We start from the raw sequence: 67,237 nt of genomic DNA on the forward strand, positions 1-67,237 counted from the left end.
CCCGGTTTTAAATGGAGCTCCCTCTTCATGAGCTAAAACTAACATGTTAGTTGATGAACCAAACTCCCATGGTTCTCTGTACATGAACCAAGTCCTAGACTAAATCCTTGTGTGTTGTCAAACAATGGATTGTGCATCCTTTTGCTTTGATCTGTAGACCCTTAGAAAACATGTCCAGATGTGCAGGAACCCAAGAAATGGAATAATTGTTACACATGGCTTCTGTGTTTAATGATATAATGACTTGCTGAACAGATGTCTTTAGCTTATCGAGTCTGTAAACTGAGATGTCACAAAAGGAACATCGACAAGTAGAGCATGAGAATGAAAAGAGTAAGAAATTCCATAAACAAGTATATAAGGGATAAATTTCTAAAAAGATAGGTGGAACAGAGAGATGCAGAGCTGCTCCCTGGCTTGGTGCTGTATTAATTGATTTGTTATCTTTCTGTATTACACTGATTAATCTTTGACTGATAATATTTGATTAATAAAATTGAGCCTGCTTACCTGACCTCTTATTACTAAGAGAGCTGAACCTTTATCTAATAAATATCTCCCACCTCTTGCCTCTTGTTTTCTCAAAAGAAACTCTTATCTCCCCAAAAGACACACTGTAACCTCAAAAGGGAATGCATATGCATATTGTCTTCTTCCTCATTATCCCTCTTCCTAGCCCTTCCAGCCCACTGTGTTCTCTCTTCCTGTTCTTTTCTTAATTAGCTGTCAGGGTATGAAACATTTTTGTGTTGTAAAGTACTATGAATATTTGTGGAAAGACAATTAATAAGTAGAAACTACTGTGACTTTGTATTCCATATGATTTTATAAAAATATGCTAATAAGTGTGAATATAATGTAACTGGAATATGCTTCATGCAAAAGGTCTCTTGTAAGGTATCATTACAAAGTTTATAATCTACTGAGTGTGGTCATCCTGTTTGTATAAATGTTTCGCTCTTGTATCTGAAACTAGAAATATGACTGAGGGCCTTCTGTAATTATGTAAAGTGTGGGCCATTAATGGTGGTTTGGACTCTTGATGGCTCCCATCAACTAGAACAACTGACTGTAGATGGTTCTGTTTACTTGTAAGCCTTCTTGTATATCTGTGTGCTGACAAGTGGGTAATGAAGTGTTACAGTGACATGTGATTACGTCACCTGAACTGGAATCCTTCTTTAACATGGTGCTTTTCCATTTAGAGAGAGGGACAAAGGATTCCCGCCTTGTGCGACAGATATATAAGGGGGCTGAAGTCGTCATGAGAAAGCCCCTAGCTACCACCTGAGCTGGAACAAGGACTGTATCAGGGGCAAGGATTGTTCCCAGATTAGGAAGACATCCAGTCTGTGATAGAGGCTTATTGAAACATCTGAGGGTTATATTTTATCTGTATTCAGTTTTCTTACTGAATTAAGCTTAGACTTGCGTGTTTTATTTTGCTTGGTAATTCACTTTGTTCTGTCTTATTACTTGGAACCAACCCATCACAATCATATTCTTAAATTGCTCTTAAAAAAAAAAAAAAAAAAAAAAGGAAGATTTGTGATGGTAAAGCTGGTACTGTCTAATTCATGGGAAGCATAAGGGCTCTGGGCAACAATAAAGAGATAAGGCAATCAGCCCACATCTTAGAATATGAGAATGGCCATACTGGGTCAGACCAAAGGACCATCTAGCCCAGTATCCTGTCTTCTGACAGTGGCCAATGTCAGGCACCCCAGAGGGAATGAACAGAACAGGTAATCGTCAAGTGATCCTGTTGCTCATTCCCAGAGGCTAGGGACACCATCCCTGCCCAGCCTGGCTAATAGCCATTGATGGAACTATCCTCCATGAATTTATCTAGTTCTTTTTTGAACCCTGTTATAGTCTTGGCTTTCACAACATCCTCTGGCAAGGTTCCACAGGTTGACTGTGCATTGTGTGAAGAAGTTTTAAACCTGCTGCCTATTATTTTCATTTGGTGACCCATAGTTCTTGTGTTATGATGAGTTATTAACACTTCCTTTTTTACTTTCTCAACTCTCATCATGATTTTATAGATCTCTGTGATATCCCCCCCATAGTAGTCTCCTTTCCAAGCTGGAAAGTCCCAGTCTTATTAATCTCTCCTCATACAGAAGCCATTCCAAACCCCAGTCATTTTTGTTGACCTTTTCCAATATATCTTTGAGATGGGGCAACCACATCTGGATGCAGTATTCAAGATGTGGGCATACCATGGGTTTATATGGAGGCAATATGACATTCTGTCTTATTAATGATTCCCAACATTCTTTTCGCTTTAACTGCTGCTGCACATTGAGTGGATGTTTTCAGAGGACTATCCACAATGACTCCAAGATCTTTCTCGAATGGTATCATTTTATACATATAGTTGGAATTATGTTTTCCAATGTGCATTACTTTGCACTTATCAACATTGAATTTCATCTGCCATTTTGTTGTCCAGTCACCCAGTGTTGTGACATCCTTTTGTAGCTCTTTGCAGTCTGCCTGGGACTTAAGTATATTGAGTAGTTTTGCATCATCTGCAAATTTTGCCACCTCACATTTTATCCCTTTTTCCAGATCATTTATGAATATGTTGAGCAGGACTGGTCCCAGTACAGACCCCTGGGGGACACCATTATTTACCTCTCTCCATTCTGAGAGCTGACTATTTATTCCTACTGTTGTTTCCTATCTTTTAACCAGTTACCAATCCATGCGAGAACCATCCCTCTTATCCCATAACAGCTTACGTTGCTTAAGAGCCTTTGGTGAGGGACCTTGTCAAAGGCTTTCTGAAAATCCAAGTATGTACACTATATCCACTGGTTCTCTTGTACACATGCTTGTGGACCCCCTCAAAGAATTCTAGTAGATTGGTGAGGCGTGATTTCCCTTTACAAAAACCATGTTGACTCTTCCCCAACAAATTATGTTCATCTACGTGTCTGACAATTTTGTTCTTTACTATAGTTTCAACCAGTTTGCCCTGTTCTGAAGTCAGGCTTACCAACCTCTAATTGCCAGAATCACCTCTGGAGCCCTTTTAAAAAAATTACATTAGCTATCCTCCAATCATTTGGTACAGAAGCTGGTTTAAAGGATAGGTTACAGACTACAGTTAGTAGTACTGCAATTCCACATTTAAGTTCCTTCAGAACTCTTGGGTGAATACCATCTGGTCCTGGTAACTTACTATTTAGTTTATAAACTGGGGTCAGCACCACCATGTTGCACAACAGACACTTGATAAAATTACTGAACTTAGTGACAGACATTGGTGGGGGGGCCCTCTGGGCTGGAGTAGGGAGTTGTGGGGGAGGGCCCCAGCTGGGGGTGCAGACTCTGGGGTGGGGCTGGAGATGAGACGCTTGGGGTACAAGAGAGTGCTCTAGGCTGGGATTGAGGGATTTGGAGGGCGGGAGGAGGATCAGGGCTGGGGTGGGGGGGTTGGGGCACAGGAGGGGGTTCAGGGATGCACACGCCAGGCAGTGCTTACCTCAAGCAGTTCCTGGCAGCAGCACGTCCACTCTCCAGCTCCTATGCAGAGGTGCAGCCAGGCAGTTCTGCATGCTTCCCGTCTGCAGGCAACACCCCTGCAGCTCCCATCGGCCACAGTTCCTGGCCAATGAGCTGGGAGCCGCAGAGTCAGTGCTCAGGGACGGAGGATAGAGGCAGCATGCCTGCCGAGCCCCCTGGACATGCCTCTGCCAGCAACAGCAGGGATGGGGAGCCACTTGCGGGGAGCTGCTAGAGGTGACCTTGAGCGCTCCCCATGGAGCCCAGAATTTTTTTTTACCACAGACACGTTGCTGACTACTGTTTATCAATTATCTTCTTGCAGAGATAAGTGCTAGGCCTCAGCTAAGCTTCACTATCTAGGAAAGGACATTGGAGGGCCTGCAGCTGCTTGTGAACTGCTCTTCTCCTTTAGACCATAGCACACCTCAGTTGGAAAGTAGAGGTTATGGATGGCTATAGGAGTGTGTAAGGCCTCTGTCCATCTGAGAGGGAGGCCATGCCCCCTTACTACAAGTCCTCTGGAAGAGCACAATTCAGGGGGAATTAGCATCGGGGTCTCCGCCACTTGGCAGGGTAACCCAGTATTGAGTCTAGGAACCCCAGTCCTCCGACCAGACAGGGCACTAAACACTTAGGGGGCTGTACCCTACAGTCAGGGTAGAGCAGCAGTGTCCATAAGCCAGGAGTAGGCAAACTTTTTAGCCCAAGGGCTATATCTGGGTATGGAAATTGTATGGCAGGCCATGAATGCTCACGAAATTAGGGTTGGGGTGTGGGAGGGGATGAGCGCTCTGGCTGTGGATGCAGGCTCCAGGGTGGGGCCAGAAATGAGGAGTTCAGCGTGCAGGAGGGGGCTCCGGGCTGGGGCACAAGGGGGTGCAGGCTCCAGCTGGGGGTGCAGGCTCTGGGGTGGGGATAAAGGGTTTGGGGTGTAGGACGGTGCTCCGGGCTGGGACTGAGGGGATCAGAGCGGGGGGGGGGGGATCAGGGCTGGGGCACAGGGAGCTGACTCAGGGGTGCAGGCTCCAGGCAGCACTTACCTCAAGCTGCTCCTGGAAGCGGCAGCATGCCCCACTCTGGCTCCTATGCGGAGGTGCAGCCAGGCAGTACTGCTGTACGCTACCCCGTCCGCAGGCCCCGCCCCACAGAGCCCATTGATCACGGTTCCCGGCCAATCAGAGCTGCGGAAGCAGCACTCAGGCAGCCTGTGGAGCAGAGCCCCCTGCGTGCCCCTATGTGTAGGACCCAGGCAGGGGACATGCTGCTGCTTCTGGGAGCCATATGCAGTTGCCCCAACCCTGCTCCCAAGTTGGAGCACTAGAGCAGGGCAAGCCCCAAACCCCACTCCACACCAGGAGCTGGAGGGCCAAATTAATATTGCTGGCAGGCTGGATGCGGCCCACAGTTTGCCCACTGCTGCCATAAGACCCAGCCCACTGGTAGGCCAAGGCAGCAAGCAGATAGGCAGCTCTGGCCGGTATTCAGGACAGAGCAATAATGAGTCCATCAGCCCAGGCCCTCAGGCAGGGCAGGGCCACAAAATTAGGAGACTCTGGCCCATAGTCAGGACAGAGCAGTAGTCTAGATGCTGGGCCCTCAAGCAGAGCAGGGCAGCAAAATCAGGGAGTTCTGGCCTGCAGTCAGGACAGCACAGTAACAAATCTATTAGCCTGGCCCTCAAAGAGGGCAGGGCAGCAAAGTCAGGCCTGTACTCATAACAGAGAAACAATGAGTCTAAGTCCAGGCACCCAAACAGCACAGGTCAGCAAATCATTGGGGGTCCTGGCTCTCAGAGACCACCAACAAACTACAGCCTTTTGGCCTGGGGTGGGGAGTCTGCTCCCCCCAGGGGTGGCATGGCAGGGGGATGCAGGCCCACCCAACTCCACTGCATCCCAGCCCAGGGCCATACAGTGGCAGAGTGGTCTGCCACTGGGTCAGCAGGGAAATCTGACCACAACACACTGGCCATCTGTCAGTCAGCAACACAGCCAAATGATATTCAGCTCCCCTGGGCTACATCCTACACTCCCATTCAAGGGGGGTACCTAGGTCCCAGGGTCATCATCCATCTCACTGGGGTAAACAACTAACAGCAACTCCTCAATGTCTCTAGCAAACAGTAGCTCTGGCAGTCCCTCCATAGCTCAGGTACTGCAGTAGTTGCTGTCAGGGCTGAACTCCAGCAGCAGGTGAAAAATGTCCTTCTCCCCCTTTCCAATTGACCTGGAGGGCCAGCCTTTTATACTTCCGGTTCCTGTCCCGCCCCTCTGCTTCTGGCGGGGCAGGTGTGGGTGTCCCAGCTCTTCCCACCAGGGGGGGCTCACAGCTGTCCCTCCATCCATCCCCGAGGGAGGTCACATCCCCTCGCTACAGACAAGCAGAGCAAGGGCAGCCCGTTTTGATGGGGCCTCATTTCTTGTGTGGTCTAAAGCATGCCAGCAGGATTCAATTGCCAACATTAAGACTGTGTCGAAAGTAAAATTGTGATTTTGTCAGACTCTCTTCTGACCCACTTACAACAATGATGATTGAGTTGTGTCTGCTCAGCAGCATTTTTCAAGCTACATTATGTCTGACATCAATGTATGTGCATGTCCATGTGTCCACCATGTGTCCCCTGGTGGCAGAATATGGTGTAATTTCCCTGCACTGGGGAGAGGTGGAATTTGATGGGGAAGGGGCATGCCACCAGCATCATGCAAATCTCTTCTCCAGGATGGCTCTCAGGATGACATTGTGCAGAAGACGTGAGGTGATAGGACTGAGGCAAGAGTGGGAGGAGTGAGAAAGGCTCCAGATCTGAATCCTTCTAACCTCTCTGCCCGAGTAAAGTGATTGTTTTAGGATTGGGGGGCTGCTGTAGTTTGGGACTGGATTAGTGACCCTGGAACTAATTAGATTGGGAATGGGTTGAGGATTTGGACCTTAAAGTCACATTACTGGAAGACCCCAGATTTACTTACCCAAAGTAAAACCCAGATTTGTGAATCAGGGGTTTGATATTAATGAGCAATACAATTATATAGCCACATCATACAGAAGCACATAGTCACAACATTACTTTGTTACTCTACTAATTAAAAAACCTGACAAAGGCTAATGCCAAAACATTGTTATGTGTCTGTGCAGGGCCAGCCTTTGGGGTGGGTCGCCAAAGAGGTCCAAGTGCTCAGGGTTTGGAGTCCCACCTGACCGGCTGAGGGCCAGCTAGGCTGATGGACGCGGCAGGCAGGCGAGCAGCAGTACTGGGAGTGGGGGAGCGGGGAGAGACCAAAGCTGCAGGGGACAGTTGGACGACCAGCCGTCCAAGCCAGGTGAACAGATGACTCCTCCTGCTCCACATGTGCAGCCGCTGATGTTCCTGCCCAGAGCTGCCCTGGCCACTGGGACTGGGAGCGTCCTCCTGTCTGTTGGGGGGGCTGATGTCGGGGTGTCTCCTCACCCGTGCAGCCGATTTCCACTGATGGGACATGGGGGATCAGTGTGTGTGCTGCTGCCCCACTGGGTTCCGAGCTGCTGGCCGCTGCTTGTGTCTGAACACAAGCCTTCAGGTTCCTGACTCTGACTGCTTTCTTAAAGAGCCAGCGCACTCATACACTCAGGCTCACACACATTCCCCTCAACACAACACACACACTCTGTCACACACACACACACATTCTCTCTCTCTCCCGCCCCTCCCCCCCCTTTCGCCCCCCCCCCCCCCCCGCAACATACACAACAGCAGGGCTCCCTGCATTCAAGTCACTTCCCCACCTGGGCTGTGCTGAGGCATCAGCAACTGCTGCTCTCCTGCCCTCTCCTTAGGCAGCCCCGGGGGTGCATGGGGCAGAGGAGCAGCAGTCCAGGGGGGAGCAAGCAGCAATGCTAGCTGGTTTGTGCAGCCAGATGTGTCAGTTTCCCCACGTGCATGCAGGAGGGGGATACAGAGGTTAGGGGCTCAGGAGGAAGGTGCAGGGGTAGGAGTGAAGGAGGCACAGTGAAGGTTAGGGGCGCAGGAGAGAGGTACAGAGGTTGGGCTGAAGGGCGAACAGTGCAGGGGTTGGGGGGAATGGAGGGAGGGTGGGGAGCCCATGGGGGACCAGGGGCAATGGGGAGCACCATGTCCATGGGGGCCAGGGGCACCAAAATGCAAGTTCACTCAGGGTCCCATTTTCCCTAAGGCCAGCTGTGTGTGTGTGTGTGTGACATTCCCAGTTAAAATAGCAAAGATCACTGTTCCACGCTGATGACAAATTACCATGCAAAGCATAAGGCGTGTAATGCAAATCAATTCTACACGGTAAGCCATCTATAGCTACAGAGAGGTGGCATAGTCTAGTTGATAAGGCACTGGACTAGGAGTCAGTAGGCGTGGGTTTTATCCCTATCTTTGCCACTGACCTGCTATGTGACCTTGAGCAAATCACTTCTCCTCTGTTTCCCTTCACACCCTTTGTTTGTCTTGTCTCTTTTAGATTAAGTTCTTTGGTACATGGACTGTCTCTTACTATGTGTTTATACAGTGTCTAGCACAATGGGGCCTCTAGGCACTACCATCAAACAAATAATAATAACATATCACTAGATTCAACAATATATATGAAATTGTATTATGGCAAGGTACTGGATGTCACATTTGTTGCAACTGAAAAACACCTATAGACAAAAAAAGTATGAATTCTGGTGAAGCACTACAATTAATGAAAGCATGGCATGCAATAACTTAGTAGTGCCATACTGCTCAATCAAGCTCTCATTTCCATGGTTTTCACATTGGAAATCATCAGAGACAAGGTCTATCCACATGAAACACAGAAACCAACTCTGCACTCAAGTTTGTATGGGGATGATATGAAACTTTTCATATGCCAGCTGTCCATCAACAGACCATTAATCACCATTGTAGATCACACACTACTGAAAACTGATATTGCCATGAATACCAGCTTATTGTACAATAACCAAGACATGAAGCTGCCACTATTTGATTCAACAATATGTGCAAAATTAAATAGTCACCAAAAGTTTCCTTTTTCACTCATTTTAATGTTTCAGGGATAGGTAGTAATTGGTTTATTAACAATAAAGTCTCTGTGATTTGGGCAGTGATGGCTGGGGTGAAGCTAAGAAAGATGGTTTAACTGTAACAGAAATACACATATGTGGATATCTGGGTATCCAAATATGAAAGCTTTAAACTAGCTGCTAATGTATTTCTGATTTTTTTTAAAATGGTTTTATATGGGTATAGTTACATCATTTATTCAGATTAGACTGTAGATGGAGCTAGGTATACAAATGTAATAGGTTATAATATTATACATTACTAGAAAAAAGTTGTTTTGTTTTTTTGCAGAAAGAAAGAAAGAAAGAAAGAAAGAAAGAAAGAAAGAAAGAAAGAAAGAAGCATTGGTAAGGTGCCCCATCAACAAAATCATTAACATTTATAACAGGCAGCAGATTTTTGACAGAAGCAACAGAAAATCTGTTAGTGAAGGAAGGGAAAAAATAAGCCTTAAACACCCAACTCAAGTTAAAATCCAGCCATAAAAATACTGAAAGGAAACCTGAATCAAAACCAAAATTTGAGTCACTCAAGAGAGACACTATTATAAATCTTAAATGACTCATCTGCTCACTACCCATACCTCACGCTATGTCATCTCCAAGGGAGAACCCCACTGTGACATCACTACACACGTACCAATTAATCAGAGGGGTGGGGGAAATGTCCAGGCACATGGGGATGCCTGTGTCAGTGCCGCTTCAACTTTTTATGGCACTCCCTGCAGCCTTTGTATGCCCCACCCTCCCACTATTGAAAATCCCGACGGGAATTCGAGACCCTGCTCCGATTTATACATTCCTTCGGCTCTGCATCGCCTACACCCAACCTCCTCCTCCCTCCCGATCAGCTGCTCAGCTCGCCCTCTCACACCCCGCTCGCGGACCCTTTCCCGCGGCCGGTGGCTCGCCAAGGGTGCGTTTGGGGAAGGGGGGTTTCGCTGCCGCTCAGAGCAGAGGCCAGGGGAAGGGCACCAGCTTCAGCGGGGCTTCACTTTGGCAATGGGCATGTGCAGACACTGTGCACATGCCCATTAGGGCCGCATGAGGCCGGGCGGATTCTGCTGTTCCACCGGCAAAGCCCTCGCACAAGCCGCATCCTGAGAGAGCGGCAGAGCCAGACAGGGGGAGACCCACGCTCGCACTCACACGCGGCCAGACAGGGCGGGTGGAGGAATCGCCTAGACGTTTCTGGCTCCTGCTTTCTCCAGCGAGCGACTCCCCCGCTGCATGTGTTGGCCAAGCTAAAGGATCGCGTGATCCCAATGAAATACACAAAACTGTATCTCTGTGCTGATCCTGTACCGGGAACAATGGGACCCGCGGCCGCCGGCGTGGGGCCCAGCCCCCAAAACGTGCTGCTAAGAGGATTTTTGGAGAGGTGAGGCTGGAAACTTTCCGGAGGAGCGTGAATGTACCAGTGACATGCCTGGCTCCCTCCTTCCCTGAGCGCCTGGTGATTTTCTGATTGGCAGCTTGTCCCTCGGAGGCTCACGGCGGCGCTGTCATGGGGCTGACATAAAGCGGTATCATCAGGTCCTCTTATTTCAAAGTGTGTGTGGTGGGGGGCGAGAGTCCTCTGCCTCGACCGACTCCGTTCTTCGTCATTTGGCTTTGCAACCGATCCGCTGTGACTTCTTCCAGCCAAGTTCCCCGCCCGACAGCTGCGGGAGGCGGTCAGCAATGCAACCCACCCGCTCCCGCGGCGGCCAGCCCCGGCAGGCAGGACACTAGGAGCCGCGGCTGAAGATGGGGCGAGGAGGCACCGCGGCGAGCCGCCGGCTGCCCTGAGGACTGACTAATCGTTTTCTGGGCGGCGGCAGGTGGGGTGGCAGAAGGGGGCGGGGGGTGGGGGCCGCCTGCGGAGCAACTTGTGGTGGAAAAGCGAGGAAGGCAACTGGCCCTGCGCTCCACGCGCGGCCACCTCCAGCCCCTCGGTGCCGCGGGGCGCTGGTGTGATTCCCTCGCAAGCGGCGATTCCCCTCCGGCCGGCGCGCTGCTTTAAAGCCAGACGGCGCGGAGTGTGTGGCAGGGGGCGGGGGACTGGCCGCCCGCAATCCATTCAGCCCAGCCCGGCTCACACGGGGGATCTACAACCGAGCAGCCGCAGCCCTCCTCCTCCCCCCCTCCCCGGCCCCCCACCGCAAAGGATCCGGCGTGTGCTGTGTGGGTCTCTGTGTGTGTGTGTATGAGGGGGGTTGTTGTTGTTGTTGTTGTTGTTGTGGCGAGCACGCCTCCCCTAGCCGCTCCATGAGGGGGAGTGGGCGCTCCGCTCTCCTCGCTGCCTGCGCGGGCTTGGAGACCAGGCGGCAACCCGCGGCCAGCCCCCGCCTCCCCGACAAACTCGGCTGTGCTCTGGCGACAGCCGCGGTGGGCGCGGGGCTTCTGGCGCTCGCCCGTGCTTCCCTTCGCCGCCCCAGCCCCGCTGCCCTTGGGTGTCTGCTCCCCGGGGCCGGCTGGCGGGTGGAAGTCAGACAATGAGGCGCTGGGAAACTCCTCTAGGGCACAGCCGCGTTCCGGGAGGCAGCGAGCCTTAGCAGCCCCCCCAGCGCACACACCCACCGAGCGCCTCGGCTCGGCCGGATTTTTTTTTTTTTTTTTTTTTTTGTCCGGGTGTATTTCAGGCCGGAGGGGCAGCTCCCGTCTGCCTGGGCTCCCCCGATGATTTTGCCTCGGCTCCGGGAGAGCTTCAGATCGCACCTCGCCCTCCTGAGCTCCCTCTGCACTAGGATGTTGCGGCAGGTTTTGCACAGGGGGCTGAGGACGTCTTTTTCCAGACTCGGCCACTTCATTGCCAGTCACCCGGTGTTCTTCGCCTCCGCACCTGTGCTGATCTCGATTTTGCTGGGCGCCAGCTTCAGCAGGTACCAGATCGAGGAGAGCGTGGAGTATCTCCTGGCCCCCAAACACAGCCTGGCCAAGATCGAGAGGAACCTGGTGAACAGCCTTTTCCCGGTGAACCGCTCCAAACACCGGCTCTACTCTGACCTGCAGACCCCTGGGAGGTACGGCAGGGTCATCATCACATCCTTCAGGAAGGCGAACATGCTGGACCAACATCATACTGATCTGATCTTAAAGGTAAACCTCTGCTGTATTCCGAGTTATTCACCTCCTCCACACCTCATCTCTCTCTCCATCCCATCCCTCTTCTTTGAGCCAACCTTCCCCACCTTCCCAATCTGTGTTATAATAATTCAGACACTGTCCAGATACACATTTATGCCTCTTGGGGTATGCCCTACCTTCCATAGACACTGTGTGTTTTGTGAACACAGCTACTAAGTCACATCCCAGCAACAGTTGGGATGACTACTTATTTTAAAAATCAGAAATCTCCCTTATTTGTGGATGAGATAACCTAGACAAAGCTGTGTATTTTGGTGAATAAGGAGGTCAGGGCACTTTGTTAAACAATTCTTCCAGCATTCTTTATTATTCTTACAGTCATGCCTGTGAGTTAAGTTCACTCTGAATTCAATAACTGTTTTTGAAGTTTGAGTACAAATCTGTAAACTGCTTGGGGGGGGGGGGGGGGGTTTGCTCTGTATGGATTGCCAGGTATGGACTGCCTGTGACTTTCGGGTACAGAATAGCTTGAAACCTCCATTTCTCTTGGAACCAAATTACATACCAGATTGATCATTTTTAACTGGTAGTATTTCCTCCTACACTCATCCTCACAAGCCTTTTTTGCGTTTTTTTTTTTTTTAATAGAAAAAACAGCCTGGTTGTAAATTTGAGGCATTGTACAGTTTGTGATGTAGAGGATCAAGTTACATCAGGTTGCACCTTGTCATATAATTTATGTTGCATGGAATATGTAATCTGATGTAATGTGACATTTCATAAGACAATTTAGCCTAACGTGTCAGAAATATGAATTTCTTTAATTTCATTATCTGGTCTAGACTGCAATAGTTGAGTAGGTTCTGGGGGGCAGGGAGGGAAAGTGGGATGGATGCAAAAATTGGGCTGCAAGAGGGTCAAGTTCTAGAAAGAAAGAAGAATCTCTGGAACATTTGGAAATATTCAAGGTGTGGCTCTTAGAATCTACACACTTTAGCATTAAACTGTAGGAGTACATGTTAACATTGTTGCCCTGTGGAAAGCATAAAGACTGTCAACACTTTTCTCTTTGCTGAATGTCAAACCATCAAAACACGCAAAAGATAATGTTAATGTGAACAGTAGGGAGTGTCTCTCCTAAAATGAGAAGGGAAGTAAAAAAAATATATTTGACAGAGTTCTGGGAGATTTCACTCTTTTCACTAAACTAAATGAGTTTCAGTGGATTAATTTTTCTTATTTCAACTATAGTACTATTGCACTGATCCACCCAAGTATTTAATATTTTTCCTTTTTGTTGTTGACATATCAACAAACAGCAATCAGCAAATAGATTTAATGAATGTAGTCTCAGTAAGTCTAGTAACATTTCAGTGGTAAATAAGAAAACTCCAGAGAGGACAATTTTCATTCCTTCATTTTCCAATTTTTCTGAACTGCATTTGCATCCAGGATGTGCATATTCATTCAGTCACAGATTAAAAATTATAATGGATTTTTCCTCTGTAGTGCTATCTCTAGAAATCTGTAGTTTAATCAATAGAATAGTGACACACAAATAAATGTTACTTTGAATCTTTCCACAAGCAAACTTCTGCATTCGATTTATCATATCAGGGAGAAAGCTATAATTTAGAAAGTTCTGTCAGTTTTAAATGCTGCCTCTTTTTTTTATAGCTGAAATGTTCCCACAAAATGATTATTTTTCACTTACTGAGATCATGATTAACCACGCTATTGTCATTTGACTCTATTTACTTATTGTTAATCTGACATCATCAAGCATATAAAATACATTTTTACAGAAAATACAAAATACTTTTGTTCTAATTATTGGTCTGTTTGTGGGCAGACCCAGGCACAGATAGCAGCCTAAAGAACCCTGTAGATGGCACAGGAGATTGGTTATGAGCAGTGGGTCTAAACAGATCAAAATAGGAGGCGGAGCTCACAGCTCTTGCTCTTATGTGGTCATGCGGCATTGCATCGTCTTGTGGTGACAGGGCGCAGCAAGTGAAAGAGAATGAGAACTAGATGTAGGTTTTTATGCTGTACCTATCACCACTATATCTGAGCACCAAAAAGAACAAGAGCACAAATGTAATCTGAGGGGAGTTCATGTTTCCATGCAGTCCAAAAGCCAGCCAAACAAAGTACTGTGACTACATATAGTGTGTGTGATGGCGAGGTGCTTACCTTACCTGTTTTATAACCGCTGCCACATAGACATGATCAGGATAGAAAATGTATTTAATAATATCCTGCATTTTAAAAGGTTAAGACATTTCAAAGAGAGAATTTGAACAAATCATTGTGCATTGTTTGTCTTTTCTTCTGTAGTGGAGGGGAAGTTGGCCTAGAGACAACAAGCTTTAGAGCAGTGGTTCTCAAGCAGGGGTACGCGTACCTTTAGGGGTACACAGAGGTCTTCCAGGGGGTACATCAACTTATTTAGATATTTTCCTGGTTTTATAACAGATTACATAAAAAAACATAGTAAAGTCAGCACAAACTAGAATTTTCATACAGACAAAATGAGAAAGTAAGCAATTTTTCAGTAATAGTGTGCTGTGACACTTTTGTATTTTTATGTCTAATTTTGTAAGCAAGTAGTTTTTAAGTGAGGTGAAACTTGGGTACCGCAAAACACATCAGACTCCTGAAAGTGTTACAGTACTCTGGAAAGTTTGAGAACCACTGCTTTAGAAGAGGCAGATAGGAGACTTCAGGATGGGACACCCTGTCTTCTCACATCAGTTGCTGCTGTTCCAGCTACTAGCTGAAGCACTGGGAGTCACAGAAACTCCCCAGCCAGGCACCAGCTGCTTCTGCTGCATCTCCTCCAGATTCCCCTACCTGCTTTCTCCTTCACCTCACCAGCCAAGGAGAAAGGGGAGAGCCTTGGAGTGCTAGTGTTCCCCCACTCACAGAAGGAGAAGAAGGAGAGCTCTCCCCCTGCTTTTAGCAGAAGAATGTGTGCTCCCACATAGTCACCCTGGTAATGATATGAAACATTTAGTCTGGTTGGAATCAGAATAAGGTTGATAGCACTAATACTTACCATCTAACAGCTTTTTGGTGGCCTATCTAAAATGGTTTGGTGGTCTGTGTCCAGTTCCCAATGGACAGATGTCCACAGGGAAGCGGGGAGGGAGAAACTATCTTCACAACAGGTGCTGAAGGACACCTTGTTGGCAGTCTGGGAAGTGAGGTATGAAAATGGAGAATAGAATGGAGTCTGAATCACCCTATCACTGGACCAGTTCAGACAATGCTGCCAAACCTAGAGACCCAGCCCCCTCCCCCCAGTGGGCATACTGAGTGTTAGTGTGGTGTAGGTGCTCACGCCTCAGAGCCAAGTACTGATGAGTATAGAAGCTATTACACATGTCCTAGCAGTTTTGTGATGATAACTAGTGCATTCTAGAGAATCAGGCCATCTTGCCCTGTATAACAACCTGGCTTGGACACAATGCTGATTACCCTTTTCCTATTTAAGAGGAAGCCTCCATCCACTGTTCTCCTAACTCCCACCACAAACCAGTTCTAAACACACTGCTTGTTGCCTCCCCAAACTAGCACAGAAATTACAAAGTAGCAACAAAATAGCTTTATGGGCCTGTGACATTCATGAAATGTCTCGTCCCTCTCACGTCACATTGAGATAGAGAGATAATGGTAGTAGGGCAGCACAGGAATTTTATAATTCCATTGCCTATGCTGTGCCTGTTCTATAGTTAAATACAGGGCACTGACATCCTGCATTGTCAATCCAGACCCTTTTTCTGTCCAAAATTCACTATTTTGTAGAGAGGAGAGAGAAATGTAATAAAAATATAACCAAATATATTGTTTTCACATCTGCACCTCAACACAGACCTGCAAGAAGAAAAAAATATTTGGATATTTGGTCCAGGTCATCATCCAAAAGTTCAGAGATCTTATGCAAAACTTCTCCCATTCTCTTTCATCTAGAAATGAAGCTGACAATACTGCAAGCGCTTCTTCTATTTTAGTATGGTATTTCCACTTTCAGAGGAAACCAGGAAAATTAAAGGCACACAAAATCTGCAAAAAACACTAGTCAGGCACTTTAAAAAAAAGTTTGATTTAGATTCAGCTGGAGTTTGATGTCAATATCTGGGTCTTTTGTTTGAGCCTCTTTGCTCAGCCCTAGTCACAGTGAGCCCACTGTATTGCACATTAATTTTAAATTAATCTTTTTTTCTACTCTACCTCTATTATTATATTGATAAGAAACATTATAAGAATATTTTTGTTAAATTTAAAGTGGCTTAAAGTTAAGGTAAAAGAGTAATATGCCTGATAGCAAAAAATGATTTTATATTCACAGTTGTGTATATACGGATATAGAGATGTTGAGTTTTTGAGAACTACACTAACCTCACATTTTCAGCAGCAATGTTTATTTACCCCTTCTTTCACATAGCCTGCCATAGTGAGAGATAGATATTTAAGTAAATATCTAGATATATGTGGAGGTAAAAATTAGGATAAAATATTTATTTCTGAAATTCATAGCTCCTACTTATTAATAAACAGGTTAATTGCAGGGGTTTTGTACCATTGTACTTCCCCTTGTTATTTGGTTGTTGTTTCTTTAATAGGTTGTTATTTAATTATTTCATATGTCAGTAAATATCACATCTGCATATGGTAGATAATATTTTCTACGATTTCCTCATTCATATTCCGGATGGATAGTTTCTACAGATGGTGAAACTCATGGGGAAAATAATTCAGTTACGCTCCAGTGTTTGCGTTATCTATAATCATTATCTTATAGATATACTGCAAGTATAGAAAATCATTTTCAAAAGTCAATAGGGGCTGCTGGTTGCTTAGCACTTCTGAAAATAAGGACGCCTAAGATTTTGGAGCGTAATTTTAGGTACCCATTTTTGACATCTTGGCCACCTCTTAGCTATAGTTAGTTTTACTAATACAAACACACATACAAATGTACAAGAAATATAGCTACGTGACACTGCGTAGGTATGTATATAGCAAATTTTAACTATTTTGCTCAAAAGTTGAAAAGCAGTTCTAACTGTGGCCAAACTGTGAAGTGAGCTGAAAATAAAGGGCCAAATCATGCCTTTAGGAAAAGGCTGCAGAAAGAAGGAAAGAATCCTCATGTAAGAGGAAAGTATATGAAAGCAGTGGAAGTGCAAGACATTTGTCCTAACAGCACAATGTCATGAGGCTAAAATGTTCCTTATGCAAAAACCAAGTGGAATTAAGATATGCAGTTAAGATCTGGGCACAGCCAGGTGAGAAAGAAAAATACATAGGAACATGGTGCAAGAACAGCAAGGAAATACAAGTGCAGAAACATCAATGTCAGCATTAAGTTACAGTGACTTCTGTGTGTGAGATGATACAGGCTGTCAGGAGCAGATCTGTCTGTACCAGGAATCATAAAGTTCCCTGCTGCCTTTAATTCACAAAGACCTCTAATTTACTCCCACACATGTGTGTCCCAGTATCCCCTTCTGCCACCATTTAACAATAGCTCCTCCAGCTACTCTTTGCCTTAAAGAGGTCCCCTCTGCACTTCTCCTTTGGCCCTTTGATGATTTTCAACAGCAGCCACTATCCCTTCCCTGGGATGGAAAGATCATGGCACAACCTCAACAGCATGATGCCTCAGGAACTGAGTGGCTTCAAAGGCACAGAACTTTGAGTAATGCTCCTCTTCCAGTGGAGGAGATGACACGGACCAAAGTTTGAACTAAAATGATCATTGATGACTTTACAGCTTGTGACAGACTCCTTTCCCAAACAGAAAGAGAGTTTTATTTGGGACATTTGCCCTCTATAAAGACACGTACCAAGTTGCCAGCCTACCTTAATAATGACTCAAGAATTAGAACAAAAATTGGGGGGTGACCTAAATCTTCCCATCTGAGTGTTAAAACTGCAGCATTTTATCTTAGGGGTAGCACAAATGTTCTTCTTTCAGATGCTCCAAACATGGATCTACCTTGGCTGTGCCCCATGTGCCTGTTGGAGCAACAGGATCTGAAACAGGGTAGCCAAAATGAATCGTGTTCAGCTCAATGTAGCACACATTCAGACTGAATTGTCATGACGTTGGTTGAAATGAAGATCATATTGGGTACAAAAGCTTTTTTCCCTAGATTAGAAAAGAAAATTATGCATACAGTCTCCTTGGATATGCAGCCACTAGGAAAATGGATGGAAATATGTATACTGAAAAAGCACACATTCCTGCTAATATTCAATTGTTAATGCAAATAATATAGTAACTTAAGTAACTTTCTGTATTTTGAAAATCACTGAAGGATTTTAATTACATTGAAAATTGTTTAGTAGTTCTGTTCCCCTCATGTTTTGTGCAGATTACAAATAGTGCTGGTGAAAACATGACTTATTTAATTAATTGTAATGTCTCGTTCAGAGACTTTACAGTCTGGGTGAACATATATATATATATATAGATACACACACATATATATAAAAGTCCAGTATCCCATACTGTTTGTTTATTGCATATTCTCAAGTTACAGGTGAATTGCCGTTAGTCTTTAATGTTTACTTATGAACTGTTATGGTCTGTTGGTTTCATCCATCTGCTTTGTATGCAGATTACAAACGCATACTGGAAATTCTTGTGCAAGACACTGCTTTCCATCGCATTGGTGTACACTGTTACTCTAGACACACAAAAGTGAGGCTGAGAGTAGAATATGGCCCATTATGAAATGCTTATGGCACAGTTACACATCTTTCCCCTTCATCCTTCATGTGTTCATGTTTTTATAATGAAGAACCCTTATTTAAAACATTGCTAAAGATTCAGGGCTCATTTCTGTCCACATTTGTACAATATGCAAGATATTTCCCCCTGTAAATTAAGAGAGCTGTGTAAATCTGTTCTCTCACTTAATTCAGATGGATGCATTCCTCTTTACTGGGACAATTTTCTGAAAATATTCAATCAAAAAGCACTATGCAAAAATAGATGGAGATCATAGAAAAACAGAAGAACTTTACAGTAGTTCAATAGAGGTTTTTTCCTCTTTTTCCTTTCCATTGGCACAAGTTACCCATAAAAATTACCTACAAAATAAACTAGACAAAGGCAACTTTAACTTTAAATGAAACCATAGGCTTAAGTAGCATTGCCAGCCGCAAGCATTCAGAAAATCATGAGATTGTAAACAATAATACATTTGGAGTTCTTTGTTTGCCTTCTAGATTTTAAGCTTTGCTCGATAGCCAGGAAGGTATACGTTTTTTGGTTTTGTTTTTTTTAATGAAAGTTGATCTGATCAAATAACCTACATGACTTCAGGAGCTGGGACTTTAAGAGAAACACCAAATATTGTGAGAATCACAATACAATTGCAAGAGTTGGCAACATGTAAGGTCATCTCCAATACTGACCATCAGATGCCCGTTGATCCTGCAATTTAGAGACTAAACAAATTACAGTAAAAAATATATTTATGATATGGCATCACAAAGCTCAGACTCTCATAACATCATATGTCCCTATTTTTGTCAAATTACTCATTTTAGGAGGAAAATATTTCCATCTAACTAATTTTATTTAGCTAGCTATTTCTCTACGATAGGTCAAGTGACACAGCATAATCCAGTGTGACGCCATGTATTGTCACCCATAAAATATTATACCTCGTAATTTGAAAACAAAACCAAAAACAAGTACATTTTTGAAACCCGGACAGCAAGCTGCAAGCATTGTGTGAATCAGGTAAAGCACAGTTCACGCATTACCACTATCCAAATTATGTCTGGCTAGTTTTACACATGCTTAGTTTTAATAATCTGACTCCATTAAAGTCAGAGTCTCTTTAATGGGAGTTGAATTAGGCCATAAGATTCCAGTTGATTTTTGGTAACTCATTTGCCTGGAAGTAAATTTATACCATTAACCACAGAGTCTTAAAACCTGTAACAGACACGGGACTATCTGTGGTTCTTCAGCTGCTTTCTCTGTGCTGTTCAGCCATGGCTTTGATCACAGTACCATGTTGTATAGCATGGTTTTACAGGATTTCTTGGAATGCATCATTTTGCAAATGAATCAGCAGTTTCAACCCTTTCATCTGGAATATAATTTGTTTACTTTAAAGGGACATTGCTAACTTGAATTTTTATAATATGTCTTTTGATAGAGCCCCATTTACATAGTATGTGCAGACTTCTAAATCAGAAAGTTCCTTTTTTAAAAGGGGAGGAGGATTTTTCCCCTTTCTGAGTTTAAAAGGGCCTTCTGAATGGGCATAAGAGCAAAAACAAACTGTCTCCTTTGTCCTGAGCATGCCCCTGACTGCTGCCTCTTTGCTTTCAGTTCCAGGGTTGCTGTTACTGATGCTACTGGTTAATGCCCTCTAGCAGTTCCTGGAGAAGGACTTCACCATCATCAGAACAGTGAAATTGACTGTAGAGAAAGGTCCTTATTCTCAGTTTCTCCATTCCTGCACTTGAGGCAGATATGAGGGGACTGGGAGCCAAACGTTACTTTAAACTACCTTTGCATTTCCCATATTTGGAGCTATGCAAGGATCTAGATGATCACAGTGGTCCCTTCTGGCCTTGGAATCTATGAATTCGTGCCCTGCCCAACCCAACCCCTGCCCTAATGTAAGTTATAGCAGCCTTACATTCTACTTCCCTTTGACCTCCTATAGGTCTTGGGAAGCAGAAAAGTGGGGGGACTGGGAATGTGAATTTTAGTTGACAATACCCCTCTAAGCAAGAAAACTTGAAGGGTGTCAATTATTATTTAATTCATGACAGGTGCACTTTCAGGTACAACAGCAAAACCAGCATGCTATCATGGCTGAAGTGATACTATAGAATTCTCATGTGCAGTGCTTTGCTGCACCAGCGATATGCTGGGTTCTAAAGTTACACCGTTAGTGAACTGAGAAACCTGTACGCCATGATGAACCAGCATCACTTGCCCTTTGAGGATCTCGGATAAAAAATATTTGTGCAGATTATATTCATATTACTTCAATTCTCCCTTTCTAGGTATAAGACTATTAGGGATGGGAAAACTGATTAGGAATAAATAAGACTGTCTGACCCGTCCTTACTCCAAGCTTCGAATGTCACATCTTTTTAAATCCTTATTACTCACCATTAAACTACTCTGCAATATCTAAATGTATCCTCATGCTGTCCCAATTAAACAGTAGTCACAACTATTCACTAAACTAAACACTTTCCCAAAGGGATGTCATAATATACCTTGTTCAAATGAAGTTGTATATAGTGTAATCATTTAACTTCATAGCACCTTTCAGCACAAAGCATTTTACATATTCTATATCCTACAAAACAAAGAGTTTGGATTTCTGCTCTAAATGAAAAATTCAATGCAAATCTAACAATCAAGTTCCTAAAATGCCTTCATATAAGGAGAGCCATGGAACTACAACTGTCTCTGGGAAAGAGGGAAGTAGCCAACTGACACACAGGCTGATGGATCAGCGTGGAGAGGTAGATATTCTATGATGCTGTTGCACCAAACCAAATTCTTCCCGAGTGTTCCTTAGTATTCACACACAAGCAAGAGTGGTTTAGTTTCTAAGATCTGGTCTGAAAACAGCACTTAGTAAACTGCAGGGTACTGAATGTATCTGCTTCCAGGATGAAGGTGTGAGTCAACCTTCTTTATGGCTGAAACAGTGCTCAGTGCATGTAGAGGGTGGGGAGGATATGAAGGGAAAGGTGGTATTACATCACTTTTCCACCCATCTCTGATTCTTGGCCAGGGGTGAATTTGCTCTAAATCGCACCATCTTGTAACAACCTTCAAGGGCCGTTATACTATCCAGGGATTGCCAGAGCACAGTGCATTCTGGTTGCTCCCCTTCCTTCCCTGATGCATCCCTGGAATGTTCCCTATGCTGGCAGAGTGGGGAAGCCCAATAGCCATTTCCAGGTTACTTGAGCCTTCTCCTAGCTCAGAAGATATCCCGTCTGTCTGGCTAAGCCAGTATTATAGCCCATTTGCTCTGCCAGTACGCAGAAAAAAGACCACACTACATGATATGATCTGGTCTCTGAATCAGAAATGATGGCCTCCAGGGAGACTGAGTATTTCAAATACCATGTTTAGCTACTAGCTTTTTAGTAAAGATAAACAGAATTGTTGGCAGTACAAATTATTTTCTAACCTAAATAAGAAAAGGTTTCGGACACACAAGAAAAGGAAATACAGCAGAGTTGAGGCAAAATAGGTAAGTAGAGTAAATAATATATATTTTAAATTATATATAATATACATATTATTTTAATATAGATTTTAAAATAATATATATTATTTTTAAAAGTTATATCATTGTTTGGGGGGGTTAAATTGCAGCATCCTACTCTGTGCATCCTTCCTCAAAGAGATCAGTTGCTAATCTAATTCAGGCAGCAGATAATTCCATTTTAAAAAATATTTTATTCTTGTCAGCTACACTTCTATAAATGGCATTTGTTTTTACAAATATAGTTGATGAAATATATTTATTGGCTGCTACCACAAAAACTCTAAACAGATATCTACATTTGATTTCAGGACACTTCCCTAACACCATGAAGTTGAAGGATATATCCCTGAAATAACTGTTGCATTAGTTTTCAAACAGAACAGAAGCCTTTCAACTTGGGTCAGTCTCAGAAGACAGGAAGATGACCCATTACCTCCAGCATTTTCCTGTGAAGTCTTCTATTTTGTTTTGCAGGACTGTTGTGCAAAAATCTTTAATCACAAATTCCTATTTGTAATCTCTCCATGAGGGAGAACTTAGCCTGCATACTCTGGTTAACATTATATCCTTCCAATCCTCTGGAGAGGTTTGTTGGTTCATTTCCTTTTCCCAACTTAGCTTCACGTTGTCAGTATTGCGCTATAATTTTACAGAAAATAAAGCTACTCAAATGCAAGTAAAACAAGCCACATAATTGCAAGACAAACAAGTTCAATGGGCAGGAATTTTGTTTCTTCTTACACATATTGTTTATATCATCATAAGAATTGGAGACAATTTCAACTAGATTTATCCCAATAGTGGACTATGTAAGATAATTACAAGATAATCGGATCACTGGGAAAAGAAATAATACATGGTATGCACGTTTTTCTACAAATATGGTGAAATTCTGGCTACGCTGAACCCACTGTGTTTAGACAGCTAATCCATCTCCACCAACAGAGCCTGCAAGCTCCATTGTTATTGTGGGTACCTTCTCTCATTTTCTTTTTCAATCACAGTTTTCTTCTACAGAAAACATGTGTGCTAAATATTGCTTGAATTCAGTCCCTTCACTGTCTGTATAAACTGAGAATCCCCCGGGATTCTGTGGATGGCAGCAAATGTAATATAAAGAGGAAAGGATTTTTTTCTTCCCTAGGACAGTGCTCTCTGTCCTGCCAGGCAGCAGGTCAGATTATAATTACTCATAATTTAAAAAAAATTAGAGACATTTCTAATTCAATCTCCCAACTCATCAGTAAATGTGTGTTAATATCCCTGCTTTACAGATGAGGAAACAAGAGACTTTCCTGACACCAAAGAATCAGGAGAACCAAGATCTTTTGATTTACTGGCAAACCCCTGCACTTTACAAGCAAATCATTGAGCTTTTCCATATGTCAGTTTTCCTGTCTTTAAAGTTGACCTAATTAGAACACTTTGCACCTACAGAGGGCTTTTCTATCTATAGATCTCAAAAACGGCAAATGTGGTCAAGCAAACATGAGTAGACAGCTTTTATAGGCTATACACACACAAGCACTTAGACTGGATCCTTTTTTTCTAAGGGGAACTGTGCTCAAGTGAATGAGACAGGAGTCTATAATCTGATTCTGTTCACAGCTCTGCCACACACCAAGTGATCCTGGTCAAGTTAAGTCAGCTTTGTGCCTCAATTAACCCATCTGAAAAATGTCAAAGATATTGTTGGCCTTCTGCAAGGAGTGTTGTGAGCCTTCACAAAACAGGGATTGGGAAGTACATTGAATTATTAAAACCAGTCAGAAAAAGGGATGGAAATTGAATTTGGGATATTCTGGCTCCCAGCCCCATGTTTACTCCCCTACACTTTGAGAAGGCAAGGGGTCCCTTTGACCAGATTCCATGTTTCCCTGAAGCATTTTCAAAGCAGTCTTGATCATTTCAGAGTAATTCAGGGGCCTATGGAGTGTAGCACTTTGAGCTAGATCCCCAGGTGAGCCAGAGGAAGGACACCTTCCTACCTTTCTGATTTTGAAAGCTGCCAAAGGCCAAGCCAGCTCCTGGTGCAAGTTAGAGCAACCTCAGCACTTTTCTAACTTGCACCAGCCGATGATGGCCCTCAAGGGGTTGCTCCATCAGCCAGGATGGTCGGAGTACATGACATTCTAGCCCAAGCCACTCCCATACCCTGTGTAAAGAGTGGCTATCATACGGCTGGCTTTTCATGGACTCTTGCCTCCTTACGGCAGTTTTAAGTACCCTTTGCACCACTACAGCAGCACAAAGAGGACTTTACTCGTCCTGAGGATCTGCCTCTATAAGTTTATCAGGGTACCATATGCAAAATAAACAATATAGTTTGCAAAGACTCCTAACACTGCCAAGTTAAAACATTTTTTCACCAGAATACTGAATGGGCCTTCACTATACTTAAGGCTATTCCCCTGCCAAATTTCAACCTTCTAACTCCACCTGATTTAGCTGGAAGCTGATTCAAAAGAAGTCACAAGATTTTATTTTATTTTTCCCATGGGGACAGTGCAATTTTCCCACTCTTTTCCTCTTTCAAAAATAACAGCCTTTTTTGCTCACATTTTCCAGAACAATTCACTTTTGGTCAGAGATTAACCATGGAAAATTTCAGCCTAAACAGTATGCTTCAGAAGAATACAAGCACCTCTGAAAAGGAGCTGGGATACAACTGTAATGTAGTAGGCCCCAACCAGCAGCTCCTAAAATAAAAGGTTTTGCCAGCTAATATGTTCTTCCAGGAGGCTCTAACGTCTAACTTTAGCCTCCCTCATCATCTCAACTCTTTGCTGTAGTTTGGGTGGATAGGACTACAATTTAATTAATGCCAGATAGTTTGGTCCTGCTATCCTGACAATCCTGGCACATAGGACATGCAGCTGTGATCTTTCCTTTGTCCTGAGAGAGGGTTAACTCTCCCACTACCAGTCAACAGGGTCTACTACACCTCAGCCTAGTGGCACATTGAAATGACCTGTCATGTTGCTTTTCTGTACTGCATTCCTGATAGTTGTCTGATGCAGTGATCATTTAGCAATCCTGATTATTATTACATTGCCATAATGTGGCTAGTCTGTAGCTGTGCCTTTTGCTTCACTTGGAAATGAAGCATTCTAGTTTATTGGAATGATATTTTGTTTTGTTTTGGGAGAGGGTGAACAGCAGATGCACCTAGCATTTATAGAAGTCAAAACATAATTGAGTTATGAGTAAAGGAAATTGGGGGAAAATATCAGTACTTTAATGCATGTTTTGCATTTTTATAATGTGCTTACCATTAATATTGTAGCAATTAGAATTTTTTTTTGCCTAGAGTAAATAGGAAATGGACTGAGATGACAAAGCTGCTGTCATTCTGCCTGCTATGGTGCACAATTAACTGATGAATAATATGTGTGATTTTTCTCCTCCTTACAGTTGCACTCAGCTGTGACCAGGATCCAAGTACAAAGACCTGGTTTCAATTACACATTTGCCCATATATGTATCCTGAATAATGACAAGACTTGCATAGTGGACGACATAGTGCATGTACTGGAGGAGCTAAAGTCTGCTCGATCTTCTAATCGAACTAATTTTGTTATCACATATCCAATCACTCACTTAAAGGATGGCAGGGAAGTGTATAACGGGCACCAGCTTGGCGGGGTTACCGTGCACAGCAAAGATCGGGTGAAGTCTGCAGAAGCCATCCAGCTCACCTACTACTTGCAGGCGATCAACTCTCTGAATGACATGGTAGCAGAAAAGTGGGAATCCATCTTTCGTGACACTGTCGAACTTTTCCAGAAATCCAACAGGAAAGTCAAAATGTATCCCTTCACTTCGTCTTCGCTGAGGGAGGATTTCCAAAAGACGAGCAGGGTGTCAGAACGTTACCTGACCACAAGCCTGGTCCTTGTGGTCACTTTGGCCATACTCTGCTGTTCCATGCAGGATTGTGTCCGCAGCAAACCTTGGCTTGGCCTTTTAGGATTGTTAACGGTGAGCTTAGCCACACTGACTGCAGCTGGAATCATCAATCTGACTGGTGGGAAATACAATTCCACCTTCCTGGGAATTCCCTTCATCATGTTAGGTAATTATCTCATTCTATTTTTTGGTGGGGGTTTCTGGTTCTTTGACATATTTCACGGGCAGCAGAAAAGAAGCCAAGTATCACTGCATGAATCCCAGTACCCATTCACTGTGACACTGCAGTGTACTCCTCCTCCTCATGAATTCATCTGGTATTTGTAATAATAATGCTTATGGACATTAAAAAAAAAGGCTCCACAGGGACTCGGTTGTTCTGTAGCACCATTTGGTATGACATTCTGCTCATGTGGCAGATAGAGACAAGTTTGTGCTAGTGAAGTATATTATGCAAGAGAGGGGAACCAACAGCAGCTTCTCTGTGGAAATTTGATTATGTTTTTTGGTACTCAGCTTTATAAGGAAACCTTTGCACAGGACCCTTTTGTGAAATTAAAATATCAGCTGCCTTGGTAAATAAAAGGGGCACTTTTCATTTACAGAACAGTAACTGTATCCCCTTGAGTACACACTGTTGTTTTATCATGGACTTATGTTTTAATCAGTCTGTTTAGGGAATAAATGCAGTAGTAGGCAGTTTTTTGTGGCATTTCACTTGAAAAAAGTGAATTTGCCAAGGCAGTTTAAATAGCAATATGCCCTGTCTCTTGCTGACCAGGCCAGCTCACACCATTCAGCATCAAGCCCTGCAAATGATTAAAGTATTGACAGACAATGAAGATTGTCCTGTGCAGACCTAGTGGCTGGTGGCGTTAAAACAGAGATTTCTGTCTGTCTCTATTTTTATACTCCACTTGCACCATAATTTTTTGGGTATCAAGACTAGGAGAGTCAGATTGTACCTGATCTGAAGTCAGTGGAAAGACTTTTATTGACTTCAAGGGTCTTTTGATTAGGCACATTTTGAGGAAACTTGGCACTAAATCAGAGCAGGCAGAGGACTTCACTAGTGGACATAAAAAAGATAGCTGGAAAGCTCATTCTGTTTGCTTTTGCATTTAGTTCATGAATGGTAAACACTTTGTACACTGCAGGTGTCTGACGTGTCCTTGTTCGCAACATTATTAATTTGTGAAGAATACCACATGCATTGATTTGATAGTTTTCCCAGCTGAAAATCAGTGTGCAGTACTACACATTTTCAGCACAAGTGAATCTCCAATTACTAAGTCACATCATGTATTGATGTTACATGTTTCAGTAGGATTGTTTTATATTCAAAACTAGGCCTGCTATGATGTGCATATAATATACTTGTGCTCCTGACATGTTTAATTGAAAGGATGTTACATTTTATAAAGCAGCCATTTAGGTGCAGAATATACGTAGTGAAAAGTAAGTAAACAGAAAGCAGACCCTCAAATGTCACATCAGAGGCAGCATGTAATTCTGATTTTCAAATCACATCCAAAAAATTAAAATAAAATGTAACATGATCAAAAGGAAATATCTTGCAGGAATTTTCAGTCATAGGGAGGCTAGCCATCTGCCCTGTTTTCATATATTTGACTTTATGTAATGTAAAAACGCCTTGATCAAACTAAGGAGATTATGCAAAATATCCTGTTTTTCTGTGTGTGTTATAAAGAGAATATTCACTGCAAAAATTAAATCTAAAAGTCCATCCATAGAAATGAAACTATTTTGCATGGAGTGACTTTGAAATATGAAATGTTAGCTAGATTAAGGGATCAAATCTCACTCTGCTTGAAGACAACCTTTCACATTTTTAATTCATTGGCAATGAATATGCTGCAATATGCACTTCTTGGGGGGGGGAGAAGGGGTGAAAAGTTAACTATGGTAAATTTGCATGCAGTGTTGTTGTAGCCAAGTTGGTCACAGGATATTTGAGAGATAAGGTGGGTGAGCTAATACAGTTTTACTCCAGATCTCCTCTGATTGCCAAACGCTATAGACCAACATTATTTTTTAATTCAAGTGTATTACTCTTTTTTTAGGAGTGAGTTTCTAGCAAGTAATTAAACTCTAAATAACTGTCAGAACCTAATAGCCCATTTCACTTGAATCCTCCATATGCTTTGCATGGATTAATATAAACTCCTAAAAATCAGACATGGACATGAAGGACAGATGTACATTTTTTAATGAGAACTGGTTTAATCAAGTGGACAATTGGAAACACAATTTTTTTTTCTTCTGACAGCAAAGTAAAGCAGGACATAGAATGATTCTGAACAGATTTCAACAAATATTTCACATATATACATTTAAAATATAAAGTCTCCCTTTAGGTAACTGAAGGCTAGAGGTTCAATCTAACATTGATTGTAGTCAGTGGAGATACTCTCAGTTAACTTCAGCGAGGACTAGATCAGACCCTAGATTTACTAACCTTCAGAGAATATAGGATTTCTGATCTGTGATTTAGTGTGGTAGCTACTACTTACCCATGTTTTCTTAGCTGAACATGGGCTCCCAGAGTAACACAGTGGCCTAAAGAGTGAGTGCGATCCTGGGATGCATAAACAGGGGAATCTCAAATAGGAGCAGAGAAGTTATTTTACCTCTGTATTTGGCACTGGTGGAATACTGTGTCTAGTTCTGGTGCCCACAATTCAAGAAAGATGTTGGGAAATTAGAGAGGGTTTTGGAGAGCCACGAGAATGATTCAAGGATTAGAAAACATGCCTTACAGTGATAGAGCTCAATCAATTTAGTTTAACAAAGAGAAAGAAGGCTAAGGGGTGACTTGATTACAGTCTCTAAGTAGCTACATGGAGAGCAAATATTTAATAATGGGCTCTTCAATCTAGGAGAGAAAGGTGTAACATGATCCAATGACTGGAAATTGAAGCTAGAGAAATTCAGACTGGAAATAAGGTGCAATTTTTTAAAAGTGAGGGAATTAACCATTGGAACAATTTACCATGGGTAATGGTATATTCTCCATCACTGACAGTTTTTAAATCAAGATTGGATATTTTTCTAAAAGATCTACCCTAAGAATTATTTTGGGGAAGTTCTGTGGCCCGTCATATACAGGAGGTCAGACTAGATGATCACAGTGGTCCCTTCTGGCCTTGGAATCTATGAATCCATGATCTCATGACTACAAGCAAAAAGTTGACCGAAAAAAAATACTTATTCCTGATACAAATCCTGATCTTACACAGATGCCACTATGCCACCACTGTGATCAACTACAGCTGGTCAAATAATATTTCTCAAATAATTTATTCATAACATTTCACAATATTTGTCCAGTTATTCACTGAATGTTTTTAGATGATTTGCCCAGTTACATACAGCCAGACTGATAATTCAGGTTTCAGAGGGGTAGCCGTGTTAGTCTGGATCAGAAAAAAACAATGAGGAATCCTTGTGGCACCTTAGAGACTAACAAATTTATTTGGGCATAAGCTTTCATGGGCTACAGCTCACTTCATCAGATGCATGGAGTGGAAAATACAGTAGGCAGGTATAAAAATACAGCACATGAAAAGATGGGAGTTGCCTTCTAAGGTGCCACAAGGATTCCTCGTTGTTTTTACCGATAAATCAGGCAATATATTTGCAAAACAAAGTATTCAATTAATTGTGTACTATTTTTAATAGCTTATTGACAAATCCTTCTCTTAATTATTTACCTTGTGTCTGCCTCAACCCCTCCAACAGTGAACAATCTGTAGTGCAGAAAAGGTAGCTTCAGTTTCTGTACTTATTGAATTCTTTGCCTCACTAAGTCTTGATTGTGGTGGCTTTTATGTTGTGGACAGGCTTCTGTACCACAATTAGGATTCATCAATGCTTATTAAAACAAAGCAGAAATCAAATAAAGTCGCTGAAACAAACAGGCTTCTGAGATATGCTATTCAGTGAGCTTCAGCACTAGTCAGAAGTACAGCTGGAGCCTCTCCACCTGGTCCCAAAAGGGCAAGATTCTACTCTCAGCATATACGAATGAGGTTTTAGGCACAGGGAGGACAGGAAGATCTGCAAAGATTGGAATCTTATATGGCTCTGACGAGTGCTGTAACAGCCATTGAGCTAAATATGGGAATTTTTGCAACAATCTTTGTTTTCACTGTGAACATTTTGCACAGCTCTCGTTTAAATAACTGCTTCTTGGAGCAGCTAGTCCTGGAACCCACAAGAGGAGAGGCAGTTCTTGATTTAGTCCTAAGTGGAGCACAGGATCAGGTCCAAGAGGTGAATATAGCTGGACCGCTTGGTAATAGTGACCATAATATAATTAAATGTAACATCCCTGTGGTGGGGAAAACACCATGGTAGCCCAGCACTGTAGCATTTAATTTCAGAAAGGGGAACTACACAAAAATGAGAAGGTTAGTTAAACAGAAATTAAAAGGTACAACGTCAAAAGTGAAATCCCTGCAAGCTGCATGGAAACTTTTTAAAGACACCATAATAGATGCTCAATTTAAATGTACACCCTAAATTAAAAAACATAGTAAGAGAATCAAAAAAGAGCCACTGTGGCTAAACAACAAAGTAAAAGAAGTACTGAGAGGCACAAAGGCATCTTTTAAAATGTGGAAGTTAAATCGTAGTGAGGAAAATAGAAAGGAGCATAAACTCTGGCAAATGCAGTGTAAAAATACAATTAGGAAGGACAAAAAAGAATTTGAAGTACAGCTAGCCAAAGACTCAAAAAGTAATAGGAAAAAATTTTTAAGTACACCAGAAGCAAGGAACCCTGCTAAACAACCAGTGGAGCCACTGGACGATCGAGATGCTAAAGGAACACTCAAGGACAATAAGGCCATTGCAGAGAAACTAAATGAATTCTTTGCATCAGTCTTCACTGCTGAGTATGTGAGGGAGATTCCCAAACCTGAGCCATTTTTTTTAGGTGACAAATCTGAGGAACTGTCCCAGATTGAGGTGTCATTAGAGGAGGTTTTGGAACAAATTGATAAACTAAACAGTAATAAGTCACCAGGACCAGATGGTATTCACCCAAGAGTTCTGAAGGAACTCAAATGTGAAATTGCAGAACTACTAACTGTGGTCTGTAACCCAGCTTCTGTACCAAATGACTGGAGGATAGCTAATGTAACGCTAATTTTTAAAAAGGGCTCCAGAGGTGATCCTGGCAATTACAGGTCAGTAAGCCTGACTTCAGTACCGGGCAAACTGTTTGGTTGAAACTATAGTAAAGAACAAAGTTGTCAGACACATAGATGAACATAATTTGTTGGGGAAGAGTCAACATGGTTTTTGTAAAGGGAAAGCATGCCTCACCAATCTACTAGAATCCTTTGAGGGGGTCCACAAGCATGTGGACAATGGGGATCCAGTGGATATAGTATACTTAGAATTTCAGAAAGCCTTTGATGGGGTCCCTCACCAAAGGCTCTTAAGCAAAGTAAGCTGTCCTGGGATAAGAGGGATGGTCCTCTCGTTGATTGGTAACTGGTTAAAAGATAGGAAACAAAGGGTACGAATAAATAGTCAGTTTTCAGAATGGAAAGAGGTAAATAGTGGTGTCCCCCAGGGGTCTGTACTGTGCCTAGTCCTATTTAACATATTCACGAATGATCTGGAAAAAGGGGTAAACAGTGAGGTGGCAAAATTTGCAGATGATACAAAACTACTCAAGATAGTTAAGTCCCAGGCAGGCTGTGAAGAGTTACAAGAGGATCTGAGAACTGGGTGACTGGACAACAAAATGGCAAATGAAATTCAATGTTGATAAATGGAAAGTAATGCACATTGGAAAATATAATCCCAACTATACATATAAAATGATGGGGTCTAAATTAGCTGTTACTATTCAAGAAAGAGATCTTGGAGTCACTGTGGATAGTTCTCTGAAAACATCCACTCAATGTGCAGCAGCAGTCAAAAAAGCGAACAGAATGTTGGGAATCATTAAGAAAGGGATAGATAATAAGACAGAAAATGTCATATTGCCTCTATATAAACCCATGGTATGCCCAGATCTTGAATACTGCGTGCAAATGTGGCCGCCCCATCTCAAAAAAGATATATTAGAATTAGAAAACGTTCAAAAAAGGGCAAAAAAATTATTAGGGGTATGGAATGGCCGCTCTATGAGGAGAGATTAATAAAATTGGGACTTTTCAGCTTGGAAAAGAGACGACTAAGTGGGTATAGATAAGAGGTCTATAAAATCATGACTGGTATGGAGAAAGTAAATCAGGAAGTGTTACTTACTCTTCTCATAACACAAGAACTAGGGGCCACCAAATGAAATTAATAGGCAGCAGGTTTAAAACAAATAAAATGAAATATTTTTTCACACAACGCACAGTCAACCTGTGGAACTCCTTGCCAGAGGATGTTGTGAAGGCCAAGACTATAACAGGGTTGAAAAGGAACTAGATAGAGATGGGACAAGGGGCTATATGAAGTCAAGAGAAGGAAAATGGGGAATTAAGTTGATGACCAGATTGACGTGAACATTGTGAGCAGGAGAAGGGAAATGTGGGGTTAAAAAAGCGGGGTAGGAACTGGCTGTGTTTGAGGGAGAGAGGGACAAGGGCAGAATGTGAAAGTGAAAAATGGAAATGAAAGGAACTCTAAAGTCTAAAGATGTTCAAGCCTGTGTGTAACTAAACAAAACCATGAAAATGTGAAGAGCAGTGGAGGTTCAGGTGGCCCTTCCCAGCATAGTTTGAAATACCAAGTGCAATTTCCTGCACTGTGGAAGATTTTAGACCAAGATTTGAACAAACAAGTAGTCTATCTGCCATTTCTCTGGAACTCTGAAGTAAACTACTAGTGGTAAACTGCATTCTGTTAAAATGTAACCATGCTCAAAAATATCCCGGGCTCTAAAAGCACTCATCATATTCTTCATCAGACACAAAAAATATTCATAAATTCTTTTAAAATCCTGTGTCAACATTAATTTCACATACAGAAACATTAGTGTCCCATACCAAGTTCCTGAACAGCGCTCCCAAATTTCCTTCATTCCACATTTAAAGGTACAATACACACAAATGTTTGACTTTGTAGAGTATTTTGCCACCAATCTTTGTCATAAATTAATAAAAATGAGAAGCTTACTGTGTCTCCCTTGTTTTTATTCTTTTCACTCAGCTTTCTTTCCTTCTCTATCAGCCTGTCTCTCTTCCATGTCTTTTTCTCCTAAGGAGAACTTTATCTCCCCTCTAAATGTGTGTCTCCCCAAGTTTCTGTCCCTCCACCTCTTCCCCTTCCATCTCATTCATTCCTGTTCTCACTTTCCCACAATCTTCACTCCCACATCCCTTTACCCTTCTGAGGTTTGTTTTCCCTTGCTTCCACTCTGCTCTCTGTATCCTGTTTACTGTCTCTCCATGTTCTGTCTTCCAGCTCCCACTTCAACCCTATATTCTGATTTCTCTCCCTAAGCTTCCCTCATCATTTTTGCTGTTTTTCTCTGCCTTTGCTTAGGCTCCCATCTCTTTCTTGACTTCATCTTCCATTTCTTTCCCATTCTCCACCAGCTCAGTCATCTGCCCCCAATCTAACTTCAACAAACCCCAGCCTAAACAATCCATCCCCTGCCTCCTAAACTTCTAAGATTGCTACTCTGCCCACAATCCGTACCCTTTCCCCTCCTCTCTCCAGTGAATGCTCTGGCCCTGAACAGTTCTTTGCCCTGATCCATCTTCTGCCCCCACTACATCTCTGAATACAATATCTGCAACCTCAGACCCCTAATCAGTTCCCCAGCCTGTCCTCCGCCCATCCCACCCCTGCTTATCCCCAATGCATTTTCTGCCCACAAAAGTCCATTCTGTTCTTCATCAATCCATCCTCTGAACCCCTCAGTCCCTCCTTTGCTGTTCCAATCTAATCTGATCCAACTGCATTCTGTCTCCAATTGATTTTTCTGCTTCTCTCACCTCCCTGCTCCCTAATCAATTGATTCCCTACCTACCCCAATCATATTCCTCTTCCCAATCCATCCTTTTCCCCTCACTCACTTTAACAAATTCTCAGACTTCCAATCCATCTTCCGCAGTCCCGCCCATCAGTCCTGGAGCAATATTTCTAGTCCTTTGATTAGATGAGCATAAATCCCCCCCACAGCCATGCCTGTCCCCCTGCCCGTCCCCCCTGATCTCAACCTATACTTTGTCCCCACAGATCTCCAAACAAATTCATCCTCTACCCCCAAACCCACTGGCAATTGATCACCCATCTTCCCCAAACAACTGCTGCTCTCCCTCCCTCCATTCTGCCTCCAGTCCACTGAGGAAAGCAAAGGAGGCATTCACATTTAAAAAAAATGTATTTAAAAATACAAATAGTTCCCAAACATTTGATGCCATGTTCTCCCAGCTCTCTTCAAGTGCAAAGAAAATACATAGCTTACAAACTGGGGTGAGATCCACAGCAAATATTAGTGTAGCAAGAACTGTGTTTTCCCCTATAAAAGGTCAGGAAGCAAAAGTATGTTGTACTCAGATACATATCCTTGTCCCAAGTGAAACATATCAGAGATGGTTCAGCATGGGTATAGGCATCAATTTAGGAATATAACCTCCATTTGCCAGAAGCTGGGAATGAGTCACAGGGGATGGATCACTTGATGATTACCTGTTCTGTTCATTCCCTCTGGGGCACCTGGCATTGGCCACTTTTGGAAGACAGGATACTGGGCTAGATGGACCTTTGGTCTGACCCAGTGTGGCCATTCTTATGTTCTTAAAGGTGTTCCTTGCAAAAAAAAAATTCTTTTTAAAAAAATCAATGAACCAAATTCTACTCTGTTACATCTGTGCAACCCCAGCAGCTTCCACGACTTGCCTGAATGTAAGTGGGAGCAGAATATGGCTGAATAATTTAAACATTATGGCCCCAAATCATCAGCACACTTAAGCATGGGCATAAATGCTTTGATAAACAGGAATATAATTATTTAAATGCTTGAAGTTAGATACTTGAATAATACTTTGCTAAATCAGGGCCTATACACTTTTAGCCTCCAGAAGTATGTAATGACAAATCAAATTCTTCATAATTATATTAAACAAATTATATAGGTGGGCATGAACTGCAAAGCAGAGATCCAGATTTTGATTTACCATAGCCTCCCCAACCAAAGTTTTGGGGTGTTTGTTATCTGGGCCCAGGCCAAAGTGTTGTATCAAAATACCGTGGATCACCATATCTAGTAAGCGTCATTTAATGATTCCTGATCCTTAAAAGTATATCCACTTCCTCAAAAGCACTGTGTGTTACATATCAAACCATTTAAAAATAAGCTGTGCTCATGAGACAGTCTACATGTTATTTCATATAGCTATAATTACACATTGATCTTAGACAACTGAAATGAAAATTTCAGTGTTAATCTTTCCATTTTAAAAAGGCAGTCTCTTATTCCTTTAGAAAAACTGTACAGTTTGTTCAAGAAGATTCAGCTCTTTTAAATAGCCACATTCACTGAAAGAAGCATCCATGTAAAATAATTGTGGGATGTCAGACTGCCAAATATGGGGAAAGATGCAGTAAATGTTCCACTGGCTTATATTTAGCTTCTGATTTAAAAGTGCACCTAATGCATTAAAATAGGCATGGAAAAAACAGTTCATCAGAAATAAAAATGGCCTGAACTTTCAGCCATCCATAAACTGATCAAACATTTTGCTAAGTTTGATAAAATACAGATATGTGCAGTGCCAACACTCACAGTCCTCTACAAGCCTCTTTCCTTTGTCAAAACATTCTTTGCAGTCTCAGCAAATTGAGGAATCTCTGCTGAGCCAGCAGCAATCTTCAAAATATGCAACTTCTCAAACTTCCTTAGGCTCAGAGGAGAAGGTAGTTCACATGGCAGTTAAAGGCCTAGAACATGTGAAATTTTAGCATGGGTATAGGCATCAATTTAGGAATACAAACTTTGAAGCAAAATTAAACATTGTCAGAATCTACCTGGTTTTGATCTCCTGGTGTTTTTCCCATGTTTCATTAAAAAATGTTCCATGACCATGAAAAAATTTAATCAAATTTGGGCATGAAACTTTGTTTTAAAAATAACTTTCTAGAATCTGAACATTTTGAGGAAGTTTTGTGATGCATTTTGAATTCTGAGGTGGGCTGGTCCCTGGGCAGAAAGGGAAGTTACATGGCATATATTCATGTTTGCTGATTGGCTGAGCCTGTCTCAGATGCTGCAGAGGGTGAGCAGAAACCAATTTGACTCTTTTTCTCGGGGGAGGGCGGGGGTGTGTGTGCGTGTGTGTGTGTGACAGAGAGAGAGAATCCCATGTGTCATAACAGTCTTGTGGAGGACAGCGGATGTGTCCCTGAAATACCAGAGCGGGGAGCAGGCCCATCTCTCTCTCAACCTGATGTAGCCCAAGGATGCAGTATATGACAAAGGCCCAAAAGGAGAGGCATAGAAAATTATTTATTTAGGAAACATACATAAATGCTGTGGGGTTCCTTCCTTTAGTGTAAATAACTTCAGTCATAACATCAGTTTCATGATCCTGTTGTAAATAATTTTCAAAAATAAAATGTCAGGTTTCAGAGTAACAGCCGTGCTAGTCTGTATTCGCAAAAAGAAAAGGAGTACTTGTGGCACCTTAGAGACTAACCAATTTATTTGAGCATAAGCTTTCGTGAGCTACAGCTCACTTAGTGTACACTGTAGCTCACGAAAGCTTATGCTCAGATAAATTGGTTAGTCTCTAAGGTGCCACAAGTACTCCTTTTCTTTTTTCAAAAATAAAATGAGACACCAAATTTGTATGGAATATAACTCATTTTGGACCTAAAGTGAATGACATTTCTCAAAATGAGAGACAACTGTGAGGTATGTGTAGGCCTGTCATCTTCGGGCACTCGGACAGGGTGCTGGGAGGGACAAAGGAAGAGAATCTGTGACTAGGCCTGTTGGGGCAAGGGTGATTGTGTAGGGACAGAGGTCCATGGCAGGTTCGGGGAGTTGCCTATAAATTTGGACATTTCAACTAAGTATCCAAGATAATCTCTAAACCTGAGATTTCCCCATCACTAAATTTACTCTGTCTCCTGTTTTTATGAAGTTTTTCAATGTTACGGGCAGTTTACTATATGGTTTTCTATGTTAATCTATTCTATTCTATTCATTATCCTGGATGCAGGGCAAAAAGGTATAGAATTTTATCCCTTTTATATAAAGGGATAAAATTAGTGCATTATTGAATTATATTGGTTTCAGTGTTATTAGGCAGATGGGGAAATTGGAAGCGTTTAAACTACTCCATATTCCAGTAGACCATGGATCCAAAAAAGAAAAAACATAACCCAGAATCAAAGATGCTTTGGCTTCTGAATTCAGATCCAAAGCCCAATGCCTAAGATTTTGCCCAAATTAAAATACACCCAGCCTCATTCCATCCTTTGGTAGTATTCCTGTGTACCATACTCAAACAGTGGTATTTGGCTGTTGTGTTACACACAAAAATTATTTTTACATGGGCAGGTTGACATGGCCTCAGTTTTCTTTTTGATTGTTGTTGCTTCAATTTTATATATTTCATGTAAGGTCTGTCAAGAAAACTCATTTTATTCTCTGTTGAGAAGGTCAGCTCACAGTACCTTCTGCTCTTGCCTAACAGTTATTTTATTTAACTTTCATTTGCTAATCTCCAGTACTTTGAATATCAGTGGATAGAATAAAAGGAAGAATCGGTAGTACTTTGCATATGGTGACATGACAGCAGTGGGAATCTGTCTGGGAGGTCTCTCTTACTTTGTGCCTGCTGCCCTACACCAGCTGCTGGCATTCATGCTGAAAGCTCTTCTATCTTGATTAAACGTGGTTTGGCGCACCTGAATGCTAGGGAAACTTTCTCTGTTTGCTTTTGCTGTGTGTCTGCAGTACCAGTGTCCCCTTATGTTTCCTAGCAGCATGATTGAAGTCTCTCACATTCTATGCAACTCACCCCATTCCTCATGCAAGGTAAAGTAGATATTCTGTGGTCCAAACCCCTGCACCATCCTCCATCGTCTGCAGCCACAGTATACTCCCCTCTTCTTCTCTGTATCCATAACAGGTGTGTGGTTAACCAAACAGAATGTTTCTCTTTCTGTTCCTTTCATGCTCTCTCCTCAGCTAAGAACTCAGCCACAATACTGTGTGTTGGAGGGGGTTTGCGCATTTTTCACACATTTCAATGTGAAAGACCACCCAGTGGCAGATTTTTGAGGGCACAAATGGCAATTAGGCCCCCAGCACCCATTGAATATCAACATGAGTTAGACCCCTGGCTGTCTTTTGTGTCCTTGAAGATCTCCCCTCTAACAATCCAAAAGTTTGTTTTGAAGCGTAGACCAGTATTTATTAGTGATCAGCAAATCTCCAAAAAATTTTAAGCACAGATTCAGTTCAGAGAAGCATATAAAAAGTTTGGATCGTCATACATAAATAAATAACCAGCCAGCTAAAAGCACATAGCTAAAGAGCAGCACAAATCTTTTTCAATGTGCTAAAAGAAACATATGATCTGACATTTCAGCCTCAGCCAGTTCTCTCTCAGAGTGAGTGGAGTAATCCACAAGTTGAAATAGAACTGACATTCTGATGTTTAAACACCAAAACAAGCCTTTGACATGGAAGCGTATTGGATTATTTTCTAAAGACAAATATTTGAACTGTAGGAAAAAGTGGTTTTCTCAAACCGTTTTCTGCTACCAGATTAAATATTCAATTTAAATAAAAACAGATTTTGAACCATATTTTGCCTTGTTTATCTCTGCTTCTCAAAATAAACTTGTCTCTCAGATGTTTTTCTATTTATAAAATGTGCTGACATTTTGCTGTCATAATAACAAACACAAACATTGCATTGGATCAGTATCCAAAAATGAACGCTCCAAAAGAAACAATTCCAACCCACATTAAAAATATCATCCTCCGAACTCCCAGTCTACCCAACCAGGTCTCTTGACTCCATTAAAGTCAATGGGACTACCCAAAGGGCATAACGTTAGCCATGTGCAAATGTCTTTGCTGGATCGGATCCACATGTAGAGCTTTTGTCCATTTATTTTAATTGGATTTGGTATGCTGCATCATACGCTGATTGGGAAACATAATATATGGTTAGAGATTTTTTTTAAAGTGGACATGATTAAAATATGTTGTGTTCGAAGTTTAATGATTAAAACATAAAATAGAATCTATCAGATTATAGGTTTCTAGTGTTATTGCTCATGATCATATTAAAACTAGGAAGAGAGATTGTGACTAGATCATTTCAAAAAAAGAACTAGTTAAATTCATGGAGGATTGTTCCATCGATGGCTATTAGCCAAGATGGTCAGGGATATAATCCCACGCTCATTCGACCCTACACCTCTGACTGCCAGAAACCAGGAGGGGAAGATAGGGTGGGTCTCGCCAAAGTTGCCCAGTTCTCTACACTCCCCCTGAAGCTCTGGTACTGGCCGCTGGAGACTGGACACTGAGCTAGATGGACCAACGGTCTGACCCAGGATGGCTATTCTTATTTCATTCCAGTACTTTACACGTACTTCTCCTTTTCCATATTCCTCTATCTCTTATATAGATCAGGGCAGAGAGATAATAGAGATGAAGTATACATATCTTATGTGTATGTGTTTGTACATACTAAGGACTTACATCTAGACAGTAATTCTGGTTTGAATGGTACTACAGATAACATAGTTTGTTCTTTTTATAGCCATTCCTAAAGTGTATGTCCATTGTTATTTGTCTGTCATGATAAAATACTATTATTTATATTATAGTAATTTATATATTTTCATTTTTAGCTTTAGAAAAATAACACCACTCACCCTGGTTTATTATTCTGTGATAGGAAATATTGGGGAAGAGTTGCATTTGCTAGAGCCCTCTTTGTGCAAGTTTGGGAGAGCAGAAATCAACAAGGGTATGGCCTGACCAATATTAAGTGTTCCATCCCAGAACAGAAAGTTGGCCCTATGCCGCCTTTCCAAAAAGGTGCATTCTTCAGAAACGTAGGATGGGTGAAATATTCTGTGTCTAATGTGGAACACCCAAATGACCGAGGATGAAATTCACCCTGGGCAGAGGGCCCACACAAGTCCTATTCACCACCTAAATGCCATATCAAGTATTTTGAGGGCATGTGTGGGGTCCTAAGTGATACACAAGGCTTGTGCTGGTGAATTTCACCATGAATGTGCAAGATAAAGTAGTGTATCAAGCAGTTTGACTAATGGCACATGCATGTCTGTTCCAAAGATCCAAATACTATAAGGTGAGTGCACAACTGGTTGAAAGACCATTCTCAGAGAGTAGTTATCTCTCACTGTCATACTGGGAGGGTATATCTAGTGGGGCTGCACGTGGCTCAGTCCTGGGTCCGGTACTATTCAATATTTTCATTTATGACTTGGATAATGGAGTGGAGAGTAGGTTTATAAAAAATTGTGGATGATGCCAAGCTGGCAGGGGTTGCAAGCACTTTGGAGGACAGGATTAGAATTAAAAATGACCTTAAACTGGAGAACTGGTCTGAAATCAACAAGATAAAGACAAGTGCAAAGTACTGCACTTAGGAAGGAAAAAAATCAAATGCACAACTACAAAATAGAGAATAACTGGATAGCGGTAGTACTGCTAAAAAGGAGGGGGGCTATAATGGATCAAAACTGAATATGAGTCAACAGTGTGATGCAATTGCGAAAAAGGCTAATATTCTGGGGTGTATTAACAGGAGTTATCCCACTCTACTCAGTACCAGTGAAGCCTCAGCTGGAGTACTGTGTCCGGTTCTGTGTGCACACTTTAGGAAACATGTGGACAAACTGGAGAGAATTCTGAGGAGAGCAACAAAAATGACTGAAAGGTTCAGAAAACCTGAGCTAGAGCAAAGGCTAAAAAAACTGGACAGTTTAGTTCTGAGAAAAGACAACTGAGGGGGGACCTGATAACAGTCTCCAATACGTTAAAGGCTGATATAAAAAGAAGAGTGGTCAGTTGTTCTCCTTGTCCACTGAAGGTAGGACAAGAAGTAATGGGCTTAATCTGCAGTAAGGAGATTTAGGTTAGATAGTAGGACAAACTTTCTAACTATAAGGGTAATTAACCTCTGGAATAAGCTTCCAAAGTAGGTTGTGGAATCCCCATCATTGGAGGTTTTTAAGAACAGATTAGACAAACATCTGTCAGGGATGGTCTAAATTTATTTGATCCTGCCTCAGTGCTGGACTTGATGCCTTCTTGTGGTCCCTGCCAGCCCTACATGTCTATGATTTTATTATATTCTTCCTTGAGGTCCACAGACCCAGAAGAATGTTTTCCTCTATTAAGAGCAAGCTATTGTACATTTGCTATAGTTTTCCTTATCAACATGCATTGATCATGTTTGTACATGACAACTTTTACCTCTCACCAGTGTTCCTCTCTCAATGCAACTAATTAACTGTGTGTAAATGCTGCAACATAGTCAACACAACCACTACACAGGTGGATATTGTTAAACATTTCAATCTTTATTCCTTTTCTCCCAAATGGATCCCATATAGGACTCAGACAGACAATGTATCCGGAAACAAGGAGCCAGATTCTTAGTTCATGTAAATGAAAATCTGGCCAATGCACTCTAATTTTTGATCCATAGAATAAACCAATGAATGAACCCTAAACTGGGATGGATATGGGCATACCTGGGTTTGTGACTATGATAATGATAAAAGAGTAGAGTTATGAGCTTCTGTCAGGAAGGCAGCCATGTTTCAGACTTGGACAGCAGATAAGGTAATATATGGTTTGCTGCCATCTGCAGTGTGGACATGAATGTTGTAGAGTGCTACCTAGGCCAGTAAACGGTTACAAACTCAGTAAAAAATGATAGTGTAAATTAACTGTGGTTCTAGTTCAATCAGCTTCTTTGAATTTTATTTTTCTCGTCAGGAAGATTTTATCTAAACTGTGTGCTCACTCTTTTGCTCTATGTGCATGTTCATGAACATTTTGAGACTGCTATTCACTGGTGTGTTTTAAGTTCCAACCATATTTGAAGGGAGAGGTCACACCTGGCAAGTCAGATAAGATTTTTACTTTGTCATTGATTGGCTGTTCTTAACCCTGGTGATCAGGAAGGCCAGCAGTGGCCTTTTCACTTAGCTTCACAGAGGGTGGAGCTGGGTTTTAGGTGAGCTGTCTGATCCTGCTGGAAAAATTATGGAGCGAATCATCCCAGGCTCTTTGTCTAACTCTGGAAGGCAGTCACGTAGCTGAGCAGAGCACAGTTTTATTTTTAATTCTATCAGCTAGTGGAATCTAGTGTGTCTTCATTACATCATATACTATTACTGTTCTAGTTTTGTAAAAGAAAATTCCCTGGGCCTGATTCTGATATCCCTTACCTAGGTTAGCTCTTTTGACTTCAGTGGAATTACTTTGGATTTACACGGATGTAAGTGAGATCAGAATCAGGCCACCTGAATCCATGTGCAGCAGTTTCCCACACATGCATAAACCTTGCATCAACATCCATATCTAATCCCTGTGACTGATTATCCCAGGAAGACAGTAGCTCATTATTAGCTCATTATTATTCTTAGTCTTTAATGCAGAGGTCAATCATTATTAGTGTTTTGTGTACAAGTGTGCTAAGATGGGGCAAATAAAACTAATTATTCATAAAATCATGGGTGGAGTTTGGGGGGCAGGGTGGGGCATTGCACCCCCAAAATTGCAAGCCTCAGGCAGGCAGCCTGTATCCACAAAAACAATGAGGAGTCCAGTGGCCCCTTAAAGGCTAACAGATTTATTTGGGCATAAGCTTTCATGGGTAAAAACCCCACTTCTTCAGGTGCAGGGAGTGAAAATTACAGATACAGGCATCAATATATTAGCACAAGAAGAGAAGGGAGTTACCTTACAGGTGGAGAACCAGTGCTGACAGGGCCAATTCAGTCAGGGTGGATGTGGTCCACTCCCAATAATTGATGAGGAGGTGTCAATACCAAGAGAGGGAAAATTGCTTTTGTAGTGAGCCAGCCACTCCCTGTCCCTATTCAAGCCCAAATTAATGGTGTTAAGTTTGCAAATGAATTGTATCTCAGCAGTTTCTCTTTGCAGTCTGCTTTTAATGTTTTTTTGTTGAAGGATGTGTACTTTTAAATCTGTTATTGAATGTTCAGGGAAATTGAAGTGTTCACCTACTAGCTTTTGTATGTTGCCATTCCTGATGTCCTATTTGTATCCATTTATTCTTTTACGTGGATACTGTCCAGTTTGGCCAATGTACATGGCAGAGGGGCATTGCTGGCACATGATGGCATATAGCACATTGGTAGATGTGCAGGTGAATGAGCCTCTGATGGTGTGGCTGGTGTGGTTAGGTCCTATGGTGGTGTCGCTAGAGTAGATATGGGGACAGAGTAGGCAACGGGGTTTGTTATAGGGATTGATTCCTGGGTTAGTGTTTCTGTGGTGTGGTGTGTGTTTGCTGGTGAGTATTTGCTTCAGGTTGGGGGGCTGTCTGTAAGTGAGGACTGGCCTGCCTCTCAAGGTCTGGGAGAGTGAGAGATCGTTTTCCAGGATAGGTTGTAGATCGTTGATAATGTGCTGGAGAGGTTTTAGCTGGGAGCTGTACCTGATGGCCAGTGGTGTTCTGTTGTTTTCCTTGTTGGGCCTGTCCTGTAGTAGGTGACTTCTGGGTACCCCTCTCGCTCTGTCAATCTGTTTCCTCACTTTCCCAGGTGGGTATTGTAGTTTAAGAATGCTTGATAAAGATCTTGTAGGTGTTTGTCTCTATCTGAGGGATTGGAGCAAATACAGTTGTATCTTAGGGCTTGGCTGTAGACAATGGATTGTGTGATGTATCCTGGGTGGAAGCTGGAGGCATGTAGGTAAGTATAGTGATCAGTTGGTTTCCAGTATAGGGTCAGTAGGTTTCTGGTATAGCCAGTAGGAGAACACTTCAATCTCCCTGGACAGTCAATAACAGATTTAAAAGTAAACATCCTTGAACAACAACAAAACTAAAAAAACAGACTGCAGAGAGAAACTACAGAGCTACAATTCATCTGCAAACTTAACACCATTAATTTGGGCTTGAATAGGGGCTGGGAGTGGCTGGCTCACAGAACTGCTACAGAAGCAGTTTTCCCTCTCTTGGTATTGACACCTCCTCATCAATTATTGGGAGTGCACCACATCCACCCTGACTGAATTGGCCTTGTCAACACTGGGTCTCCACTTGTAAGGTAACTCCCTTCTCTTCATGTGCCAATATATTTATACCTGTATCTGTAATTTTCACTCCCTGCATCTGAAGAAGTGGGTTTTTTACCCACAAAAGCTTAGTCTTTAAGATGCCACCAGACTCCTCCTTGTTTATAAACAGAGTGATTAACAGGTAATTAAGATAAGAAAGGGCTGTTAGGGTGTTTCCTAAAGTTAAATGATCTGTTCCAAGCTTGATGAACTGCAAAAAGAAAGTAGCCTACATGATAGAAAGTAATTGTAGATTTTTCTACAATTATTTCAGTTGTTGGATTCAAGTAACAAAGTTACTAATTTTTTTTTGAGATGATAACTGATTTTTTAGACAAAGGAAATGCAGTAGATATAATCTACCTGGATGTTAGTAAGGCATTTGATACAGTTCCACGTGAGAATTTATTAGTTAAATTGGAGAAGATGGGGATTAATATGAGAACTGAAAGGTGGATAAGGAACGGGTTGAAGGGGAGACTCCAATGGGTCATACTGAAAGGTGAACTGTCAGGCTAAAGGGAGGTTACTAGTGGAGTTCTTCATCAGTCTTGGGACCAATCTTATTTAACATTTTTATTACTGACCTTGGCACAAAAAGTGGAAGTGTGCTAATAAAATTTGCGAATAACACAAAGTTGGGAGGTATTGCCAATGTGGAGGAGGACCAGAATATCATAGAAGAAGATCTGGATGACCTTGTAAACTGGAGTAGCAGAAATGGGATGATTCTTAATAGTGCAAAGTGCAAGGTCATGCATTTAGGGACTAACAACAAGAATTTTTGCTGTAAGCTGGGGACTTATCAGTTTGAAGTGACAGAGGAGGAGAAAGACCTGGGTGTACCTGTTGATCACAGGATGACTATGAGCTGTCAATGTGATGCAGCCATGAAAAAGGCTAACATGGTCTGGGGTGCATCAGGCCAGGTATATCCAGTAGAGACAGGAAAGTGTTAGTACCATTGTGTAAGGCACTGGTGAGACCTCATCTGGAGCACTGTGTACAATTCTCATCTCCCATGTTTAAGAAAGATTAATTCAAATTGGAACAAGTGCAGAGAAGGGCTACTAAGATGATCTGAGGAATCGAAAACCTACCTTATGAGAAGAGACTCAAAGAGCTTGGCTTGTTTAGCCTACCCAATAGAAGGCTGAGGAGAGATATGATTGCTCTCTATAAATACATCAAAGTGATAAATACCAGAGAGGGAGAGGCATTATTTAAGTTAAGCACCAATGTGGACCTCAAAACAAATGGATATAAACTGGCCATCCACAAGTTTTAGCCTTGAAATTAGGTGAAGGTTTCTAACCATCAAAGGAGTGAAATTCTGGAGCAGCCTCCCAAGGGGAGCAGTGGGGGCAAAAAACCTAACTGGCTTCAAGACTGAGCTTGATAAGTTTATGGAGGGGATGGTATGACAGGACTGCCTACAATGGTGTGTGGCCCATCAGCAACTGTAGCAAAAATCCTGTAGCAAAAAGCCCAATGTCTGTAGATGGGACACTAGATGGGGTGGTCTCTGAGTTACTACAGATAATTCTTTTCCAGGTATCTTCCTGGTGGATCTTGCCCACATGCTCAGGGTCTAACTGATCACCATATTTGGGGTTGGGAAGGAATATTCCCCTGGGTCAGATTGGCAGAAACCCTGATGGTTTTTCGCTTCCTCTGCAGCATGGGGCATGAGTCACTTGCAGGTTTAAATTAGTGTAAATGGTGAATTCTCTGTAACTTGAAGTCTTTAAATAAGGAGTTGAGGACTTCAGTAACTCAGCCAGAGGTTAGGGGTCTATTACACGAGTGGGTGGGTGAGGTTCTGTGGCCTGCAACGTGCAGGAGGTCAGACTAGATAACCATGATGGTCCCTTCTGACTTTAGTAAGAGTATCTGAAAAAGAATATACATTACAATTTTAAACCTAACCAGTGTCCCATAAGTGACTTGCCACAAGATGTCAGAACATGTTAGTATTAGAACTGAGTAGGTCTAATATTTATTTAATTTTCTTTCTTGATATAGGAATTAAATACAGTGCTCCTGTCAGATAATTTCTAAGTTATTATCTGCAAAAAAAAAAAAAAAAAGAGAGTTTTCAGTTGCCTAAGTAGCCCCTGGAATCACAGTTAAAGTCCCCGCCCTCCCCCCAAAAAAATCTGAAATGGTGTCCCTGTGGGCTTGCACAGAATTTCTTCCCCTCCCCCTGCCCCATCCCACCCATGCACGTCCCTGTTGGCTTGACTGGAGCCACCCTCCAAAATATAGAAGTCAAACTACACCTAAGCATAAAATGCTACCATGTGTAACAGACAGCCATGGAAGAGTGGAACTTCCTCCTCCATCTTTAGCGGGTGTCCCACTTTCCAAGGATAGTAAACAAACACTTGAAACCAACACAGGGCAGTTCCATACCACAACGTACTGCTATACTCTATCTATGTGCCTGTAAAACTAAAGTTATGTCTATACTCGCGTTTTTGTCGGTAAAACTTTTGTCGGGCAGGGGTGTGAAAAAACACACGCACCCCCCGACTGACAAATGTTTTACCGACAAAAGCACTGGTGTGGACAGCGCTATGTCAGCGGGAGACACTCTCCCACCAACATGGCTACCACTCCTCGTTAGGGGTGGTTTAATTATGCCGGCAGGAGAGCTCTCTGCTGCTGGCATAGAGCGGCTACACGGGAGACCTTGCAGAAGCACAGGAGCAGGGGTACAGCTGTGCCGCTGTAAGGCCCGTAGTGCAGACGTAGCCTTGTGAAAGGGAACTAATATTTGATTCCCAGTCTGTCTCCCTGTTTTCCATTCCTTTAAATACATACACTGAATCTTTTTATGGGGGCTGTGAGAAAACCCACATAATTTTAGTATAAAATTAAAGAGAGCACACTGCATTCTTTAAACAAAGACAATCTAACAGCAGCTGTTATTTTAGGCTGGCAGTGTTGCCTAGTGGAGAGAGCACTGGACTGGGACTCAGGAGACCTGCCACGGGGCAACTCATTTCACTTCCCTGTGCCTCAGTCTCTGTGTTGTAAAATAAGGATAATGACACTGACCTCCTTGATAAAGTACTTTGAGACCTACTGATGAAAAGTGCTGTGTAAGAGCGAGGTATTATTTATTACCTTATTTTCTAAAGACAAAGATGGGTGAGATAAAAACCCCAGGCTGCTGCAGAAAGTACAGTCGAAATGTCTACAGCCTGAATTCACAGAAGGGCTTAAGCACTGCAACACAGACATGCATACACGCTCCCTCCCTCAGCCATTTTGTGTGGAGTTAGGTGTACTTGGACCACACCTACTGGATGGCATCCCATTCGGTGAGAAAGGTGGGGCAACACCTGTCTTAACCTGATTTGAGGATCAAACTGGAGTTTAGGTGTGAGATACGTATTCTGGGATTCCTGCCTGAGGCAGAAATACTGCAGACATTTACGCACCGAGTGAGTTTAGGCACCTACAGGTTTAGGCAGCAGCTGAGTAGGGGTTTTGTGGATTGCAGTAGCACCTAAATCAGGGGTGACTCTCTGTGACTCTGGGCCTACTCTCTGAGCTGCTTTAATCAGTATTGCTGTGATGGATTTCGAGCAACAGCAAACATGACAAGGGGAATCCTGTGTCCCAAAGGACTGGCTCTTTAGTGCAACAAGAGGATTTTTGCCTGACTTTCTCCAGTGCTATTATTAGTTATTTGTATTATTGTGGTGCCTAAGAGCGCCAATCACAGACCAGGATCCCATTGTGCTAGGTGCTGTAGAAACACAGAACAGACAGTCCCTCGCTCTCATTTTTCCAATACCTCATTGTCATTCCTCCAACAACTTCATTTGCCCCTTCAGATCACACTCTCCAGCCTCCACAGCCCTGTCTTGGCTCTATCTCTACTCATCTTCCTATTACTGGTGCCAGCTAGTGCCACCAGGTCCTGCACCATCATGTCTCACTTTTCCTCTCCACCCAGAGTGAATAAATATTTGAGAGCGTATTCACGGCTCATTTATTATTGCTATTTACACAAAAGATTGGTTAAAAAGAGTTGTGAATAGTGAACAAACTGGTATAAACAGAAAAGGGGACTCTGCCTGATGATACAGTTAAAGTCACCCAGCCAAGCAACAAAATCAATACCTTTTGATCTAGGTGACCAAGCGCAGGGTACACACAGTGAACTTTGAATAGTAAGTAAATGTTTGTAGTGAACAGTTTGCTAAGAACCCATTGGCTAAATGTGTTCACACATTATTTACTGCACAATTGTGAAAAACAAATCAGTACAAATAATGTATTGGATAACTAATTAGCAGGAAAAGGTTTAAAATAACAGGATTATTTATTTGCAAGGAATGATTTGATCACCTCTAGCTGATGGCTTATAGGATAGACATCATAACATTGAGAGAGAGAGGAGCAATAGAAGTCAAATATAGATGGGCAGATGGTGGTAAAAATGGAGAACATGAAATCAGCATAACCATAGAAGGAAAGCCAAATTCGTACAAAATGCCTCCATACACTAGACAACAAGAGCTAATCTTTAACATGCTGTGCCTAATTACCATATGAAATTAAGGCCTGCTCCTTTCCGTGGACTTCAGTGGGCACTGCATCAGCCCCTGAGTGTGACTGCATGTAAAAACTGTGACTTTGGGGTAGACAATTAAGGACACCTTTGCAGACTTGCCATTTTGAAAATTAGGCCTTCACTACCTTTCACAAATATTGTACGTTACAGAAGATGGTTGAGAAATACACAAAATTCAAACTGAAAATACCAATCCATAATGTATGGAATGTATACAAGACAAAAAAAGTAACCCATAAAATAGGATGATATGCGAGGCAATCATTTTTTTCAGTTAGCTTTCTAGATTATATGCATTTGAGCCTCACTCATTTACTTTAATCGTTTTATTAATCCAGTTCCTTTTCAAGTTATCCTCCACAATTATGTAAAAGCAAAGTAGAAAAAGTATCCTAAAGTATTCTATTATTAAAATTTGTCCTTGTTGTAAGTGGCAATCAGAAGCATAGGCGCAGAAATGAGGGGTGTGTGGGGTGCTGCAGCATCCCCAGGTTTTATGAGTGGCCACTGGCCCCAGGCCCAGGGCTCCACTCCCCGGCTTGTGTCCCTGGGGTCAGCCCCATGCCCCGCTCCCCAGCCACTGGCTCCACACATGGGGGGTGCTTCCCATGCCTATGCCCTCCTCCCAGCCCTCTGTCTGCACTCCGCTCCCCAACCCCTCACCTGGGCTCGGGTCCTGGCCTCCGGCCCCACTCCCCAACTGCTGGTCCTGTACCTGGGGCCCATGCCCAGGGCCCCACCCACCAGCCCCGCTCCCTGGCCACTGGCTCTGTGCCCGGTCGCACCCCCCACTCTCAGGCCTCTGCTCCTGGGGCCCCACGCGCCTGGCCCCCCACTCCCAGGGCTCCATTCCTGGGGCCCCGCACCTGGCCCCACAGCTGGGGCTCTGCTCTTGGCCCTGCATGTGGGGTCCCTGCTGCTGGCCCCTGCCTGGGGATCCACTCCTGCCCCCACGCTCGACCCCAGCTGTGGCCTCGGCCACCTTAATCCCTTAATCCTCTTGGTCCCCCCAGAGACACAGCCCTTCCCAGCCTCAATTTGGGGGGGTGGCAGCACGGACAGGAGTAAGGGGGCTGGCTTTCAGCACCCCCACTACTAAAAATGTTCCAGAGCCACTGATCAGAAGTCAGTCATCAGACATTACTATAAACCAAAACATACAAACAAAAATCAGACCTTACATCATTTGTAACTATATCTAAATTTTGGTGTATTGTAAGGACTAAAGCCTTCCAAATTATGCTTCTATTTGAAATTGTTATGCAAGACCTTATTATTACTGGAGCATTTTTTTTTAAAATGTGTTCAAACTAAAGCTTATGGTGAAAGTAATTTGTAATACGATGCTGCGTGGAATAGTCAGACATGCCTGTCTGCAGGACTTATGGGAACCATAAAGAGATTAAACCTCTCATTCCTTGCTTTGGCAAGTGATCTGTGACTTTTAAATAAAGGTCAATCTGTCTTTACAAAGAACACAGTGAAAGCAAGTTTAATAGTTTTCCCTACTGAACCTAGAACATAACTATTTAAAACATAATTAACAACAGGGTGTCAGTCGCTGATTGTACTTTTTCCTTTTTCTATGTCTGGGAAGTTTTGGCATCCCCAATTAGTTTTAATAGGGGGCACTGTACTAGCTATCAAATTGACAGTCTTGACCTGCCCTCCAGAAGCAGCTGTAAAACAATATTTGGACAAATTAAGATAAATGCCTCATTGGAAACATGACTAATGTTACTACAAAATGGATATTCATGTTTTATGCCATGATGTAGATTTTTTTTTTAATCTGATATGCATGAGGGCAAGCACTCTGTTACTGTAAATAAGAGACGCTGGAGAGAAAAGACACTAGTTACATTAACTCATTTTAGTTCCATATTTCAAATTTCTCTGTTGTTTAAAAGTATCTGTGAATAGTGATTTCATTGATTTCCGTTATTACCAGAATGGACAGCCATGCCATCAGCTCAAAACTTAGATATGCTAATTCCTGCAACAAGGCCAGGGTTGTTATTATCAGTTTTGTGGATAATCTGATTATGTAAAGGCGGCTGACTGTAAGAACTACTTAGGCAGGGGTGTCAGACATACAGCCCTCAGGCCAGATCTAGCCAATGGTATGTATGTATGTGGCCTTCATGACACACACATGCTCAAGAATCGATTTATTTTTTAAGAAAATTTTCAGCGCTAATGGTGGCAGAGATAACCTTCCAAATGTGAACCAAATGTAATCGATGCAAAGATGTCTGCCCAAGTTTGCAGACAGTATGAAACAGTAGTGCAGAGATGGAATGCCTCTGACCCTGAATCAATTATTACAATCCAATTTACACTTCGATGCCCTCATTAAATACGTTTTAATCACTGAACATTGGTAGGGGAAGGAATGAGGATGAAGATGAGAGCAAAGCAAGCCTACTGGGTTGGGAATTGGGCGTTGCTGAAGAGAAGGAAATGCAGAGAAAAAAGCAGAGTAGACTCACAAAGGCAGGGAGGGGGAGAAACACAAAGAAAGCAGGAAGGGAAAGGAAGAAAAACAAAAGGGAGATACAGTGGCTGGCCCAAAGGGGAAGTCTTATCACTGAATGACAAATGCAACAAGAAGAAGAAATCATAACTAACTAAATTTTTAGGCCCAAATTCATGAAGGGAGTTAGGCATGAGTCACCTAAGCTAGCCAGTGGGAGATGCTGACAAGAGGGGAGTATCCTAAACCCCACCCCGCTCAGAGTCAGGCACCTAAGTTTCCTGACTCTAGGAAGGAGGATCCCAGTTTGTGGCTCACCAGTGAGACAGTCACTTCTCTGCAGTCTGGACATAGCACCGAAGTCAGTTTCTGAGAGAATGAGTTAGATCCTGCCCCACGCCACACAAAAGAGCCAGAGAAGGTGGTGTCACCACCACCCCATCTTATAACCTCTAGCTCAGTGGTTAGAGCACTCACCAGTGATGTGGGAGACCCATGTTCAGTTCATCCCTCTGCTGAGGGGGAGAAATGATTTGAACAGGGGTCTCTTATGCCTTGCAGGGTGGGGCTTTAACCACTGAGCTATGGGATATTCTGATGTGGGAATCTCTCCTGTTGAAGCTGTTCCACTGTGGATAAACACTTAAAGAGTCATTGGGGGAGAGAGTGTGAGCATGATTCTTCAGGTTAGTGGTCAGAGGACTCACCGGGGAGTGGGAGACCCAGTCCCACTGCTACAATGAATCCCACCCTTAGTTCCCACATAAAAACTATATTTTCATTTGATCTCTGTGCAAACTTCAAACTGAAACCAATGGGCATTCCACTGTGAGAAGTATACAGTCCAGAATATGCACCCAGGCCCATAATTAGCTTAGAATTTAGCCTGGGGGAGGGCTCAAGGAATTGGTAAAGGGGTGCAGAGACACTGTCAAATCATCCAAGCCTAGGACTAGTATCCCAGAAATCCTGAGTCTAAACACTGACGCCCCTTCAGGAGTCACTCTATCTCAGTTTTCCTAGATCAAATCAGTTTAGTACTTACGTACTTCCCAGGAGTGTATTTTTAGGGTTGATTAGGTATCCATCAGCTGGCATTTTACAAACTTCAACTTATTTCTAAGCATTATTTTTACAGAACTTTTCTCCTCTAAAATACATCTAGTTGTGTCTCATAACCGTTCCCATCTGATAGCTCTTTGGTGACGTATGTAAAATGAATCTGTGTTCATAGTTTAGTTCTGCTGCAAATGAGTAGATGTCCACATCACCAAAACCATCATCACAATTGGTACCTTTGTTGGCAGGTCACAATAGACAGACCAAGGATTTAATGGGCATATAGGACAAAAGAACCAGAGACACAGGGAAAGCCATGCATTTTGCCAATCCTATATTTGTTCTGTGGTTAAACAGAGGATTTCAGTCTCCAGGTCTTTCAGTTCAGCTCTTTCATGAACACTATATTTATTTTAAGAGGTAATTAAATAAATTACAACATTTAGGGTTTGTTGAAAAATTAAATGGATCTGCATTTAGTTTTGCAAACTGTGTAAGTATACACATTAAAGTAAGGAAAATAAAGCATTATGTAGTTTTGTACATATAAGCTTGTTATAATCCTCATTAATTCTGCTTTTGTAAAATTTATTCATGCTTTTTTGTTTGCTACATTTCTATGATTTATCTTTTTTCTAGCCAGAGGATGTGGCAAGGGACTGGGAAAGTCTGTGATTGATTCATCCAGCAAAACTCAACTCAGATACAGCATTCCTTCACTTTATTTTTTCCTAGTTTTTCAGCAAGAAGACCAAATAATGCCCAAGCTCTTCCGGTTCCTAATCACTTGTTCTAATCACTAGTCAGATCTCACCACCTTAAAACATTACAAACTTACTGAATTTCAAAGCATCCTCCATCTCAGGCGCTCTTGAAAACTAAAACCAATGTCTGAGAAAAATAAGTATTTTACCTGGTTACCACCAACCCAGTAACACAGATGTGTGGAAACTCTAGTGAATTCTTTACAAAGACATTAGGCTTCCACATGTCGATCCTTACCAAAAATACATGATGAAAATATTTGGGTTTGCTAACGGCTTTTTTCATGATTAATGTGCTTCTGCAATTTACAAAATCTTAATATTTTTTATTCCACAAGACCTTTGCTACTTAAATTATAACTGGGGGCCAATTATAACTCCTTTGTGCCTTTTAGCATGTCCATGTTAAAATTTTTCCATGCTGTTTTGCCCTTCCTGACTAAAAAGATACAGACCTTAAACACTTGCTTTGTTCTTTATTCTAGGTCATGGGTTATATGGGACTTTTGAAATGTTGTCCTCCTGGAGGAAAACTAGAGAAGACCAACATGTTAAAGAGAGAACTGCAGCTGTGTTTGCAGACTCCATGCTCTCCTTTTCTCTCACCACTGCCATGTACCTGGTCACTTTTGGAATAGGTGCCAGTCCCTTCACTAACATTGAAGCAGCTAGGATTTTCTGCTGCAATTCCTGTATTGCAATTTTCTTCAACTACCTCTACGTACTCTCCTTTTATGGTTCCAGCCTGGTGTTTACTGGCTACATAGAAAACAACTACCAGCATAGTATCTTCTGCAGAAAGGTACCAAAGCCAGAGGTGTTGCAAGAGAAGCCTGCGTGGTATAGGTTTCTTCTGACAGCCAAATTCAGCGAGGACACAACCGATTCAGAGGAAACAAATACTTACGAAAGTCATCTTTTGGTGTGTTTCCTCAAACGCTATTACTGTGACTGGATAACAAACACTTATGTCAAGCCTTTTGTAGTTCTCTTTTACCTTGTTTATATTTCCTTTGCCTTAATGGGCTACCTGCAGGTCAATGAAGGGTCAGACCTTAGTAACATCGTAGCAACCGCGACACGAACCATTGAATACACTACTGCCCAGCAAAAGTATTTCAGTAACTACAGCCCAGTCATTGGGTTTTATATCTATGAGTCAATAGAATATTGGAACACAAGCGTTCAAGAAGATGTGCTAGAGTATACTAAAGGGTTTGTGAGGATATCTTGGTTTGAGAGCTATTTAAATTATCTAAGGAAACTCAACATATCTACTGGATTGCCCAAAAAGAATTTTACTGACATGTTGAGGAACTCATTCCTGAAAGCCCCCCAGTATGCCCATTTTTCAGAGGATATTATCTTTTCAAAGAAGTACAACAACGAAGTTGATGTAGTGGCTTCTAGGATGTTCTTGGTGGCTAAGACAATGGAAACCAAGAGAGAAGAACTTTATGATCTTCTGGAAACCTTGAGGAAACTCTCTCTCACATCCAAGGTGAAATTCATCGTTTTCAATCCATCATTTGTGTACATGGATCGTTACGCCTCCTCAGTGGGAGCCCCCTTACAAAACTCCTGCATCAGTGCTTTATTTCTGCTCTTCTTCTCGGCATTCCTGGTGGCAGACTCTCTAATCAATGTCTGGCTCACTCTAACTGTTGCCTCAGTAGAATTTGGAGTCATAGGTTTCATGACCTTGTGGAAAGTGGAACTGGACTGTATTTCTGTGTTGTGCTTAATTTATGGGATTAATTATACAATTGACAACTGTGCACCACTGTTATCAACCTTTATCCTGGGCAAAGATTTCACAAGAACTAAATGGGTAAAAAATGCCCTAGAAGTGCACGGGGTAGCTATTTTACAGAGCTACCTCTGCTATATTGTTGGTCTGATTCCTCTTGCAGCTGTGCCTTCAAATCTGACCCGTACACTGTTCAGGTGCTTGTTTTTAATAGCATTAGTCACCTTCTTTCACTGCTTTGCCATTTTACCTGTGATACTGACTTTTGTGCCACCATCCAAGAAAAAAAGGAAAGAGAAGAAGAATCCTGAAAACCGTGAGGAAATAGAGTGTGTCGAAATGGTGGATATGGATAGTACCCGAGTGGTTGACCAAATTACAACAGTTTGACTTGCTTGTTTGTTGTCTTTTCACAGTAGGTCTTATTGAGAGAAAAGAGATCATTATTGACTAAATATTGGATTTTTGATTTTTCTTTTCCTAAACTAAAACCAAGAATAGCCAAAATGGTGGGGGGGAAGGGAAACTGTACATTAATTGGCCTCCATAACAAAGGTATTATTAGTGAAAGAATTTATACACACACACACAAAGAGTGTGAATTTTAGTCCCTTGACGTAAGATCTAATAAGGGAAGATCAGTTACTAAGAACTGTTCTGCCATCTCTATACTGCAGATACAGCTATTATTATTGCTGAGCCCAATCAAATTGAAAGGTCAACTGTCAAGGCTGAAGTAACGCTCAGTGTTCATCCGGAGGTAAAGGCTTTACAAACTTTCTGCACAGCAATAATTCAGCTCAATGAGTCAGCTCTGATAGGTCTTAGCCATCACACTGAACTTTTCTTTTCTCTTTTCCTCGAATGAAAACGGTCGTGCAAGTTTGTATAACAGAAAGCAAATTGAACTAGGGAAGAAGGCTGTATGCAGCAACCCGACACTTTCAGAACAAATTTGTGTTACAAATCATTTTCTTTTCTAAAAATACAGTTATTTTAAAATGTAATTCATCCCCAAGAACATTTTTAAAGTCATGGTTTTTGTAGCTGTTCCTTTTTAAAAAAACAAAAACAAAAAATGTCAGTGACTCTGGTATGGTAGAAGATGTACAATTCTATTTTATGAATGACTTGCTACTAGTTAAACAAGGGATCTGCTTTACCGACCGTAGTTTTGTTAGTACTGTACTAACATATGCCAGTGGCTCTAACAGCAGATAAAAGATGGTGTACTGAATACTTCAGCACCAAAATCCATGAAACAAGCCTCAAATACCTAATGTCACCAAGGAAAAGTGAATGTTAGGGCTCCTTTAATAAGAGTCTCTTTCAGGCCATTCACTCGTAATGCACACTAAGAGGATTAATGGATAGTTTTACATAATGTATAACTTAATCCCTCAATCTTCCTAGAGTAGCTGTAAAGCAATAGCCTTTACAGTTATGGGCTCTTCCAGGAGACAGCAGACCACAATGTGAGTTATATATTACAGTTCAAAGGTAGGACCACACTAACGGTATCATGTTTAACTGTCTCCCCAAAGAGCCTGTATCAAAGGGGCCTATTGAAAACACCACATTTTTTTTTTTTTTACATATCTGAATCTTTTTGGAGCATTCTGTTCTAAATCAATAATTATGTCAGCATCTGTGATGTGGAGTAATGTGGATAAAGAAGCATCCTCAACCCCACCCCCACTTAAGAACCACAGGACACTGTTGCGAGGTTTTATACCAACCAGTTAGACCCCCTTCTGGGAACATAGGTCAACTGACTTGGTTTTGCTAGAGCAGTCTAAATTAGTCAACTAAAACCAGTAACATGCAGCTGGCTTTTGTGTGAGATGTTCGAGTGACTATTCTCTGTTAACATCTGTCCAGAGAGTAAAAGTACTTGAAAGTATTTCAATAACTGGGAAATTGTTCACTTAAATCATGGGTTGTGGAACTCAAACTGATGTTTTCAGGTGCTATGTGGCTTGGGCTAACTAGGGTGCTTTAGTTTCAGGAGGCTGCATGTGTTACACAATGATTAGTGCATCCATTGTAACGAATTGGTGGTTTGCCCATCACTGCCTAGTACCATGCTTTAGCACGAATTCAAAATGGCTCCCATTAGACCCGTGTGAAATCCTCAGATTCCATTTTGTGAATTTTAATTTTCAAAGAGATATTTCTTACAAATTTTTGCTTAGCCAAAAATTCAGACCTTTTACCATGAAGCAAAGTTTGATGACTATCTAAGAGCAACTGGAAGCTCTAATGCAACTTCATTCTCGGCAGAAAAACTGTCAGACGTTGTCAGACCTGTAGAAAGACAACAGAACCTGGGGATGGGTGGAAAGGTACTTTGGGGCGCGCTTGATAGCCTCCTTAAGGACCTGTTGTTTGGGGTGTTTGTTTTGTTTGTTTTTGATATGTTCTTTAGGCTCAAGCCTTGGTCTATAGTTTCCAGCCAGATGGGGGATGGGAAGAGATTTGGGAGCATAGAAAATCAGCTTTGTTTTGGTAAAAATTCAAGAGTTTTCCTATGATTGTCTACTCTAAAGTGTGATTCTTGTCTACCTGTTTCACTTCCACTTTCATTTTTTTCCACAGAACTCTAAGCACACTGTTGCTTTTTGTGAGCTGAACTTTGAGAGTCCTTTGAAAGGTCCAATGTTTCATATCTGTTTCTGAGCTTGATGTGAGTAAGTCTTTAAATTAGGTCCCCAGATGCATATTTATTTCAAATTTTATGTGACAGTCATTACTGTCATTCAAACAACATTTAATTACCCTGCATTAGAACTGTTCAACAGATAGATAAATACCTATTTATTGAAGTTTAAAAGCTAGTGTAACTATCAGTAGATTTACCAACACACACTATTATAAACCTCTTTACATTTAAGTTAAATGAATAGCTGGGACTGTCTTTAAGTGCTCCTGAGGGAAGAGATGCTTGTAGCTTCATAGGTCTCTCATTAAATCTGAGTAAAGTGGGACATTTTGATATCTCCAAGAAAGAAGGCAAAAAAGAGTTAGAACACCTACTCTTTTGTCCCAAAATCTGCTGGAGGGAGGATGTTGAGGCAAAGTGATATCACCCTGTTTTAGAAGGCCATCTTAGTTTAAGCAACCAGTTTTTGTCACACCCCTGAGTGATCCCTTGCCATGGGTTTCACTGTGTTTTTAACTGCAGTACAGAAGATCCCTTTTCTGGGGAAAAAAAAAAAAAAAAGTTCAGTCAGTGTGTAATACTGGGTTTCTGTCAGGCACTGACCGAAAGTTAAATGAGATATTTTATTATCCTCAGATAAAGCTATTATTCTGACTTTTTGTTTTAAACAGATATAAATATGATTACCCTTCTATTCAGAACATAAATTACAAACATTAAAATTTCCATTTAATACCTTATTGTTCAGAGCCAGTTTCTGATAATGGACAAGCATCTTAAAAAAAAAAAGAAAGAAAGAAAAGAAAAGAAAAACCAAAATGCGTATGACCATCAACTTCAGTCTAGTCTTTCTTGCAAGATTATTCCCTGTGGTGGCTTAACATGAGTTCATTTTCAGTTTACAAGTATTCCATTCTGGGAAAACACTGAGAGAGAAAAACTGGAACATCTGGAATAACTTCACTGTAAACAGAAATTGGCCATGGCAGAATTTTCTGCCCAAAGCTTTATCAGAGAATTTTCTAGTTAGATTAAAATTAGAACTGTGAAAGCTGAGGAAAATCTATCTGGCAAGGAACAGCTCCTTTTCCAAAAACAAAGAAGCTCAGTGAGGTCAGTTTTATGAGCCTAAAGGGAGAGTGCATCACTGGAGCAGCTTGATATGTCTATGAAACATACCAGCATTTTCTTCAGATCTGAGAGCCTTCCTGATCCAGGGCTGAATTCAGACAAAATGGATGAAGAAGTGGCAGGCTGTAAAGTGACTGTTTGTCTTTTTAAATGCTGTTCTGGATTCAGTCTCCTCCTTCCTGCCAGTTGCCACATCCTACCCCAACCAAAAATTTGATTTCATTCATTTAAAAAAAATAAAAGTTAAAGCAATGTCACAACCTGATAGTCCGTGTTAAGAATGATGCCCGCATCCTTAAACAACAGAGAAGCAAAGCCCTCTGTTAAGGCTGAGTTCTACAAAAGGAAACACTCTAGTTATTTCTAGCTTTCAAATGTTAACAGATACATGGTTTCCTGTTTCTTAAAGTTTGAAAGTAGGTAAAATTACTATGGGCCAAATCCTCCCACAGTAGGCCTTGTATACAGTTCTACTTCATGGGGATGTGGAGACTGGAAGCAGAGGGCATGGATAAAGAATCCAGGCTCCCTGTGCTTAACGGAAGGGCTCCAGCTATTCTAGTGTGGATAGATTTTGGAGACCAGACTGAGGTACACATTGGGGAAAGTGTAAGCTGTGCTCCTTGCATTAGTGACTGTTGCAGGTCCCCAACGATAAACCCACTCCCCACTTTTTTCAAGACTTTGCATAGTGGAGAGGATTTGTCCCCAAATATTTCCTGTATAGTATTACTTAGATATCAATACTTAATGCACTAAGTATCAAATGATACTATTTTCTCCAAACAAGATGTATTTTCCCCCCTTTTCTTTTTATAAATACTTAAATTTGCTAATAAATATTTCTAGTGATAAAGTTATCTACCTTTGAATGTTATTAAATTAGGAACAGTATCTATTCATTTCAATTCCAGTCATGAAAACTGACTACCCACTATGTCTTTGGTGAAGCAGACTGGTAGCATCAGCAGGAAACGAACAACTAATCCACTTACCATAGGTGTACGTATTGGCCCTGATCCTGCATTCACGCACACACAGATGGACCCTTGTCCAACTGGGGCGCTGCACCGGCACAGGGGTCGACCCTCCTGACTCGGGTAGCAGGATTGGGGCCTTAGGTTTAAATTCTGGCAGAGCATTGCGTATAGGAACCCACCCATGAAATTCATTCACCGCAGGGCAGAACTCTTCTGATCCTATCCTTGCTAGAGCCATGGTAGAGGCTGCTCGGCAAGCCTTGCCTACTTGCAGATGCAGAGAGGCGCTCCTGACTGCTTACACTGAATCACGGGGCATGGCTCACATATTTTTGCAGATATTCCCCCTTATCCAGCAGTGGCACCTAGGCGTGCACACACACACATAGCCCTACATAGTTTAGTCATGCTTCTAGCTGTTGCTACCTAAAGGATGGGTTCATAATGATGATTCATTTGCAAGCATATATTGTGTGGCCTTTTGGGAGGCACATATCTGTTAAACTTGAATTTGTCTCTGATAATCTGCCTTCTAAAAATCTTCACAACCATTTGTTTGGGGGGGAAACAGATACAAAAAATTCTAGGTCATTTTGAATTTTCCAGCTCCAAGATATTCACAGGTCTTAATTCATGTGGTAAATTAATGTCTTGCAAAATTTCAGGTGATTTTTGGTTACTATTTTTGTATTAATTGAGGGAAAAAATTGTATAACAAATCTCAATGTACAGCCAATGCCTAAAATAAAATGTCTCTCTCTCGCGCGCACGCTCTCTGCTTCCTGTGCTCCCAAACTGCTGCAGAATCATATTCTGTCCCCTAATTAAGAAACTGATTTATCGGGCCAAATCTTAAAGCTGTGCACTAGGTTCTCCACGAGGGCCAGGTGGAGAAGGAATCTTCCCACAAGTCTGCACGTTAACAGCAGAATTACTGAGCTCGGGTGGCTTTAGCGAATCTCTCTCTCTCTCACACACACACACACACTTTTCCTCCATTGGCCTTTTCATGCTATAAGTAGAGCCCTACCAAATTCATGGCCATGAAAAACAGGTCACAGACCAGGAAATCTGGTCTCCCCCCAAGAAATCTGGTCTTTTCTGTGCTTTAACCCTATACTATACAGATTTCATGGAGGGAGACCCGTGTTTCTCAAGTTTGAGGGTTCTGACCCAAAAGGGAGTTGAAGGGGGGGTCACAAGGTTAATTTAGGGGGGTTGTGGTATTGCCACCCTTACTTCTGAGCTGCCTTCAGAGCTAGGTTCCTGGCCAGCAGCTGCTGCTCTCCGGCTGCCTATCTCTGAAGGCAGTGCTGTCACCAGGAGCAGCACAGAAGTCAGGGTAGCAGTACTGCAACCCCCCTAAATTAACCTTGTGACCCCCCTGCAACTCCTTTTCGGGTCAGGACCTCTACAATCACAACACTGTGAAATTTCAGATTTAAATTGCTGAAATCATGAAATTTATTATTTTTAAAATCCTCTGACTAGGAAATTGACCAAAATGGACCATGAATTTCAGGCCCTACCTATAAGAGGCCCCCACAGCACATAGCCCAACAGCAGCACTGGGACATTCACTCTCTACGCAGGGTCCCCATTACTTGGTACAATGGAACAAAGACAACTCCACAGCAGGCAGGTCCCTCCATGTTCATAGGATTAGCCCTTTAAATATAAACAATAATATTATTCCTTTGCCTTAGCCAATTCCTGCAGCAGAATTCCAGCCCAACCGTGATTTTAACCAATTATTTAAAATAAAAATCTGGAGATAGTTGCAATTTGTTTGAGTGGCTCAAAATGCAGCGTTATCTTGATGGCCTGAACAATGGTACCACCATTATTGCCAAAAAGACTGCTCTTAAAATCTTCCTTACCAACATCCCCAGACCTGAGAGATACACTCCACCTGACATTTGATAACACAGAGGACATCAAGGCAGATCCCTGTCCATTCACAGCTGTGAATTCTTCCTGTGCATGTCTTTCTTCCCTCTCTCACACACACAGGCCAGTCACTGATTTGTAAAGCATTGTCATTTAATGTATGTGGCCAGATTTTCAGAGGGCCCAGCTCCCATTTACACATCTAGATGAAATGACCAGGGAAGCCGCTGAGTTCTTTTTCAAATCTGCCCAGTAATTACCACCTTTATTCACCTTCCCTCCTTTTCCTACTCAGAGCCTCCCACCAATACTGGAAAGCCAGAAGCCAGCTTCCCTCCGTGCTTTCCCTGAGCTGATTGTCATTCCTTGAGGTCCATTTGGACCGACTGCTTCAGAGCTGAAGTAAACAATTACACTGAGTGACAAGTGTGTTAGCAGCAGTTGCTATGTCACATCTGGGTGCAGCAATCAGCTGAAAAAAATGTCTACTCACAAGAGCAAGTGAGCCGGACACAAGCCTAAGACACAATGAGAAGCAGGAAGTCTGGGAGCTGCAGAGGGTTTGACTGCCAGAGTTTTGCTCTTGGACACTTTAATTTAAATGGAGATTGTGAGTCTGGAAGTCAAATGTCAAATTCAGAGGTAGATTGTCAACTTAGTTACCATTGCTGCTCTAGTCCATTTCAATAATTCTTTATCAAATTATCTTAAAATCTAGATTTTTATGCATCGATAGCATAAATTCTGGCTGTAACAAAAAAACCCATTGATTTTCTGATTGCTAATCTAATGTAAGAGAGGCTACATCATCTTTCAAGAACTCAAGGAACAAAATTTTAGTACAGTGCTAATGTGTATCTCCCGACAACGTTACCAAGAGCTGTGTGACTAATTCTCCATGCATGTAACTGACTAAAAATACCTTTTTTAAATGTACTAATATATTATTCCTGAAACACACATTCCTGCCTATAGTCATATCTTTAGGAGGTAGGCACATTGGATCTGATTTTTAAATAAGTGAGGTGTGCAGTTGTGCAAAAAATGACATGCCCACATTTCATGTGCAATTCCTATGTTAGGGCATACAAATCAGATAGTTTTAACTACAAATTACCATAATTAGTCACTTATGCAATTACCTGATTTGCATGAGCAATTGCAGTAACTTGCACACATAAACAAGGCGTAAATTTCCTGTGCACATAGAAACACCTGTGTGCTGACACTTGCACTCACCATTTAAGGATGTGCAAGTGTTAGCATCTGCATCTAGAGAACTCATTAGAAAGAACTGGGTTTATTTTGTTAGTGAAAATATGAATACTTGCTGGTGTTAGATAACAAGCTCGTGCACAAGTGTTCCCTTTGTAGCAGGTGTTTGTGTGTGGGAAGTACAGATGCATAAGAAATTTTACACACACACACACACACACACACACACAGAGGTGCTGGTATAGGTCCAGTTTAAAGTTTACCCCTAAAGGAGATAAAGAGTTGTATAGCTAAAGAGCTATCTTGCCATTTGTCATATCCTATGTGTATATAACCTTGTAGCATAAAGGTATGCAAAGTATTCCATAAATGTTCTCTTTGGCCATGTGCACTACACTTTGTGTCTGAGTTGAGCAGGCACAAATGTTCCCAGAAAGAAAATTTCAAAGTTGCATCAGTGAGTTTGCATAGAATCAAAATTTTAAATGTATACGTATAAAGATTTGTGCCAGAAGTATTTGAACACTGTCCAACCAGGGAACAGAAGCAATACCATGTGGCTTATCTGACCTATCACAAATGAACAATCTAGGAATAACAAATGCCAAATATTTACAGAGCACTGTTCACAATCAATCTATGGACAGTTATAAATAGTGTTCAAAAAAAATCAGTCAAATGCTTTCACAAAGTGACTACATTTGAGAATATACCAATGTGTTTGCTGATACTATAAACAAAAGTGGTTAAACTTGTCAGATAAATTATTTAACAACCAAATGTCCAACAAATACATATGCACTTTATGTAATATTTATACATACACACACAGATTGCAGTATGAAATGTTAAATACATTTCAGCCCATATGCCCAACTCAACTGAGGCTGATAAGAGTAGCAGGAACAGCCAATCCAGCAATACATTTGAGTGTTGGTTGGCAAAGCTACTTTAGTGGCCTTGAAAGCAGTAATGAATCAGCACAGGGGGAGCAACAGGGAAGCTGTCAAGGAGTTCAGGAAAAAAGAAGCTGGATGAAGAGATGCACAGCCAGAGGTGTTGAGGAAGAAATAAACAGACTATCAAGTGGCCAAGACAGAAATGGTGTAGAAGCTGTTGAGTTTGAAAGAGAAAGGATGCATTGGTGAGCAGACGGAGATAGCAGTATTGCTTGAGTGTGTGTGCAGGATATGGAGCTGGAACATATATTAAGATTACCTAACATAATTTATAAAGTAAAAAAAAGTCTATAATTCCATCTCTTATTTGTACTGGTAACTATAGAAGATGGTCCAGCTTGACTCTCGTATGTGGCATCAAATTTCACAGCTGCCTATATAAATAACATATATAAAATCAAATCAGAAGTAGACTTAACATCCCTGAGCTTTTGGGTAAAATATGGAATCTCAGAATCGGAACCCAGATCCAGAACTAAATTCTGGAGAACTCAAAACAGAACTCCTCACTGATATTTATAACATAATTTGGAATGAAAAAACAATCTGATAATTTGACCCTTTGGGTCAAAACTCATTGGCCAATTATTCCCTTTCAGAATGTCTGTATTCTAATCATTGAATGAGAGAGAAAGAGAGAGAGATTTAGAATCCTAGCAAAAGGATTTTTATTTTATATGTATAAAGAATTATTGAGGATTATAAATTCTAAAGAAGCAAATGACTTAACATTTTTAAAACCTACATCTTCCCTATAAAATATTCATGTGTTGGATGGTTTTGGGTTTTTTTAAATGTCATCAATCTTTTTTCGTGCTCAAAAGTGAATCCATGTGGTACATTACCTGTCACAGGAAGTGGGAAATGTCAGTTCTCTCAGAAGATTCTTGAGTCAGGATCATCTGCAATTGAATTTCTCCCTTTTTTTTTCTTTTTTTTTTCCCCTTTTTCTTCTTCTCAGCGTGTTATTTATTGATCAGATTGTGAGCTGTCCCAGCATTGCCTATTCACACCACTATACAATTCAACATACCATGACTCTTACTGTGACTTTTGAATCTCTCCACCTCTGCTGATTGCTTCACCTGTTCTTACTGTGAGCGTCCCTACTGCAACTCCCAGGGGAAGTCAGACACTGTGCTGCTCTCATGCCTCTGATATGGGTAACTAACACTGTGAAGCTCACTTGGGTTATTCTGGGGAACTCTTCAAAGCTGTATGTCCAATATACACCTTGTTATTGTTTATTACCCATGTACATGCATATGTAGTTTCTAGACAGACATTAGACTATTATAATGCGGCACTAGCAGAGGAATGGAATACAAAACAAAAGAGGTGAAGCCACTTTAGCTATTTGTTAGACACATCTGAAATACCTTGTGCAGCAATGAGGGAAAGATCACTGCCCTGCGGACAGTGACAGCCAAGCCTGAAGAAACTGGTTTATAAGGAAAGGTTAAAGGAACTGGGCTTGTTCTCTTTGGGAAAAGAGAAACTTGAAGTTGATGTAATAAGAGATTTCAAGGCTTACAGAGTTCATTTCCGCCTCCCCTGCCCCCTGGTACGTAGTTCAAAAACTAAGGTACTGAATGTATGGAATGAAAGTATATAAGAATATTTAGGGATAGGTATTTCACAGAAAGGATAACAAACACACGTTTGAAATGGGTAGCTGACAGGAAAGACAAGTGACATGGAGACAAAAAGTGAAATCAAGAAACACCTAGATTTATTTTAGAGAAGACGATAGAAGAGCATTATGTAAAAGCCAAGCAGAGAAGAAGCATTCAAATATACTCACAGCCCTGAACAAATCTTCAGGTGGTCTGTTCCATCAGCTTGCTGAAAATAAGGTAAGAATTTTAAATTATTGATTTTTACAACCTACCTCACTTAAAACTGGGGGACTGGGGAGAGAGAAAAATGTAAAACGTGACTGGGGAAATTCTTTTCAACAAATAACTCTTGGTGATTAATTAGCTACAAGTGAAGAGATGAAATTTAAATATACTTAAAACTAAAAGACCAGAAATTCAGCTAGTACAAATCAGTATATCTCCATTGGAACTATGAAGATTTAGGCTGTCTGAAAATTTGGCTTTCTATGTTAAAAAATCAGTTCCTCCTTCACTTAGCTGCCAAGGGCTGAGTGTACAGTTATTGGTTTCTCCTCTAAAGTTGGTAGTATCTCTTAACATTGACTGGAACAGTTGGAAGTACAAGAAATGCATCCCTATAATACCTCAGTGGGTAGGAGATCATCAGCTGTTGAAAGAGAAGCAACCTGAGCCCACTTGGAAGTGCAAAAGGCCGTTAGTTAACCTTTTGTTTAAAAAAAAATGAAAACATATTTTAAAGGAAACTATTTTTAAAAGTGTTCTTTAAAAAACTTACAAAAAAACCCAGCGTGTCTTTCTTTAACTTGTATAATGTTTTATAAAAGCAGTAACAGAGACACCTGTACTGGATGCCTGCACATCTCTAGCACTTAATGGCACTCAGCCTTTGGCTTCATACCTTGCAACCCAGCCGAGAGTCATGTGACAAGATTTTGTTCTCACAGTTGCTTGCTGAAAAAAACTTTATTTGTCTGTGAACAAGTATTTACATGCATGAATTAGTGTATTTGCACTACAAGTGCTCACCCACATATCCTACATTTACTGGGTTTGTGTGTTTGGAAAAGAGGGTGTCAGAGACAGGAAGAGAATAGGAATTTGAGAAAAACCATTTTTAAAACGAACAAAGGCCCAGATTTGGAAAGTGGCATCTGATTCAGGTGCATGAGTTTTAGGTATCTAACTTCATGTACCTATGGCCTGATTGTTAAAGGTGTTGAACACTCACAAATCCAGCTGAAGTCAATGGGAACCTGGTGTTTTCTGTACTTCTGAAAATCAGATTATGGCAACTACTACTGCTGGCTGGAAAACATTTTTCCCATGGAAAATATCAACAAACATGAAAAAAATTGCTTTCTTTGAAATTTTCAGCAGAAATTTTTGACTTTTCTATAAAATCCCTGAAAACCAACAATTTTCAGATTTCATCCTTCCTGTTTTATGATCAAAAAAATAAAAATTTTGAGGAAACGGACACATTCTGCTGAAAATTTCATTTGGTCAAAACCCCAATTTTCCATGAAGAAAAAAAAGTGTTGATGGAAAGTTGTCTACCAACCCTTTTGAGTACCCAAAACTTGAGGCACCCAAAATCAGTGGACATTTTCCTTAAAAGTGGCCTAAATAAACACAACTGAGTGATCACTCATCATGAGCAATTAAGAGAAGCTAAAGGTAGGTAGAAAGGGGATGTCACTGCAGAAGAATCTCTGTTCTGAAGTCATTTCTTTTTCAGCCCAAGCCATGGAGCAAGGTGCTTGCAGTGTGGCCAGATATTAAGGCAGTTGCGGAATCAGTGTCTAGATAGAACTGCCCTATGGAACAACCTCTAAGTGTATGTAGTTCTGTGGTAACAAGGATACCCATCAGGTTGATTTCAAGATGCTGCTGGAAGGAATGATAGCCACCAGCCCTAACTCCATCAACAGGGAAAAACAGGAGGGGGCAGGGAGCACAGCAAGCAGCAGTATCAGTCAGGAAAGGGGAGGCCCACAGCGACAGTAATTAG

The 67,237-nt window shown here is 41.8% G+C and overlaps 1 protein-coding gene across 2 annotated transcripts; it reads left to right on the forward strand.

Moving 5' to 3' along the window:
- Positions 1-9,454: 9,454 nt before the first annotated feature.
- On the forward strand, positions 9,455-60,299 carry PTCHD1 (patched domain containing 1). Of its 2 annotated transcripts, XM_043537977.1 has the most exons (4): positions 9,455-9,949; positions 11,424-11,649; positions 25,335-25,995; positions 53,503-60,299. In XM_043537977.1, the coding sequence occupies exons 1-4, from the start codon at positions 9,834-9,836 to the stop codon at positions 55,155-55,157; spliced, it is 2,658 nt and encodes an 885-aa protein (XP_043393912.1). In that variant the 5' UTR covers positions 9,455-9,833; the 3' UTR covers positions 55,158-60,299. The 2 variants fall into 2 exon arrangements, with proteins under 2 accessions (XP_043393912.1, XP_037757592.1); XM_037901664.2 differs by lacking the exon at positions 9,455-9,949 and having other exon boundaries at positions 10,369-11,649.
- The last annotated feature ends 6,938 nt before the right edge of the window (positions 60,300-67,237 follow it).

The sequence above is a fragment of the Chelonia mydas genome, chromosome 1 (genome assembly GCF_015237465.2).
Source record: "Chelonia mydas isolate rCheMyd1 chromosome 1, rCheMyd1.pri.v2, whole genome shotgun sequence".
NCBI lineage: Eukaryota > Metazoa > Chordata > Testudines > Cheloniidae > Chelonia > Chelonia mydas.

Excerpts from the sequence above, each read along its gene's own strand:
- PTCHD1 (XM_037901664.2), top strand. The coding sequence starts at position 11,230 with ATGATTTTGCCTCGGCTCCGGGAGAGCTTCAGATCGCACCTCGCCCTC. Across the intron at positions 11,650-25,334 it reads ATACTGATCTGATCTTAAAG|TTGCACTCAGCTGTGACCAG; the intron begins GTAAACCTCTGC and ends TCCTCCTTACAG. Across the intron at positions 25,996-53,502 it reads AATTCCCTTCATCATGTTAG|GTCATGGGTTATATGGGACT; the intron begins GTAATTATCTCA and ends TCTTTATTCTAG.